This window comes from Cynocephalus volans, chromosome 6, assembly GCF_027409185.1.
Source record: "Cynocephalus volans isolate mCynVol1 chromosome 6, mCynVol1.pri, whole genome shotgun sequence".
NCBI classification, from domain to species: domain Eukaryota; kingdom Metazoa; phylum Chordata; class Mammalia; order Dermoptera; family Cynocephalidae; genus Cynocephalus; species Cynocephalus volans.
In genome coordinates, this window is record NC_084465.1 from 163,341,568 (window position 1) to 163,413,656 (window position 72,089).

At 43.0% G+C, this 72,089-nt stretch overlaps 1 non-coding gene and 2 pseudogenes across 1 annotated transcript; all 3 read left to right on the top strand.

Annotated features, from left to right (window-relative positions):
- The first annotated feature begins 5,097 nt into the window (after positions 1–5,097).
- On the top strand, positions 5,098–11,855 carry LOC134380002 (cyclin-dependent kinase 20-like; annotated as a pseudogene).
- A 7,726-nt stretch (positions 11,856–19,581) lies between these two features.
- On the top strand, positions 19,582–57,938 carry LOC134381129 (F-box/WD repeat-containing protein 12-like; annotated as a pseudogene).
- Positions 22,773–22,846, top strand: TRNAI-GAU (transfer RNA isoleucine (anticodon GAU)). The gene has a single exon. It is a non-coding gene; the product is annotated as a tRNA-Ile (tRNA).
- Positions 57,939–72,089: the final 14,151 nt, after the last annotated feature.

A 72,089-nucleotide genomic window follows, 5' to 3' on the forward strand; every position in this document is an offset into this window, starting at 1 on the left:
AGTTCAGTGGTATTAGTACATTCACCTTTAATAAAACTGAAAACAAATGATGAAGTTCAGTTTTACAGTAATAGTTTATGAACCATACTATTATTTAAAGTGTGCTCATTAATGTGCAATTTACAAGGTTAAAGCTAGTAAATGATACACGTGGGGGGAAAAGTACATTGCCATTGTGCAACCATTACCATCATGCATCTCCAGAACCATCCTTGAAATTAACCTTCTCCAGGAGACCTAGTTCAGAGGAAACTTTGTTGCAAGAAAACTGGACACAGCCCTCAGACAGGAATCACATCCAAATTATAAACTACATCTAAAAGAAATCTAAACCCAGCCGTCTGCCGGTCAGCACAAGTACCCTGGACTAAGCTGGCTCTGTATAGACCCTGCCTGGGTCTGGACAGGAAGACTGAGCTCCCAGCACCCACGCCTCTGGGCTCAGACAGCTCTCGAAAGTTGTTGGTCCAAAGCCCCCCATATCCTGAAACGTAAACACTGCATAACAAGAACTTTCTTAAAAGAAGATGGTTTCCATCATTTCCCAGCTATCTGAGTTAATGGACTGCTTCTCTGAGAACTAGAGAGATTAGCCCTACTAGGAGATGCAGATGGCCAAGTGTGAGCCCCGGGGGACCGCGCCCTTGCCCTTCTCACAGCTGTTTCCTAATTCACTTTTCTTCTTCAGTAAACACTTTTCTGGGCTGCTGGTTTGGAAACAGAGCTGGACTACCAGAGACCCTGTGATGTTGATGGAGAATAAAGCTGGATGGAGACCGCAAAGAACTAGGCCAAGAGACACAGAGGAGCTTCCGCAGCTCTCTGGAGCGTGAGGACTGAGCAGCTCCTGTGAAAGCAGGACTTCTGCCACGGCAGGAGCACGAGACACTGTGTGGGAAGCCACAGATGCCGTGTCCAGCCCACCTCGTCCCTTGCCAGATCATGCTTGTCTGAAAGAGTAGGTGGTTTATCTGGGGCCAATATTAATAGAAACATTCCCATTCTTGGTTTCCGTCATTGCAGGTCAGCAATTCCCTGCAAGCTCTGTAGAAATATTCCCACGCAGAGATCGAGATCAGAACATGAAGCAGGGACCTCAGAGGTGCCTGGGAACCAGGACTCGGATGAAAGTAAGATGGACTGTCTCCCTCCAGGCTTCTCCGGTTGGACGCATGTGCTGGGAAAGGCAAACGGAGTCACAGCGAAACAGCAACAGGCTCTGGGTGTGCGCCCAACATCTGAGCAAAGGGTCCTAGTGCTGCATTCTGACCTGTGGTGCTGTCACATTGTGTGTCTCGGACACATTTGGGTAGAGGCAGGGCAGGCCTGATCCTTGCTGCTGGACAGGCTGGGAACCAGCCAAGTGCTATCCACGTGTCTGAGCACCAGGTCTGCAGGTGCAAACAGGTGGGGAGGATGCTTCCTGGTAGGGCTAAGGATGGCACACACATGTGTAAAGTGCCTCACAGTACCAGGCACAGAGTTGACACCCAATCAACGCCAATTCCCTTCCAGCTCTTTCAACTCGATCTGACTCTGGTAAGTCAGACATAACATAGCATAAACACGCATAAACAGAGCACAATTTCCTGTTCTATATTTTGCCTTCTTGCTGGATCGTATTCTCAAAAGTGTTTTCTTATTTCTGAGTCTGCTATAAATGATCAAGGAACCGATTCTCATATCCAGGGAACCCAGTACCTCTACCAGCTCACAGCAATTGAGAGTTATTCTGCTTTTCAGGAGTAAGGACCCGAGACCTCTTTTACTTTTTTATTTTATTTTTTGAACAAAACAACTTTAACCAGTTGGTCATTACATGTTAAATTCAAAATTTACAAATAGTGTAGATATATTGTTATTATATTCTTATTTATTTATTTTTAATTGAAACATAATTGATTGTACATATACGTGGGGTACAGCTTTGAATATCAATACCTGTGTGCATTACTGAAAGAAATTTAAAAAGACACAAAAAGGTGGAAAGATATCCTATTTTCACAATGTCCATACCACCCAAAGTATCTACAGAGTGCAATTCCCATCAAAATACCAATGACATTCTTCACAGAAATAGAAAAAACAATTCTAACATTCACACAGAACAGCAAAAGATCCCGAATAGCCAGAGCAATCCTGAGCAACAAAAATAAAGCCAAAGGCATAACACTGCCTGACTTAGAACTATACTACAAAGCTATAGGAATCAATACCTGTGTGCAATCCACAATCCTCAAATCGGGGTAATTACTATATTTATCATTACGTAATGTAATCATTTTTTGTGGCCCTTCACCAATTTATCCCAAACCTCCTTCCCCTTTCCCATCTCTGGTGGCCTCAGTTCTGTTCTCTCCTTTTGAAAGTTCAACAAATTATTGTGATGGTCACATCTATCTCTCTTTCTTTTACTGTTTATTTGTTTATTTATTTTTAGTTCTAACTTGTGAGTGAAAACATGCGGTATTTTTCCTTCTGTGCCTGGTTATTTCACTTAACATAATTTTCTCTAAGTTCATCCATGTTGCCGCAAATAGCGGAATTTCATTCTTCTTTATGGCAGAGTAGTATTCCATTGTGTATATATACCACATTTTCCTTATCCAGTCATACTTTGATGGACATTTAAGTTGGTTCCAACTCTTGGCTGTTGTAAATAGAGCTGCAATAAACATAGGAGTGCAGGTGTCCCTTCGACATGATGACTTCCATTCCTTTGGATGTACACCCAGCAGTGGCATTGCTGGATCATATGGTAGTTCTATCTGTAGTTTGAGGAATCTCCATACTGTTTTCCATAATGGGTGCACTAATTTACAGTCTCACAGCCTCCAAATACTTCTCACTTCCCACCCCACAACTGAACATATTCATCCTACCACTTCCCCCAAATAATCATAAATCTGTCCTCAACCACTGAAATACTCATACACATTTCCTGAAGATTACAAATAAAAAAAAACCACACATAACCATGCAGCATACCCTGAATACACAAATGGTCTTCCTACATTCCCCAAATCTATAAAACAGATTGCACATCCAAAGAAATATGCACAAGCACTTTCCCTAACAGTGCCCATATGCACAAGCAGAGAACACTTCCACACCCACCATCAGACACAGAAATCCTCAACATTCAGAACAAACACACAGGTAAAATATTCCTCCAAAACCCAAATAACAAACACCTAAACTCTTTGAATATAGATGCATTACATCTCACAACCTCCACATACGCCCAACCCTATACACTCTAGCAAAAAGTCAGGACCTTCCCTTAATCCCAAATATCCACACAGACACAGCCGAACGACGTGTGAATACGCATATCAGAAATTCTCACCAACCGATGAAATACATAGCAACTCCCAAATTATACATCCATAAAAACACATTCTAAACGGATTCCCAAATAAAGACATACAACAAGCCATTCACACATCCTGTACTAGTCTGTTTCTGTTGCTTATAACAGAACATCTGAAACTGGGTCATTTAAGGAAACAAAATTTATTTCTTACACTTTCGGAAGCTTGGAAATCCACAGTCCAGAGGGTGCATCTGGTGAGGCCCTTATTCTGGGTGTGAACACTCTCTAGGGACCCACAGTGACCAGGGTATAACACGGTGAGAAGGGCAAGAGCAAGACGGCTGACCTCCTCACTTGCTCTCCTGTATGAAGCCCTCAGAACCACGCCCTAGAAAACCCATTAAATCATTATCCCATTACTCCATGAATGGGTCAATCCATTCACAGGACACAGTCCTTCCCATCCAATCACCTCTTAAAGGCGAACCTGCATAAAGAATAAGTATAATTTGTAACAATATATATACTAGTAATATTGATTTGATCAACATATGTCAACACTGAACCACCAAAATATGTACAATCAATTATGATTCAACAAAAATTTTAAAAAATAATAATAAAGGCCTGCACCTTCCACCACAATACTGGGGGTTAAGTTCCAATACTGGGGGTTAAGGGGGACATTCGAGCTACAGTACCCCCTGAGTTCCTATATTCCCCAAGAGGCCTACACACAAGTATATCACATTTTCAGATACACCGGACGACCCTGACTCTCACACCCCCAAAATCAAAAAACTTTCTCTCATCCTCAAATATACACACTGTCCCCCCAACCAACCTATAAGTATACACACATACATCTGTGTGATAAGTTTTACTAATACAATACGGATGTAGCATACAATTTAATTTACATACAATAATAACATATATATCCCTCTTTACTGTAAATTCCATTTAGGCAAATGATTTTCATGTAATGCTTTTGTTGATTTCTGCCAAATTCTCGCATCCACAGTCAACCCACACTTCCAAGTTAATCATGATTTCACATCAGACTATGAAAGAAAGCTACTCATTTAAGTTTGCAAAGTTGCTCACATCAGTGACAATTGAGTGTGGTCACAACACAAATGCTGTCTGGTAACTTTATGGTGACGGGTTTTATAAGTGAAGCAATGACATGTACATTACAACTTCACTCATTTTCAGTGACATGAGCTGCGTCTTCGCTGAATTGGATACAAGTCTTCTTCCTTTTATCTTTGGAGGGGAGCGGCTAGCCTGTATGGGGGATAATCGTTTTCAAACACTGAAGACGCAGGATACTGGAGACGTTTTCCTCCAGCTTTTGCACTGTTCGGAAAGTAGGAGATGCAGAGGTGACACACATTTATGTTCCCTGCATTATCACATTTCCCCCTCACTTGCAGTCCAGGCACGGAGAGAACAATGCGAGGAGCCCTGATGTGCTGCGTTTGTCACTTTCCCTGTGGTAAACATGGAAATGGCAGTTCCATACACTTAGGAGTGGGGGGTCTGAGCACCGTTCCACTGTTTTTATGTAACTGATTGGCGGATGACTCCACGGAGAACCGCAGCTGGAGCACACCGTGTCCCCTCCACGCATGCGCACCTCCTCGAGCGCGGCCGCCGCAGCGGACATTGGGAGCCGGTTGCCCGTCAACGCAGGAAGTCAGAGCCCCGCCCCTGAGGGCGTGCGCGTGCGCGGGGCTCGCAGGGGTTGCTGGGCAACGGCGTCGCGCTGGGGTCGCCGCGCTGGGGCGGAGCCGTGGTGGGGTTGGGAAGCAGCGGCGCGGCCCGAGGCTGTCCCCGATGGAGCAGTACCGCATCCTGGGCCGCATCGGGGAGGGCGCCCACGGCGTCGTCTTCAAGGCCAAGCACGCGGAGGTGAGGCGGGGCCGCGGCCGGGCCGGCGGGCGTGGACGCCACCTGCCCTCTGCCCCACGCGCCAACTCCTCCGTTCGGTCCTTGTGAGGCGGCCGTTCTCTCACTTCCCGCGATCCGTTCCGCCTGCCTCCGCGCGGTTGTCTGGCCCCTGTTCACCCAGCGGCGGGACTGCGGGCCCCGGGCTGGTCCCAGACCCGCTTTCCCTCCGTGCTGCGATTGCGCCCCCGCCAGGAGGGCCTCGGCCTCTGGCAACCCGGCGGGGCCGCGTCCCCTCTCTTCCCGCCCTTCTCCCAGCCGGGGGTGGGTGGGCCGTGTCTCCTTTCCTGCACAGACTGGCGAGATAGTTGCCCTCAAGAAGGTGGCCCTGCGGCGGCTGGAGGACGGCATTCCCAAGCAGGCCCTGCGGGAGATCAAGGCTCTTCGGGAGGTCGAGGACAGTCAGTATGTGAGTGGGGCCGGCGGCGTGGGGACGTTCCGAGGGGTCGCGTTCCGGCGCCTTCACTCCCCCCGTGCTCATTCATCCGCCCGTCACTTCCGTCCACTTGTGCACCCTCATTCACCTCATTACCTCATTCCTCACTCATTCCATCGCTCATTTGCCCACTTATTTCTTCACGTACTCATCATCATCCATTCATTCACCAGCTTGTTCTTTTCAAAGCATTTAGTGATTTCTAGTAATAACTGGCACCTGGAGAGCCCCTCACGTTCTGCAGGCTGTTAAATGTTCTGTGTACATTTGCGCGCTGAGTTCTCTTCACTGCTCTGCAAGGTAGGTTCCAGGCGCTGTTTCTCACTGGAGGGGACAAAGTGGGATCAGCAGCTCATGGGCCATCACTGGTCAGTGGAGGCACTGGCCCAGGTGTGACTGCGGAGTCCAGACATTCTTCCCTTGGGGCCTCCTCTAGGCTCTTTACCCTGTGCTGGGCACTGGTGACACAGAGAGGAACTGGCCCAACCCAGCTCCTGAGAACTTAAGTGTGCCAAGGTAAACAGACAGAGGCAGCAGGGCCCACCTTGTGTGGTTCGTGCTGTGCAGCCCTGACACCTCTGACACTGGTGGCCTCAGTGTGTGTGATGTGTCTCCAGCTGTCCTAGCGCCTGAGAAGGTGTGGTTCCTGGTGCCCTTCCCTTTGTGCTGGGATTTAATGGCTCTAGAGGAAACAGGAGGTCCGTGTTCATGTATGTGTGTGCGTGTCCATTGATTTTCAGGTGAGCAGGCTGTGCTGGGGGACCAGATGCTGCCACTGAGTGACCTTCTTTAGACCTTTTCCCTGAGTGTTAGTGGAGACTTAGAGTGGGACGTGCCTTGTCTTGGGAGAGCAGAGCACCGAGCTTCCTGATTCTGAGTTCAGGTCCCATGTCATCTTCCCTGCCTGGTCCTCTGTTACACATGGTCTGGGGGTCTCAGGTGGTTGCATAGAGGGTCTGGCGTTGGGAGTCTGGGGACTGATGGGCTGCCCCACCCACAGGTGGTACAGCTGAAGGCTGTGTTCCCACATGGCGCAGGCTTCGTGCTGGCCTTTGAGTTTATGCTGTCAGATCTGGCTGAGGTGGTGCGCCATGCTGAGAGGCCGCTGGCCCAGGCACAGGTCAAGAGCTACCTGCAGATGCTGCTGAAGGGCGTCGCCTTCTGCCATGCCAGCAATATTGTGCATCGGGTCAGTCCCACAGTGGGCCAGGGGTGGGGCTTGGGGGGCTGACTCAGTTTGGAGGTAGGGTTAGCCCTTGAGGAAGGTGTAGTCAGAGGGGGACAGAGGTGGTCAGGACCTTTAGGTAAGCAGACCAGGTGTGTGGCCCTGGAGGAGGTGGGGCTGGGACTGACCTGGGTGGTCAGCCTGCCAAGCTCCCTGTCCCATGGTTCTGGGGGGGATTTGGGCAACTGATGCCTCCTTTGGTCCCCCCAGGACCTGAAACCTGCCAACCTGCTCATCAGCGCCTCAGGCCAGCTCAAGATAGCAGATTTTGGCCTGGCCCGGGTCTTCTCCTCAGACGGCAGCCGCCTCTACACACACCAGGTGGCCACCAGGTATGGAGGGCCAGATTCTCTCCAGCCCTCTTTCTGGGGATGAGGTGCTTCTGGGCCTTCAGAGGATGGAGCTGGGGTGACCTTCTGGAGCAGCATCCTTTTAGAGCAGTGGCCTGGCTATGACCACCAGCCCTCTTCCTCACAGGTGGTACCGAGCCCCCGAGCTCCTGTATGGTGCCCGCCAGTATGACCAGGGCGTTGATCTGTGGTGAGTTTCCTGTGGGCAGGCAAGGGATGATGTCGTCATGAATTTCTGTGAGGCTTTGGGGCTCTAAGCTCTTTGGTGGTCTTTTCCTTGGTCTGAGCTCTAGGTTGCCTTGGGGGTGTCTTCCCTGGTTTGGGTATTCTGAGCAGTTTGGGGTCAGTGTTCCGCACCACGACGTCTTTGCTGTGGGTGGGGAGGTGGTCTGAGGCTCAAGGTGGGGAGTGTCTGAGACGAATGTGATATCTCTGAGCTGGTCAGAGGCCTGTGTCCCTGGCTGTGAAGGCACTGAGCCTTTTGGGGAAGAGGATGGTTTGTAGCACCTGAGGTTCTGAGATTTGGGGGCCTGTCACAGTTCACTGTGTGGTGGAGATGCAAAGATTACTCAGAGCCCAAGTATGAAGAGCAATGAGAAGCCCGAAGGGGCTGCACCGAGACAAACTCCTTCCAGGAAGAGGAAGCAAGGCGCAGCCCCAAGTCGGTTTTTGCTTCAGCTTTTATTGTAAAGACAAGGAGGTTACAGAAGAAAAACAGATGGTTAATCAGTCATAGTAAGAACATAAAAGAACTGGCTATGAGACAATCTTCATCCAAGCGTGTATAGCTAAAAAATAGTTTAAACAATATATTATCAAAAGGAGTCATAAATCTAAGCTATGAAATGTACAAAAAGAAACAATAAGATATTTAGCAGAGTGCCTAACTTTAAAGAAACTGCTTAGGGCAGGAGATGGAACGTCCCCCATGTACTAACTAATCTACCAGAACATCCTTGAAAATTTTAACTTATGTACTTTCCCATCATTAACTTCTGCTGTACTAAGGGCAATTGCTTTAAGAACAATCTCTGTTCTGCGTCAATGCTGTTATCCACATTAAAGGCTTTAGTTTTGTGTAAATTCTCTGGTCCTACATTCTTTCCTAAAGGTTTGGGCTTTGGCCCCATAGCTGTAGGCTTTGGCCTCCTAAACTAAGGACTTTGGTCCTGTAAAATTTACGTGTTTTAATTCTATCTTATTAATAACCTTTTAATCAATATCTTCTCCCGGGGCCATTTTACTGGCCTGCCCCAGAAAGTGCAAGGGGAGCTGTGCATCCTGGAGTGTGAGGCTCTGAGCAGTGTCGCAACTAACCGTTGGGGCTTTGCTCTGGGTTCTAGGGTTGAGGTCTTTGTTTGGGGGTCTGTACCCCTAGACATGAAGACTTTGGGCTGGCGTGCAGGGGTCTTGCCCCTGGTGTGAGGTTTGGAGCTGATGACAGTAGGTCTTTGTCCCATGGTGGGTGATCTCTGAGCTGCTTGGGGTTCTGTGTCCACAGGGCTGTGGGCTGCATCATGGGGGAGCTGTTGAATGGGTCCCCCCTCTTCCCGGGTGAAAATGACATCGAACAGCTTTGCTGTGTGCATCGCATCTTGGGTACCCCCAGCCCTCAAGTCTGGCCGGTTTGCAGGGGCCCTTGGTAGGGAGGGTGTGGGGCAGGTTTACTCCATTGCCCATCAACAAGTGGCTGCCTCCCCGCGCTGCCACACCTTTTCTCTCATGGCCCCGACCCCTGTTGACCGACAGGGACCACTGTCCTTGCCCAGTTTGGGAGTTCCTCTTTCCTGCCATGCTGGAGGTGGGAGGGCCAGGTCCTGTCCTCTGCCCCTTCCCACCCCAGCACGCGCATGGCTTGGCGTCTCAGCAAGCTGGGTACCAAGCTGGTATCTAAGAGGGTGAGGGGTTGGAGGAAGGAATGGAAGAGTGAATGAGTGATAATGGGGACACATAGATGGGGAGCTGTGAGTGAGCTTGTGTTAGGGACAGGAGCTGGCCTCTAGGGGAGTGGCAAGGGTGGTGCCTGCTCTCATGTTCCCCCCTCCTCTTCCGTGTCCCAGGAGATCACTGAGCTGCCCGACTACAACAAGATCTCCTTTAAGGACAGGGCACCGGTGCCCCTGGAAGAGGTGCTGCCCGACGCCTCTGCTCAGGCCTTGGACCTGCTGGGCCAGTTCCCCTCTACCCTCCTCGCCAGCGCATCCCAGCCTCCCAGGTAGAGTAAGGCCATGGTTTCTGCTTCTTTAGCTTTTCTCATCCCCGCCATTGCCCCAGTACTCTGTACTTGATAGCTGTGTGACCCCATCGTGCCAGCAACCCTCAGAACCTCTGATGGGTGGGGATGAGAACCAGGCATCCCGGACACCTGCACTGTACCCAGGACCCCCAGGGGCCTCAGCAGCTGTGCCTCTCATGAGCAGACTCCACTGGACATCCCCAGTGTTCCCCGAGAGACTGCAGGAGAGCAGCGATGACCTGTTAGAGGGGCATGCCCATCTCTCAGGAGAGCACAGGTCCAGGTGGATGGGTCCTGGTCTGTCTCAGACCATGTGGCAGATACAGCAAGAGAGTTGTAGGGGACTTGCTCCTTTATTCCTGCAGCAAATATTTATTGAGCATCTGGCATGTGCTGGGCATTATCCTGGGCCCTAGAATAGACAGAGAAGAGCAGACCTGCCTCTCCCCCGTGTCGAGGCAGCTTCAGGCCCAGAGGGTCACAAGAGGGCCTGCCCCTTATCTGTGGGAGCCCGAGAGGGATGCGGGGCCAACTGTGGGGTCTAGCAAGGCTTCCTGGAGGAAAGGCGGGTTTAAGCATGAAGAGGTGTTTGAGGAGGTGTGCACCGAAGAGAGAAATGGTGAGCAATGGCCTGGAGAGGAGGCCCAGGAAGGTAGGTGTGGCTGGAAGGCAGGGAAGTACAGTGAGGATGGCAGGAGCCACAGGCTGATGGTGTCAGGGCCTCTCTCAGGCATACCTGTCTCTCCAGCCTGATGGCCACTGTTCCCAGCCACACTCGGCACCACGCATGTCCTCTCAGTCCCCACCCAGCTCCCCTGTCAGTCTCAGTCAGCAGCTCCTGTGGGCTCTGCCTGCACAGTGCACCCAGCCGTCTGCCCACTTCTCCCCCAGATCGCCCCCAGCACCTGCATCCCTCCTCCTCCAATTGATCTTCTCTCCACCTGGCAGAGACAGTGGCCTTGTCCCAGCAAAGCTGGTCACAACCCTCCTCTGCCAGGGCCTGTGGCTCCCTCTAACTCAGGAAAAGCCAAGGCCCTTCTGATGGCCCACAGGTATGGTGTCCTTGGGCACCATCACTTCTTGACCCTGCCTGCTGGTGTCCCCCTTGCCCATTCCTCTCCAGCCCCACAGCCTCGTCCATGTCCTGGAACACACTGGGACACTCTCTGGGCTGGAGCGCTCTTCTCCAGGTATCCTGGCGCCTGCTCACCTCTTGCAGGTCATTGCTCAAATGTCCCCTGTCAAGTGGCCTTCCCTCACCACTCTTCAAATCTGCAGCCTTTCTCCAGTATTCCTCATGCCCCTCTCTTGCTTTCTCTTTTCAACAGCACCAATTGTTATCTGACATACTGTATATTTTACTCCATTTTCTTGTTTATTATCTTCCCCCTACCCCTCCGCCTATGTCAAAAAGGCAGAGCTTTTGTTTGCTTTGGTAACTGCTGTGTCCCCAGCCTCCGGAACAGAGCTTCAGACACAGTGGGCACCCAGGAAAGCTCTTCCGAGTCAGCTGGAGGCATGAGTGGGTGAAGGAAGACGTTAACGGTCACCCTCAGCCTGAGGCTGGGGACAGGGAGGTGACTGGTTTCCTTCTGCTGTCCCTTACTCACCACCCCCAGGCCCTTCTGCATCAGTACTTCTTCACAGCTCCCCTGCCTGCCCACCCATCTGAGCTGCCGATTCCCCAGCGCACAGGGGGACCCGCCCCCAAGGCCCCCCCAGGGCCCCCACACATCCGTGACTTCGATGTGGACCGGCCTCTTGAGGAGTCGCTGTTGAATCCGGAGCTGATTCGGCCCTTCATCCTGTAGCAGGGAGATGCTGGCCCAGGCCCTGACTGCCTCCCTGCCAGGGCCACCGGGCTGCTTGTTCCTCTGCCTCCTGCCTGGCTTGACTTTCCACGGCCTCCCCACAGCCATACTGGGCCCACTCCACACCTCGCCCTGCTCCTACCGTGTCCTACTCTTCAGCCCTCGTGAGGGCTGGTCTCAAGGAGGCAGAGGTCATGTTCCCAGCACATGAGGATGTCCAGTCCAGCAGAGGAGGCCTGCGGCTTGTACTCAGTTGGCCTCACATCTGTACACTAGTGACTTGTAAGTCAGAAACAGATCTCTGCTGCCGTCCAGGGACCACCCTCGGATAGTGGCCATGCCGGCCTGTGCTGATTCTCAAGGCCCTGCGTCCTGGTCAAGGACATCCCTGTTAGAAACATCTGGGAGAAGGGTAGAGAGTAAGATGTCCTCATGTTGGAAACTCAAGTGGGAAGGAGGATTTTGGTTTAATTTTGTTCTAGTTCAGTATTTGAGATTTATTATAAAAGCCCCAAGTGGCTCTGCCTATGTCTGCTCCTCCTCTATTCATCTCATGGTCCTAATTTTTTCGTGGGTCACTGAGATCGTAGCTCTAGTTATGGCCACTCTTACCCTGAGGGCTTCCTGGGTGCCTCATACGACTGAGCGCTCATTTGGAAGTGGGGTGGACAGAAGTCTCGACCCAAGGATGGCTCAAGATCCAGCAGGCGACCCACGCACATTAGGCCGGGTTACCACCGTCTGCTCCCTGAGGATGAGGGGGAGCCAGAGCAGCTGTGTGAATAAGGAAATAGGCACTCCTGCAGTTAATTTATGAATTCAGTAAACCCCAGTCTAATCCCAGCCAGTTCTTTTTCCTTATGTCATAATAATTTGATAAAGATGATTCTAAAAAATATATGGAAATGCAAAGGGCCAAGAGGAAGAATCAAAGCAGAAGAAGAGGAAATGATGAAAAGACTTGCTCTGTCAGATATCAACACGTTGTGTAAGGTTATGTAATAATTAAGACTGTGGTATTGATTCAGGGATAGGTAAACATAGACAGACGAGAGAAACTTATTTTCAGCAGTCTTTTATTCTTAAGATGTTTGCTTTATGCTTCATGTGGATACATGCTTCTGGGAGCACCGAGGATACCAAAGTGACTAACACTGCTGCAGCTGCCGGCCTCCAAGCACTTAGTGGGAAGACACAACACGGTAAACCCCAGTTGCTGCTCTCAGGAAAGTCTGATGTTTTCATGATCTGACCTCTGTTTATTTCTCCAGCCACATCTGCAGACTCTAAGCTCCAGTCAGCCTTAGTTAATTTCTGGTAGTTCTCACCTCTGCATAAATGGGAGCCTGCACTTAGGCTTGATGTGTTTGGAAACAGTTTAAATAAGATGTGGTCAACTGATGAAAAGCTCATTTGGTGATTATCAGTTGAGGCCTTAGGTTTTTTCTACAAAAGCTTTTCAAGCAGCGTACGTTGTACAGTGATAACCAGGCACATGAGGAGACAAGAACGTAAATAAGCAGCACAGACAACAGAAAACAGACTAGGTATTCCATGTAGTGGACTCACCAGACATACACTGTGTAACAGCTGTACTCTGTCCAGGATGCTAAGTAATTTACTAAATTTCTAGAGTTATATCAAATCTAGAATGAAGCGTATACAATTTCTAAAACTACAAGGAATAATGGAATAATAAAAAATACTTGCTACAACACAGGTACAAATATCTAGCACATAGATGATAGTTTTAAACTAAAAAATATTAGTAACATAAAGAATAAATGCTCCAGCTGAAACAAAGATTGTTATCTCAATTAGAAGGAGAATGAAATTATGTGGTATTTCCAAGAGAAGTCTAAAATGTAGATACCAAAAATTTGCAAGTAAGAGGATAAAACATTTACCATGTACACACAAACCAAAAATCTGGTATAGTTATTTGATATCAAACAATAGGTTTTAAGGCAAAGAACAGTTAATATCAAACAAAAGATTTTTCTTTTTTTTTTTCTTTGTCTTTTTTGTGACTGGCCGCACCACGCTCAGCCAGTGAGCGCACCGGCCATCCCTATATAGGATCCGAACCCGCGGCGGGAGTGCTGCTGCGCTCGAGAGTGCGGCACGGGGTTGGCCCCAGACAAAAGATTTTAAGGCAAAGAGCATTGCTAGAGATAAACACGTTCAATGCTAATGATATTAAATCTATTGGCAAAATTTTCTCTAAATTAGTATTCACATAATAATATAGTCTCAAAATTTAAGATGAATATAAATCACAGTAACAGAACTAAAAACCAGAAAGACAAATCCACTTCCAAAGCGTTAGATTTAAAATAGCTCTCCAAGAAACAGGAGGCCAGTCCAAGTGTAGTTGTGTTCACAACTAATCAGTCACAACCAGTTGCAGATTTCCTTGTTCCTTTTCTGTTTCTGCTGCTTCACTTGACTAACCCAAACAAACAGGAAAAGACAGAACAATTCGGAATGTAGTTTGCCTAAGAGGATGAACATATTGACCTAATGCTTGTATATTTTAAATAAAAACAAATCCAGACTTGAGAGGCTATTTGAAAAGCCTGCTGCAATACAGAGAGCACTCCAACCTCAGGATCTGCAAGCATCTCCAAATCAACAAAGGGCTTTGCTTCCATAGAGAGGTGAGCAGGGCAGCAGTGGGGAGAGCAGGCAGCGTAATCAACGTGGTTTAACAGGACGTGTTTATTTCGTTGCTCACCAGGTTCTTGGAATGAGCTGTTACGGGAGCATGTCTACATCTTAGTGCTTGTTTAAGCTTAGGGGCGAGCCAAAGGTTAGGGGCCTAAGGCGGGGAGAGAATCCTGACTAAAGGTTGGTCAACTCAAGTCAGTGGGTAAGTAACAGGCAATAGTGAGCACTTGGTCAACAACACAAAACCAAACAACACAGGATACACATTCTTCTCAGGCACATGCAAAACACAATAAATCGGGCCAGCCCGTGGCTCACTCGGGAGAGTGTGGTGCTGACAACACCAAGTCAAGGGTTAAGATCCCCTTACCGGTCATCTTTAAAAAAAAAAAAAAAGACAAAACACAATAAATCGATCATAGACTGGGCCATAACAAGTCTCAACAAATTTCAAAGGATCAAAATGATCCAAGGTGTGTATTTTTTTTACTCTAATGTAATTAAGCTAGAAACCTGGAAGATAACATAATTACAAATATGTCTGAAAATTAAGAAATACACTTCTAAAATAACCCATGGATCAAAGAAGAAGAAGCAACAATGCAAGATGGAAAATGTTATGAACTGGCTGATACTAACGTTACAACATAGCAATTCTTGTGAGATACAGCCACAGCAGTGCTTAAAGGTTAATTTATAATCCTGATGATATGGATATAATATCAAAAAGGCTGTGACTAAGCCGTGCATCCATCACAAGTTTAATAAAGAAAAGCAGTTACATCTAAATAGAAGGAAATAAACAGGAAGAGAAATTAACAAAACAAAAAAGGTATGATGTGGAAGAACAAAGCCAAAAAATTTATTCTTTCAAGAGATTAATAATGTCAAAGTGGGTGATGCTGATCAAGAAAGAGAAGGCACAAACTATCAATATCCGAAATGAAAAAGGATTCAGAAGAATAATATTAGGAATAACTTCATGTTTATAAATTTGAAATTTGGTAAAATAGACTAATTCATAGAAAAGTTCAACTTACAATAGGCAAAAACAAAAAAACCCAAAGTGTCTTAAAACTATTAAACGGAACCTCCAAATCAGAATATTTTCATGATGCAACCACCAGGCTCGGATAGCTTCACTGCTAATTTCTACCAATCATTTAAGAGAAAGTGCCAAGATGCCAGAGAATAGAAGAGAAAGCCTACTCAGCTTATTTTGTAACATCAGCGATAGTCTTGATACCAAGATTCAACAAGGATATTACAGAAAAGAAAATTGCATGATTACTCTTACTCATGAGTGTAAAAACATATCATGGCTTGGTAACAGTTGTTTGAAGTAATGAAAGAATATCTGTTAACTGAGAATTTTTACCCAGCAAAAATATCTTTCAAAAATAAAGGAAAAATAAGGCTGGCTGGTCAGCTCACTCAGAGTGTGGTGCTGATAACACCAAGATGAAGGGTTTGGATACCCTTACTGGCCAGCCGCCAAAAAATAGTAATAATGATAATAAAACAAAGAAAAAAAACCTTTTTCAGACATATAAAAACTGGAAAGAATTCGTTTCTAGCTGATTCACTCTAGAAGACGGCAGAAGGAAAATGATACCGATGGAAATCTGCATCTACTCAACAAATCAAGAGCACCAGGAATGGTAACTCCTTGGGCAAATATTGCTGTTTTCTCTTACTATTTAAATATTTGGTCGGATTCTCCAGTGAAACCATCTGGGCTTATAAAGTTCATCAAAAATCAGGAAAGTCTCAGAAATTGTTGCAGTCAAGAAGAACATGAGACATGACATAATGAGACAAGATATGTATTAAACAACCCAAATAGTATATGAGTCAAAGAGAAAGTCTCAAGGGAATTTCTTTTTTTAAAGTATTGAACTGAGTGAAAATGAAAACACGATGTATAAAAGCAGTACTCATGTGGAAAGTTATAGCACTAGCTGCATATATTAGAAAAGAAGAAAGGCATTTAGTGAATCACCTCAGTTTTTACTTTAAGAAACTTGACAAAAAAGAGAAAATTAAGTCCAAAATATGCAGAAGAAAGGAAATAATACAGATCAGATAGAACAAACAGGAAAAAAAAAAAAGTGAAACTGAAAGCTGATTCACTGAGATCTATAAAATCAATAAACATCTAGCCATACTGATCAAAGGGAAAAAGAAGAAAAGACACAGAATACCAATACTGGGAATGGGAAAGATGTTATCATTACACAGATATTTAAAAGTATCATCAGAGAGTATTATGAATTTTGTGCTGATAAAGTCAACTTAGATAAAATGGGCTAATTCCTTGAATGACAGAAATTACCAAAGCTCACTCAAGAAGATATTGATAACCTGAGTAGCCCCATATCTATTAAGGAAATAGAAATTAAACTTCCCACAAAGAAAACTTCATTATATTAAAACATTAAAAATATAAAGAAAATAAGAAAAACCAAAAATGAAAATATATTGTCCTTATTCTGACCTTGAAACTGCAATTTACTCTGAACTTTACTCCCATACTGATTCTGACCCATCCTGATCTTTAACTTGGGCTTGAAACTGACCTTAATGATAAACCTGACCTAGATCCCCCATCTTGATCCTCACCATGTCCTTGAACTTGATACTGACCCCACACTCGCCCTGACCTTACTCTGACCTTTGGTTAACCCTGTTCTGACACTACATTGGCCCTGAACATCTTCCTGACCCTGATCCTGATGCCAAAAATCATGCCTCACCTTCACCTTGATCCTGAACCTGAGACTGAACCAGACACTCACGATCAAACTAATTCTGAACCTCAACCTTACTCTGTCCCTAAAAATAAACTTTATCCTGACAATTGTCATCACATTTACCCACCCTGAATTTGAACCTGACTTTGAACCTGACCCTCGCTCTGACACTCAACCTTTTTATAACCCTGGTTCTTAACACTGTACATGATCATCAGTCTGACCCTGCTCTGGAACTAGACAGAACCTGTTCCTATTACTGAACTTCACCTGACATTGATGCTAATCCAGATACTGACCCACACTGACCCTGGACCCTCAACCAATCCCATCTACACAAGACATTAACCCTGACCCACCCTGACCTTGTACTTGACCCTAAACCTGACTCTTGACCTTCAGCCTTACACTGAACCCAACAACCTCAATCTGACAATTAACCTTATCCTCATGCTTAACTTGATCATCACCCTGACCTTGATTTGACCTTGACCCTGATCCTGACTCTGACCCTGACCTACACACTCACTCTCACCCTCATCCAATTCTTTGGCAGACTCTGATACACTACCCTTACCCCCACCTGACTTTGAACTTAACCTTAAACCTGCCCATGACCCTGAAACTTGTTCCCATATTTACTCTCTCCCTAACCCTAGCCCATTTCTGACCTTTATCCTAACCATCACCCTGACTCTGACTGCACTTGACCTGGAACTTAACCTTGACCATGAACTTGATCCTCACCTTCACCCTGACTCTCATCTTACTCTGATGCTCACCATGACCGTGATCCTGACCCTGATGGTTAACATGACCCTAACACTCACCCTGACCTTGGCCCTGACAATGACATAGCTCTCACACTGATCATGACCCTGAACCTGATACCACCCCAGAACATTTATCCTTAATGGGACACTCACCTTCAGTCAAGTTCAGGGACCCTAATCCTGAACATCAACCTCACACTCACCTTGACTCTGGAATTGACCTTGAATCCTATCCAGAACTGGACATTCACTGTCAACCTGAATGAGACTGTCAATTTTACCTCCCCTCACTCTGTCATTGACCATGTCCTTACCCTGACCAAACCTATCCCTGATCTTGACCTTGACCATAAACTGATCCTGACCCTCTAATGTATCCTCATCCTGACCTTCACACTCATCTTGACCTTCAGCTTGATTTTGAACCCAACCCTAACCCTAAAACTTCCCTCACACTAATTTTGACCTTGAGCCAGATTCTGACACTGAACATGGCCCTGACTTCTCCTTTACTTTGATCCTTAACTTGACACAGTCCTTTATTCTGAACTGGACACTCTGATCCTCATCTCTCTGTGTCTGATCTCAACCTCATCCTAGCAATGACCCTGACCTCGAACTTGATCTTGACCTTCACTCTGCCCTTCACTTTTACTTTAAATCTAATCTGAACCTGTATAGGCCAGGACCAAGACCACATGAGGTCCATGGCTGCTATCAAGGCTAGCATAAAAGCCAAGGTGAGGGTCAGGGCAGGGCTTGCACAAGGGACAGCGCCAAGGTGAGAGGGAGGCTGAGGGTCATTGTGAGGGTGACTGCGAAGGTCAGGGTGAGGGTGAATGTTAGGTGAGGACAAGCACCAACATGAGGGCAAAACCAGGTGAGGGTGAGGAACAGGGGTCAGGCTCAAGTTCATAGTGAGGGTGAGAGTCAAAGAGAATGAGGGCAAATGTAAGAGCCAGGGCAAAGACCAGGTTGAGGGCAAGGGTTCAGTTGAGGGCAAGGATAAGGGAGATGGCAAAGCCAGGCCAGGGTAAGGCCAGGTGAACTGCCAGGGCTAGTGCAAGTACAAAGTTCAGGGCCCAAGTGAAGGCAAAGAAGGGGTCCAGAGCGAGGATGAGAGTCATATGGCAAGGGTGAGGGGAGGGCAAAGGTGAGAGCAAGTAAATGCAAGGACCTAGGCCAGGGCAATGACCAGGGTGAGGGCCAGGGCCAGTGCCAAAGCCAAGACAAAGGCCAGGATGAGGGTCAGAGTTGAGGCCAGGCCTGGGACAGATGTAGGCGAGGGCACAGGTGACAGGACTCCTGTGACCAGGACCAGGGCAAGGATGAGGGCCAAGACCAGCATTAGAGAGAAAACCAATGGTAGGGAAAGGGATAGTGAGGGTCAGTACGATGGCCAGGGCCAGGACCCTGCCCTCTGGGAGGTTCAGGTAGTGGTGAAGCAACAGTGAAGGCCAGGGACACAGTGAATGTCAGGGTCATGAGGGCTGAGGTAAGGGCAGCAACAGGTGTAGGGGTAGATGGCAGATGGTGGCCAGCGCCGGTCAGAGTCAGGATGAGGAGCAGGGTCAGGGTGAAGGCCCAGGGTGAAGACCAGGGTCAGGCCCAGGTCAAAGGTGAGGTCGAGAAAGCGAGAGCAAGGTCAAGGGGCAGGGCCGGCGTCCAGTGCAAGATCCAGTGCAAGGGAGCAGGTCAGACCGAGGGCCAGGACAAGGGTTTAAAACAGGGTTGGTTCAGTGCCAGGATCAGGACGACTGCGAGGGCAGAGGCAAGTTGGCAGTCAGGGAAAGAGGAGCCGGCCGGCACTTAAGAGAGTTAGCGGAGTGGGCTGGGCGTGGCTGTCGGGGCGCGGCGGGCTGGGCGGGAGCAGGAAGGGGCCGGGCCGGGAGGGGCGGAGCGGGGCGGGCTGGGCGGGAGCAGGGAGGGGCGGAGCGGGGCGGGCTGGGCGGGAGCAGGAAGGGGCCGGGGCGGGATCGCGGCGGGGCTCGGCGGGGGCTGGGCGGGGCCGCGGCGGGAGCGCGGCGAAGGTGGCGGGAGCGGGGCGGAGCCGGCAGGATGGACCCGCAGCTGGGTCGGGACGAGCTGCTCCGCGTCTTCTCCTTCTTGGAGGCCCCAGACCGTCTCTGCGCCTCGCAGGTGGACAAGGTGACGCGCTCTGTGCAGGGCGAGAGGCAGGGCCTGGGCTTGTGGTCGCCGGCGCGTCCGCGGCCGGGGCTTCTCCTCTGGACCCTCGGTCTCCCTGTCCGTGGGGGAGTCTGTCGGTCTGCTCTGAATCCGTGAAGCGGCGGGAGTCGCTCGTGGTCCTGGGCGGAGACCTCGGCGTCCTCGGGAGGCTCTAGCGACCGTCCCTTCTCCTGCGCTGGGCGCCTGTGAACCGGACGCAGGCTCCCTGCCATCAGGGTTCACCCCTAAAATTGGCTTAGAGACCGTTTTTCTTTGCATTCTCGCCTTTTCTGGAATGTTCTGGAACTTCCTTCCTGGGAGCTTTTCTTTTACCCGTTCCCTGTGCCCGGACGGCCACACTCCCGGTTCTCCCCGTGATGGTGATGCTGATGGCTCCGCATCCTGCCGGCTCAGAGGTGTCCGTCCCCAGCCACTCGCACCCCCGTCCGTCGTTTCCTTCATGCCGGCGCTCACGAATAAACACTGGTGGAGTGAGCTCGTCCCGTGGGTTCCCCGCTGTGCACCGCCCTGTGTTACAGGCACGCTGTCTTCTTCCCCCGAGGACTCCGCAGAACTGTAATCTCGTGATTATTTGTATCGTGTATTTGTTTAGTATCGGGTTTTCCCTGCTAAATCCGTTCTTAAGAGAGGGAGTTTGTACTTTTCATCACTGTCTCTGTCACCCAGTGTGTGCCTTGACGGTTAAGTTCTCTCAGTAAATATTTGTTGAGTAAATGAATTTCTTTAAGGAACTTAAAATACATATTATATCGTTTTACAAAAAGGTTAATAAGCAGATCCTTGCTAGAATACCGTTATTATCCTTTTTTTTTTTTTTTTGTCTTTTTCGTGACCGGTACTCAGCCAGTGAGTGCACTGGCCATTCCTATATAGGATCCGAACCTGGGGCGGGAGCATCGCTGCGCTCCCAGCGCCGCACTCTCCTGAGTGTGCCATGGCCTCGGCCCCTGTTATTATACTTTTAAGTGTATCAAGTGAAATATTGGGCTTTTGCCCTCATATTTACTGATCAGGATACTGAATATCACACAGTGATTTGCCCAAGGTCACCCATGGAGTTATGCACAGAGCTGGAATTGGATCCCTAGCTGTTTCCATGGCAGTAGGCTAGGGGTAACTTAGGGGACAAGTTTGAAAGGGAGGTGCCCAATACCCTATGGTAGCACCAGTTTCCCCAGGTCATAGTTTCCTCATAGGTAAAATGAGGTCAGTAATCCCTGCCTCACGGTGTCATTGTGAAGGCCAGGAGCTAACAGAAGGATCCTTAAAGGTGGGTAGCATTTATTTTGCAGGGTGTATTGTGTATTACAGTTCTCTGTCTGGGAAACAAGATCTCAGTTGGGTTTTGAACTAGGAACTATAGAAAGGAGAGAGAGAGAGAGAGAGAGAAAGGATATACAGAGAAAATGCACAGATCATCTTGCCTGGTTTGAGTTTGCAGAATATAAACTTTACACTTCTGCCAGCCAAAAAGACTTCTTAAAGGCGTAGGAACTTTGAGTTGGCAGGTGAATGAGGGCTGTTGAAGGGGTCGCTTGGGCTCAGAGAGGGTGGTCATTGCTCCTGCCGGGGCTTGAAAGCCACATATCTGGGATGGGACCCTCAGAGGTTCTGGCCCACCGAAGGCTCTAGAGAGTTGCCCACTGAAGCTGTGTAGGCTCCAGAATTCTGGATGTCTTAGCTGGAGAGGGTAGGAAGTTCCATGAGGCAGGCCTGGGCCTGAGGGGGGGAAAGGTCTGGCACCCTGTTCCCTATTCTGTGAAACTGTCCTGACCCTCCTGGTAAACACTACTGCAGAAAGCAGTCGTGGGAGGATAGTCTGTGTAGAGGATACAGGACAGCCTGGGAGGCTGGAGGCTGCCCTCATTCTGCCGTCCAGCATTTCTGGGATATCCCCTTGGCCCGTGCCTTAATTTACTTCATTGCAGCAGCCTTCTTACCAGGCATACTTCTCTGCTCTCAGCTCCAAACCTTCCTTCTCACAGTAGCCAAAGTGATTTTCTGAAATGCAGTTTGACCCTACCACTCTCCTCTTCAAAATTCTCAAGTAGCATCTCACTATTTTGGCCATTACGACTTTTGGGAGTTGGTCTAAGCCAACCTTCAGCTCCTTTTTCCATTCTTCTCCACCCAGAATCCTATGTTCTAATTAAGAGAAATTACTCATTCATCTTTTCCACCCTTAGGAATATTCGCCCAGCTGTTGTGTCTCAGCAATGCCGCAGCCACGTAAAGAACCGCTACTCATTCTTTGAGACTTGATCAGTCATCCCTTCTCTGAGTCCCTTGGCACCCCACCCTTTACCCCCATTGAGTTGCTCATTCTGCCCTTTCTCGTTCATTATTTGATTGTTTTTGATTATTCAAATATGTCTCTAGCTCTACCTCAGGGTGCGTTTTCTTGAGTGCAGGGACTGAGTTTGATTCAGCTTCTTGTCCCCTCCACAGGGCCTGGCAGGCTAGGTGCTCACTGCCTGTTGTCTGACCATACACTTCTCTCCTCCTTGTTCTAGGTCTGGAATGAGGTTTCAAGGACCAAGGAACTGTGGAGGTGAGTGAAAGAAGAGCCATATGTGGTCCTGCAGAGGAGCGGTGGGTGCACTGGTTAAGGCTTCTGAGCATCTGAATTTCTGGCTCTGCTGAGTGCATAAGAAAGGATTATCCACGATCCCTACCAGTAGGAGAATCCTCCCTGGTTAGGGATGTAACTGTTTTTCTAGAATATTGAAATATGAAAGATTATATTAATCAAATGGGAAATAAGGTAGGGCCATCAAACTCAGGGGCAGAAATATACAGCAAATGAATGCAGCTGGCTGATAGAAGACAGATCAACAGAAATATGATCAAGCTGCCTTTATTTTAATTCAGCTTTGGTGTAACAACATAGCAACACAAACTTGTATGGTATTAGAAGTTATAAAGATCAAATGAAAAAAATAAAGTTGAAAATAAAAGACACTTTAATTGTCAAGTTATTAATTTTTTTTTTTTTTACTAATTCATTTCTTTGGAACCTGACATCTTTTTTTTTTTGTACCAAGGTATAACTGTCACTGGCTGGCTGGTTAGCTCAGTTGGTTAGAGCATGGTGCTGATAACACCAAGGTCCAGGGTTCGATTCCTGTACCAGTCAGCTGCCAAAAAAAAGAACTGTCAGATCTTGTTGCAGAATACAGTGCTGCTCTAACTGCCAACTAGGAACTATAATTGTAGCCACTCATGATGGAGAACAGCTGTTCACACATTGTCTTTGAAACATGGAAAGACTCTTTATTTTTAGGATGACTGTGCCTTGAGATATTGGGGACATCGGGAATGCCAGTCTTGCCATATTTAGTTTGCAGTATCATTTAGCTCTATTCCATTTGTTGGTTTTTATTAAGTTTTTATTACTAATATTAACTAGAAAAACAGTAGTAATCTCTAGCCAGTTTTGAAGTAAGAGAACTTTTATGAGAATTTGGTCTTTATCTGTACAATTGGGGGAATGTAGTCTAGATATAACATTCAGTTCTGGAAAGTGATTTTTCTACAGGAAAGTGGACAAGATTATGTCTTAGCAAATGCGTTTCTCAAAGAAATTGTTTCACTAGGAATAAATGGATTGACTCACGTATTGTAATTTTGTGGAGGTCCTGGCCCAAGAATATTTACATGTTTAAAGAGGTGTGATGCCAATCCCAACCCTAGTCTTTGTTATCTTTCCTCATAAGCCAGGGTAGGAATTTTCTGAGTGAAATGTATTTCTTTGAGCAGTTCAAGAATATTCTCTTCAGCACATCACCTAACTTCCAGGTAGTGTTCATATGTTACCATCCTGTGCCTCTAGGTTCCTCATGCAAATTGTTCAGTTGTCTGCAGGCCAAATCATGAATAGGTGTTCAGTTCATTTCTATTTTATAGTTTTGGTGTTGAACTTTTAAAGTCATCCCTTGTGTTTGTATCCTTGACTACTGTCCTTAAAAACACTGGGTTTATGTTTCTTAAGCTCAGACAACAGCATTCCGAAGGCATCATGACCTGTGGACACATGCATGTGTCAATTCCTGATGCTGTGCCTTGCATGGATGCCATGTCCAAAAGCTCTCCAGGCCCATTGAAATTCTCATGGACACAGTGAATAAACATGGTTGACCATGTGATATATTTTTAATTTGTACTGTATAATTTCAATTGAAAATGCTACAAGTTACTGTTTTAAATGCTTTATGACCTTTGAAATCCTGTAATTTCTTCAACACATTAAGCATTAGCTTTTTGGTTAGAAGTAAAATTGCAAATAATTGCTTCCATTTAAGGTATGTAATTTCTGTTGTGGACAATAGCTTCTTTTTTGTTATTAATTGCTATCTGTGAAAGGTTTTGGTGCCAAAGTATTTTTTTCACTTACTTTATTCATATTTATACTTTATTGATGTTCACCTTTTTTCCTTTTTTGGTTAAATCACTTGGTTTTATTATCTCTCTTCTAAATATTGGTTATAGTTCTCACTGTGGTTTGATATATGATGGACTTAAATCTATGTAGAAATAGATTTCACTTCCACAGAGAAATGTGCCATCTCCTGCTTTTTTAAAACCACATTATCTTCTTGGTCTAGCTTTTATGTTTATACTTGTGTTAGTCCATTTCTGTTGCTTATAACAAAATACCGGCAACTGTGTGATTTATAAAGAAAACAAAATTTATTGCTTACAGTTTTTGAGGCTGGGAAATCCACAGTCCAAGGAACACATCTGGTGGTGGCCGGCAGTGACCCCTCACATTGCAAGATAGTGGAAGCAGAAAGAGCAGAGAGAGAGCAAGAGAGAGACAGACTCTCCTCTCTGTTCTTTTAAAGCCCTTCACACCACGCCCCTGACCACCATTATTAATCCATTCACTACTGCACGATCCTACAATCCAATCACCTCTTCAATGCTCCACCTTTCAACTACCACAGGATTTCCCACCCTCTTAACAGTCACAATGGGGGCGAAGTTTCTAATACATAAAATTTGGGGGACACAATTCAAGCTTCAGTGAGTTTTGGGGGGGACACAATTCAATACACTTGTTTAGATTGTTATATTTCAGTCTAAACAATCACTGTTTAGATTGAACTATGTGTACAAGAAATACTTTCCTTTCCTTTTATTTCAACTAAAATAAGATCAACAGAATAAGAGTGATGACATAAGGAAAGTGACATTCAGCCTCAGAGTCAGGGAGATAAAGGGAATGATGAAGACAGTGGTGAATCATTGTCATCTAAAGGGTACAGCCGTGTGGCTCCAGGCAAATTTTGCCAGGTGGGAATTTGGGTTCAGTATTGCTTGACCTCCTGCTTTTATCTGATTTTTATGTAAAATCTCCTGATTTTTAAGTGTTGGCAGCTAGTTCATGTGGGCCATTCCTATGCAGGCCGAACAAAATAATCTGGGGGCCTGTTCTGCCCATAGGCTGTCAATATGGTATTTCTGGTAGAAAGACCAGAGATTCAGCAAACACAGTAAACCTCACCCCACCTGAGCACTAAAACTCTTCTCAGTGTTTTGGAAGCTCTTCAGTGCCTAGAACAAAACCTGACACGTAAGTGTTCAATGAGTGTGCAAGTTAGGATGATAGAGACTTTGTGTTGTACTTGTTCAGACTGTGGGGATATGAACGAGTTATTTTTCATCTGACTTCATTCTCCACCTCTTGAGGTATGAGTACTGGACTGGAGCCAGAGGATGCCACATCAGCTCTGATGTACCTTAAGTGCTGAAAGCCTCTGTCCATAAAGCCTCCCTCACTTTCCAGCCAGATATCCACTCTCCTTGTGCTCAAATCCCATAGCACCATAAGCTGCTTCTTCCTTCTAGAACTTAGCAATTCCCTGAATTTTATTTTTGCTTATCCTCTAACTAACTACCAGCTGAGAGTGCCTCTAGGGCAAGAGCCATGTCTCATTCACTCCAGGGCCCACAGATTAGGTAGGTGTTTAGTAATTGCAGCATGGATGAGCTAACATTTTATTCTCAACAACCTATGAGAAAGGTACTATCATAGGATTGACAGTGGTCACATATACATTAAGAATGTAGGCTCCTGGAAGATGGCAGAGTAACAACCTCCAAAAGTTGTCTTCATAAAAGCTATGAGAAAATTGGCAAAAATGGTCAAAACCAACTTTTTCAGAACTCTGGAAATAACCAAAGGCTTGCAGCAATCTGGGAAATGTTTACTCAAGAAAAATGACTGAATCTCAGTAAGAATATTCCTATTCCTGTAAACCCCCTCTAGCTCTATGTTAGACTTGGATATCAACAGCTCAGAATAACAGTGAAAACTGGATTCTGGCAGTCACTGGAGAGTGAAGAATGGGATTGGAGATCCTTGAAAGGCTCATTCCCAGAGAACTGTCATTACTTGACCTGTCTGGTGCTTCTTAGAAGACCCTATTTGTAATGCTATCTTTATTTGACCTGATGTAGAGTTAAAAAAAAATTTACTTTGGGACATTTGTTGAAACAGTTACAGACATCTGGTTAACTCTGTGCCTGGCTGACAGTTGGGCAAACAATAGACTGACCAAAAAGCTTAAAAAGAAAAGCTGGGGAATGAGATGTCCTTAAAGACTTTGAAAAACTCTGACATGATCCTAAGAATCTGGAGGGTGACATGCATGCCCAGGGCTGTGTGCAAGCTCAGAAAAAAACCTAAGAAGACTCTAAACTCCTGCTGATCCTGAGACTGTGCATAAGCAGGAAGTGAAGGCTAAGGTAGAGTCATCAGATTGCCTGCTGAATGTTAAAGATGGGCCCCAATCTGCAAACAGAACCCCTTTGCAAAGACTGGGAGACTTACTGGTTCCAGACTAAGGAAATCTCTGTCAAGTTATTAGTAAGCAGTAATCTAACTGAGCTGAGATTTCAGTGGCTACCCATAATAAAGAATACAGACTTTTCAGAATTAGTTCAGAAACATCACTGACCAAACAGTAACATAAAACAGCAAAAAAAACAAAAACAAAAAAACAAAAAACCAGAAATGATCTGATTTCCAGAGTTGCACATAATATTATTTAAAATGTTCAGTTTTCAACAAAAGTTATGAGACATACAAAGAAACATGAAAGAATGGCCAATGCACAGGAAACAAAACAACCAACAGAAACTGTCCTTGAGGAAGCCTAGACATTGGACTTTAGACAAAAATTTAATGTCAGCTAATTCAAATATGTTGAAAGAACTGAAGGAAACCACGTGTAAAGAACTAAAGGGAAGTATGAGACAGCTTGTCTCACCCAATAGAGAATACCAATAAAGAAATGATAAAAAATAACTAGAAATTTTGAAATTGAAAAGTACTGAAATGAAAAATTCAGTAAAGGGAATCAACAGCTGACTCATGTTGCGTCTTAGTTTTCTGTTGCTTATAACAGAATACCTAAAATTGGTAATTTATAAAGAAAATAAATTTTTATCTATTATTTATTTTGTGGGGGTGGCTGGCCTGTACAAGGATCTGAATCTGTGACCTTGGTGTTATAAGGCTGTGCTCTAGCCAACTGAGCTAACCAGCCAGCCCAAGAAAAGAAATTTATTTCTTACAGTTTTGGAGGCTGGGAAGTCCAAAATTGAAGGAGTGTACCTGTTGAGGCCTTCTTACTGGTAGAGACTCTGCATAATCCTAAGGTGGTACAAAGAAGCACATGGCAAGAGGGCAAAGCATGCTAGAATGCTCAATAAGTCTCTTTCTCTTGTTAAAGAAAAAGCCACTAGTGCCACTCTCACGGTAACCCATTATGCCATTAATAATGAACGGACTAATCAATTCATGAGGGGGCAGAGCCCTTAAAATCCACTCCCCTCCTAAAGGCCTCAACTCTTAGTATTGCCACATTGGGGATATATTGGCCCTGCAAGAAGTATTAAAGGGAGTCTGCAAGAAATACTAAAGGGAAGTGAAAGGACACTAGATAGTAATTTGAATCCACATAAAAAAATAAAGAGTACCAGTAAAGGTAACTTAATAGGCATATATAAAAGGTAGTATAAATGTATTTTTTGTTTGTAACTTCTTTTTCCTATCTGATTTAAAAGACAACTATATAAAGCAGTAAGTATAAATCTCTTTTGACAGGCATACAGTGTATAAAGATGAAATATATGTGACAATCACAGCACAAAGGAGGCAGGGAGGAAATGGAGCTATATAGGAGTAAAGGTTTAATATATTATTGAAATTAAGTTGGTATTAATCAAAACTAGATTGTTATACATTAAAATTTAAATAGTAATCTCCAAGACAACCACTAAAATATGGTAGAAGAGATGACAAGGGAATTAAAATAGCACCCTAGAAAATATTTAACACAAAAGAAAGCAGTAATAATGGAATAGAGGGGGGAAAGGCATAAGACCTAGGAAATAAATAGCAAAATGACATACATGTATTCTGTGTTATCAGTAATTCCATTAAATGTGTATGGATTACACATTCAGTAAAAAGGTAGAGATTGGCAGAATGAGTTTAAAAAATGATCCAATTTTATGCTGTCTTCAGGAGACTTACTTTAGGTTCAAAGACACAGATAGGTTGAAAATAGAAGAATGGGAAAAGATACCATGCAAAAAATATCTAAAAGAGCTGGTGTGGCTATACTAATATCAGACAAAATAGACTTTAAGATAAAAGATGTTATTAGGGACAAAGAAGGATGTTTGATAATAATAAGCAGGTCAATCCATCAAGAACATGCAGCAATTGTAAATATATATGCCCCTAACAACAGAGCAGCAAATACATGAAGAGCTGACAGAATTGAAGGGAGAAATAGGCAATTCAAAAGTTAGAGTTGGTGACTTCAAAAAATGTGAGTTCTTGCATCCCAGCTGCATAACTTTGAGTAAGTTGTCTAACCACTCTCTGCCTCCACGTCCTTGGGTATAGAATCGGGATGTGATCTTATTTAATAGGGTTGTTATAAGAAGCACTTTGTGCCTAATGTGTAGTGCGCACTCATTCAATGTTATGTGGTCCTTACCCCCATTTTACAGAAGAGGAAATTGAGGCCTAGGTAGGTAAAGTGAATTCATGGCCAATAAAAGGCAAAGCCAGGATTCAAAGCTAGGCCTATTGGCTCCAAAAACCATGACTGTTACATACCGCCTGGAATTTCTGTTTTTCAGGCAGCTGTGTCTGAGATGCTGGTCCTCCTGCAAAGCCTCTTAGGTTGTCCTGGGGACACAGACATGGAAACAGTACTATCTCTGCCGGTCTGAGCTGGAGTTCCGAATGGAATCTGGGCAGCCAGGGAAGGACTTCATCTGCAGAGCCATTGCCAGGCACACAGGTATGAGGTGGGGAATGTGGTAGCTGTGTTCACTCCCACTGCTCACTCTGGTCAAGTCAAGTCTCCTTCTGGTGAAGTCATGGCATTTCAGCCAATGACTTGGAAAGCATCACTTGATGAGTACATGTCTTGCTGTGTCCTATATCATTTGTGTTATGTCATTTGATCCTTGCAATAACCTTGTGAGGAAGGGCTCATTATGTCTGTTTCAGAGTAGGAAGAAACAGAAAGTAAAAGTGCAGGGGGTAGATTAAGGTTACATGGCTGGAGGGTGATGGGCAGTCCTGGGAGCAGAATCCAATTGTAACTCTGAAGCCCTAGTTCTTTTGCCATCCACACTGTCCCCTAAACGAGCGTCCATTGTGCTCCTGAGACAGAGAAGGAGAAATGGTTTTCTTGCTTGCCCTTTTACCAAGTTGAGTGTTCACATCACAGGCCATCTGTGTCTGTGTTCTCTTACAGGACAGATAGAGGAGCTGGCTTACGTCACAACTAGTGAGTACCGGTTTGACAGGAGGGAGAAGTCTGTGGTTTGCACCGTGTCCTCAGACTGCACTGTGCGTGCCTGGGATTTGCATGAGGTGAGCAGGCCCCCAGGAAGGGAAGGTGAGGATGAGATTGACTGAATCCTTACTGTGTCCTTGGTCAAAGGGTCTCAGGCCCTTTATCTTTATGATCTCATTTAATCATCATGGAAAACTACTGAGGTGAGGAGTGGGAACCTTATTTTGCAGATGAGAAATCTGAGCTTGCAAGAGGATCAATTAGTGTGCCAGGTCACACTGGTAACAAGCACGAGTGGACCCGTGTTTGAAACTCGAGTCTGACCAGTCTCAGGTGACACATTTTTGGCTTCTTGCTGCACTGACTTTACCAACAACGCCTGCTGGGGGCCGTGTTGGCGCCTGCTTGGGATGGCTGCTGCCATGCTGTCCCTCGCACCTTCATGTGAGCGTCATCGGACTTTGATCTGAAGCCACGCTGTCATGTGATTCTCCACATGGGGACCGATGCTGGCCACTGGGTGGTTTTGCCTAGATAATTACAACTTTCATTTATGCCCACGTGTGAAAACCTGGATAACTAAATTAATACTTCAAACTTTGTTGGTGCTTATGGTTAAGAAGTTTTCATAGCCATTTTCTCATTACAGCAGCCAAGCAGGGTATTCATTATTATCATCCTAATTTTATAGAAGGATACACTGGGACTGAGACAGGGAAAGTGTCCTTAGTCTTGAACCATGTGGTTGCCCTGCGAATCCAGGAGTTCTGCCTGGGGCCACACAGATGGAACACGACCTCCTAAAATGGATATTTTCCTGGAAAACTGTCGATTATTTCACATGTTTGAATGTCCTAGACAGGCAAAGGTACCTTTACTGTCTTATTTTATTATGTAAATAAACAGTCTCTTGGGAAGTGAGTGCTCACCTCTCACTGTTCATCGGGTGCTGCAAGTGGATGCTGCCTCTAAAAAGTAGCAGGTTCCTCTCAAGTTAACTAACACAAGACAGCAGCAGCAGGGGGGAGGAGGGGCCGCCCACCAGTGTGTCAGGAGACCAGGTGGAGTTCAGGTCTCAGCTGCACCCTCACTCCTTGTGGTGTCAGGTCTCCTGAAAGAGACCTGCTTGCAGGGTGTGGACGTGTGGCCACGGGCAGGCTAAGATTTAAAGGCGCTTGGGTAGGAAGAAGACTTGAGGGCTGGGACCTTCCACAGTTGTCAAAACGAAAAGATCTTCACTTGAATAGAGAAAGTGCTTTCACGTGGGGTAGGCATGTTTTTCTGTAAATGGCTAAACAGTAAATACTGTAGGCTTTGCAGGCCAGTCTTTGTCACACTACTCAACTCTGCTGTTACAACATTAAAGCAACCATAGACAATAAGCAAACAAATGAGAGTGGCTATAGTACAGTAAAACTTTATTTACGGACACTGAAACCTGAATTTCATGTAATTTTCCTGTGCCATGAAATATTCTTTTGATTTTTTTTTAATCCAAGATACAAAACTGTGCACAATACAGAAATAGGCAGTGGGCTGGGTTTGGCTGCAGGCCACAGTTCATCAAATCCTACTTTAGTGTGCTCCATTATTTCCAGTGGGACAGGTTCAGAGTGCCAGAGGCCCTTCATGCCATTCTGCCTGGCTTCCCAGCCCTGATACCCTTCATGAGCAAATCTTCAACCTTATTTTCTTTTTAAAAATTTTGGTCATATCGTTGGTGTTGTGGCTTACATGCTTTTGTCCCCTTGAAATTGATATTGAAATTTAATCCCCAGTGCACCAGTATTGGGAAGGATATCCTTTGGGAGGTGATTGAGTCACGAGAATGGAGTCCTTGTGAATGGGATTAAGTGGCCTTATAAAAGAACTTGATGGAGGGAATCTGCCTCTCTTGCCTTCCATCTTCCACTGTGTGAGGACACTGTTCTTCTCCTGAGGATGAAAGAAGAAGGCCTTCACCAGACAATTGAACCAAAGCGCACGTTGACTTTGAACTTTCCAGCTCCAGAAATGTGAGAAAATAAATTTCTGCTGCTTATAAATTACCCAGTCTCGGGTATTGTGTTGTAACAACACAAATGGAATCAAAGTAGGCTTTTCAGGTTGGCTTCTTTCATTTAGCAATACACGAAGTCCTCCCATGTCTTTTTGTGGCTCGATAGCTAATTTCTTTTTAGCACTGAATAATATTCCATTGTATGGATGTACACAATTTGTTTATCCTATTAAAGGACATCTTGGTTGCTTCCACGTTTGGTGATTATAAGTAAAGTTGCTTTAAACATTTGTGTGCAGGTTTTATTGCGGACACAAGTTTTCAACTCACTTGGGTACCAAGAAGTGTGATTGCTGGATTGTGTGGTAAAAAGATCAAGAGTTGGGTGGTGGTGGGCACGAGGGTGGGTGCTGCCTATGTGGAGCACAGGGGATTTAGGTCAGCAAAGTTATTTTGCATGATACTATAATGGTGGATACATGACATTATGCATTAGTCAAAACCCGTGGAATAAACAACACTAAGAGTGATCCCCAGTATAAACACCGGATTTCAGTTAATAATGATGTATCAGGATTGGTTCATCATTTGTAACAAATGTACCAGCCCCATGCAAAAGGCTAACGGGAAACTGCAGGTGGGGCAGGGGTATGTGAGCACTAAGGTACTGCCTACACTTTCCACTCAGTTTTTCTGTCAGCGTAAAACTGCTCTAAAAATAGAGTCAATTAAGTTTTAAAAAGATTCAGCCATTTCAAATTCAAGGTAAACATTTTCATAAAAATTTAAACAATAAAAATTAAAAAACTAAACAATAAATGTGTTTAAAGTAAAATTAATATTCTCTGCCCCTTTCTCCTGATCCTATGCACTAATGTTACCAGTATTAACCATTTGGTCTGTACCCTATTTTATTATGCAAATACATACAGGCACACTCGTGTGATTATGTAGAGAGGTGCTTGGTTGTTAGAAAGTATTACTTTAATTTCTTAAACAAGATAAGATTATCTTGCACACACTTCTGTAAGTTGATGGACGTTCCTTCTTGTCAACTTGTATACAGGTAGTTCTCATTTGTTCTTTAATACCCCTTTAATATAGCATAACATGGTTGTGTTGTAATTTATTCAGCCATTTCTCTATGAACATTCAGGTATCATTTTTGTATTTTATATACATTCAGGTATTTTTGCTATTACATATAGCATATATATGTGCTCTAAGCACTAATATCCTTATGCATATATACTTAGAGAGTTTATTCTTTTGTGTAAATTTCCGTAAATGGGGTTGCTTGTCAATTTCATGTGTAGTTTAGATTTTAATAAACACTGTCATATGTGTTAAAAGGTTTGTGATAATTTATACTTCCACCAAAAGGGTAGGAAAACACTGGCTTCCTGCATCCCTACCAGTGTTGCTTATAATTATTTTTTGCCAGTCTGACATGCAGAATGTTCAAGTTGTCATTTCTCTGTTTACTTGTGAATTTGAACATGTTTTACAGTGCTTACTGGCCTTTTGCTTTTTCTTTTCATATTCTTGGTCCATCTGGCAGGGGCGTTGTGTGTCCTTTCCATATCAGTGTGTAGTGGTTCTTTATATGGGAGGATACCAATAACAATAAAATAGCTGATGAACTCACTGAATTCTCCCAGATCCTATGCCTGGAGGGGTGTTATAGTTTAAGAAGGTGAAGCCACATGTTAAGAGGTGAGGCCTCAGCAGTCTGGCCTCTGAACCCCTGCTCTAACTGCTGCACCCTGCTGTCTCCAGGGATGACTTGGGGTTTCCTGCTGGAGTGACAAAGACTCCTCAATATTACTATTTAGTATTTTTTTGGTAGTATTGTTTTTTCTTCCTTTTTCAATTTATTGAAACATAATTGATTATATATGTGGAGGACAGCATAGAATATCAATACATGTGTAGATATGTGATCTAAAATTAGGATAATTAATATATTTAACATTATACAATATAATCATTTTTTGTAGCCCTTTACCAATTTCTTGCTACCCCTACTCCCCCTCCTCCTTTTCCACCTCTGATGATCTCAGTTCTGTTCTCTCCTTTTGAAAGTTCAATGAATTATTGGAATTATATCTTTATTTCTTTATTTTTTTTAGCTCCCACTTTGAGTGAGGACATGCGGTATTTCTCTTTTTGTGACTGGCTTATTTTACTTAAGATAATTTTCTCTAAGTTCATCCATTTTGCTGCAAATGGCAGAATTTCATGCTTTTTTTTATGTATAAGTAGTATTCCATTGTGTATATATTCCACATTTTCCTTACCCTCTCATCTGGTGATAGATGTTTAGGTTGGTTCCAACTCTTGGGTATTGCAAGTAGAGCTGTGACAAATATGGGAGTGCAGGTGTCCCTCTGACGTGCTAATTTCCATTCCTTTGGGTACATACCCAGCAGTGGGATTGCTGGATCATGTGGCAGTTCTGTCTGTAGTTGTCTGAGGAGCTTCCACACTGTTTCCCATAAAAGCTGCACTAATTTACAAGCCCACCAGCAGTGCAGGGGGTTCCCCTCTCTTTTTGCATCCTTGCCAGCATTCTCTGCCTGTTTGATAATAGCCAGTCTGACTGGTGTGAGATGATATCTCTGTATGGTTTTGATTTGCATTTCCCTGATGCTTAGTGATGTTGCGCAGTTTTTCATCTGTTGGCCATTTGTATATCTTCCTTTGAGAAATGGCTGTTTATCTCCTATGCCCATTTTTTAATTGGGTTACCTGTTTTTTTTTACTGTTAAGGTGTTTGAGTTCCTTGTGTATTCTTGATAGTAATACCTTTTTTGCAAATATTTTCTCCCATTCTCAGGTTGTCTTTTTGTTCTGTTACTTGTTTCTTTTGCTGTGCGGAAGCTTTTTAGTTTGATATAATCCCATTTGTTTATTTTTTATTTTGTTGCCTGTGCTTTTGGGGTCTTATTCATAAAGCCTTTGCCCAGTCCTACTTCCTCAACTGTTTCCTGTAGCTTTTCTTTTAGAAGTTTTATAGTTTCAGGTCTTATACTTAAGTCTAATCCATTTTGAGTTGATTTTGGTAAATGACAAGAGGTACGGGTCTAGTTTCATTCTCCTACATATGGATGTCCAGTTTTCCCAGTACCATGTATTGAAGAGGCAGTCTTTTCCCCAATGTATGTTCTTGGTGACTTTGTCAAAATCAGTTGGCTGCAAGCATGTGGGTTGATTTCTGGGTTCTCTATTCTGTTCCATTGGTCCGAGTGTCTGTTTTTATGCCACTACCATGCTGTTTTGGTTACTGTAGCTTCATAGTAAAGGTTGAAGTCTGGTAGTGTAACACCAATGGTTTTATTTTATTCATTTATTTATTTATTTTTTGCTTAGGATTGCTTTTGCTATTTGGGGTCTTTTGATGTTCCATATGAATGTTAGGATTTTTTTATATATATATTTCTGTGAAGAATGTCATTGGTATCTTGCTGGGAATTGCATTGAGTCTGTAATGTTAATTCTTCTGGTCCAAGAGCATGGAATGTCTTTCCATCTTTTTATGTCCTCTTTAATTTCTTTCAGAAGTAATTTGTAGTTCTCATTGTAGAGATCTTTCACCTCTGCTCTATTTCTGTTGCTTATAACGAAATACACAGAACTGGGTACTTTGTAAGAATATGAAATTTATTGCTTACAGTTTCAGAGGCTTGGAAGTCCAAAGTCCAGGGAACACATCTAGTGAGTCTTCTTTAGTGGTGGCTTTACAGCAATGCAAGGGTCTCACATGGCAGAAAATGGCAGAGCAGAAAGAGCAGAGAGATAGCTCCTCATACACTCTCCTTTTAAAGCCCTTAGAACCACACCCATGACCACCATTTTTAATCCATTCATTAGGCATGATCCTCAGAATCTAACACATCTTCAAGCCGCCACCTTGCAATGACCATAATAGGATTTCCCACCCTCTTAACAGTCACAGTGAGGGTTCAGTTTTGGGGGGACATTCAACCCAAGGCAACCTCCTTGGTTAAATTGATCCCTAGGTGTTTTATTTTATTTTATTTTTTTGATGACTATTTTAAGTAGGCTTGCTTTCTGGATTTCTTTTTCTGCTAGTTCATTGCTGGAATATAAAAATGCTACTGATTTTTGCATGTTGATTTTTGTATCCTGCAACATTACTGAAATTGTTTATCAGCTGTAAGAGTTTTTTGTAGAGTCTGTAGGTTTTTCTCTATATAGGATCATTTCATCTGTAAACAGGGACAGTTTGACTTCGTCTTTTCCAGTCTGGATGTCCTCCATTTCTATCTCTTGCCTGATTGCTCTGGCTAATACTTCCAATACTATTTTAAATAGAAATGATGGGAGTGGGCATCCTTGTTTTGTTCCTGTTCTTAAGGTAGAAGCTTTCTCCCATTCAGGATGATATTGGTGGTGTGTTTGTCATAGATGGCTTTTATTGTGTTGAGATACTTTCCTTCTATACCTAGTTTGATGAGAATCTTTATCATGAAGGAGTGTTGAATTTTGTCAAATGCTTTTTCTGCATCTGGTGAGATAATCATATGGTTTTTGTCTTTGATTTACTGATGTGGTGTATCACATTTATTGACTTGTAAACAACTCTACATCAACTACACATCACATATATTGTAAACAACTATACATCAACAAATTCAAAAACCTGGGAGAAACGGATAAATTTCTGGACACCTACAAACTAGCAAGACTGAACCAAGAAGAAATAGAAAACCTGAACAGACCAATAACAAGTAACGAGAATGGAGCAGTCATCAGCAGGCTCCCAACAAAGAAAAGCCCAGGACTGGATGGCTTTACTGCTGAATTCTACCAAACCTGTAAAGAGGAATTAACAACAATCCTCTTCAAAGTACTTCAAAATATTAAAACAGAGGCCATTCTCCCGAATTCATTCTATGAGTTCAAAATCACCTTGATACCAAAACCAGACAAGGATACAACAAAAAAGGAAAACTCAATATTTTTCTTTCTTGGATTTTGCTTTACAGAAGTTTAATTTTTACCCAGCCACAATTTTTTCCTCCTTTTATGATTTCTGGGTATCCTGTCTTGGTTTAGAAGGCCTCTCTTATCCTACCTTGAAGTTCCTCTTTTCCTATATTTTATTCTAACTTTTTTTTTTTACATTTTTGATATTTAACTTTTAAGAATATCTTTTTATATGTGATTGGAAGCATAGGGGTCTGACCGTAGTTTCTTCTAACTAAGCCACCAACTGTTCCAACATTGTTTGTTGGATAAAACCTCCACTGACTTATAATGCCTCCTATTTTATATATCAAATTTCTATTTAGATTTGGGCCTGTGTTTATAAACTCTTGTTTCATTTATATGAATGGTTGTTGTGCTGGTACTATATCACTTTATATACAATAGCTTTATAAAAGTTTGATGTCTAGTAGGGCAAGTCTTCTTTACAGTTGTTATTTCAAGTTTTCTTCATGGTCCTTCCTCCATATGGACTTTGGAATCGTGTGTGTGTGGGGGTGGAGAGAGAGAGAGAGAGAGAGAGAGAGCTCTTTTTGTATAATCTGAAGCAATAAGAACAGTATAGGAACTGTTATAGTCTGTTTTCTGTTACTTATAACAGGATACCTGAAACTGGGTAATTTATAAAGAAATGAAATTTATTTCTTACCGTTGGAGGCTGGTAAGTCCACAGTCCAGGGAACACATCTGGTGTGGGCCTTCTGGACAGTGACTCTCTACAGCAACTCAAGGTATCACATGGTGAGAAACTGCTGAACAAGAAGAGAGCTATCTCAGTTGCCCTCCTTATAAAGCCATCGGAACCATGCCCATTACTCAGTGGATCAATTCATTTGTGAGGGCACAGTCCTCACAATCCAATCACCTCTCAAAGGCCTCACCTTTCAAATACCATAATTGGATGTCTGACCCTCTTAATGTTGTTACAGTGGAGTTCAAGTTGCCAATACATGAACTTTTGGGGGACACATTTGACCCATAGCATGAATGAAACACTTTTTTAAAAGATGGAGTGAATTCACTCGTGAAATGTTTGGACCTTTTGTCTCCATTGTGATTAAAATTTACCAGCCTTTTCAGTCTCTCCTGTAACTTCTTTTCTGTCCAGGATTTTGCCTGTTCTTGAATCAAGCTGAATCACTTATATTTTGCTAGAAAATTACATTCCTTCTGAGTTTTCAAACGTGTTGCCTTAAAACTGCCCATGGTTGGCTGTGATTGTCTCATCGTTCTGGCTGTGGTATAGTTCTTTCTCATCTCATTAGTACATTAGTCTTTTTATATACCCAGCAGTGTTGAGTTTGCCGATAATTAATTTAAGTTTTTTTGTATCTATATTCATGAATAAATTTTTAAAATATTTGTTTATTTGTAAAATTCATCACAATATTTTTTGAAGAAAATAACTAAAAGCATGGCAAAGTTTTGCAGTCACCTGATGGGTGATAGAAATCGGGGTGCTGCTAATATTAGAGTTGTGCATAGTTTAAAGGTCAAAGTTCAAAAAGGATTGTTTTATTTTGGGGGTAGAAGGGGCACGGCTGGCTGGCATGTGGATCAAAACCCTTGACCTTGGTGTTATAAGGCTGTGCTCTGACCAACTGAGATAACTGGCCAGCCCTAGGATTATGTTAAAACCAGTCATGCCTTTCCCCTGTATCCCCAGAGGAAACAATGTTCCCAAAGGGAAATTAGGCATCTCATTATTAGGCATCTGTTGAGTTCTTTGGCAGGTGATTTAGCTCTTTCCTTCTCTTCCCGCACACAGGTTTAACCTTCCTGTCCCAAAACAATTATACTGTGATTTTGTTGAGGTCAACATGTATTGTATACATTATTATAATTTTGTAAATGCACTTCAGAGCTGAGTCATGAAGTAAATTATCTTTACCATTCCTTCCCCTTCACCCCTGTAGCATTTTGGTTTCCCAGAAGTTAGTAATTATCTTTCTTTTAAAAAATTTGCTTAATTTTATGTGTACTTATAATATTCAACTCCACATTTTGACTGGAATCTATATTGATTTCTGACATGGTTTCTCACGCCATGCTTTGTTCTCTGATCCCTGGAGAAGTCTAAGGTTTGAGATTGTCTCCTTCTAATGTCACAGCATATGGTGCCAGCAGAAACATCCTTCCGCCTACAGCCTCCACTTTCCTGTTTCATGACCTGCATGGGATTCCCTCCCCTTGGGAGGCACATGGAATTGGGGACTACAGGCAGGAATTTGAGTAGCGTGTTCTAGCATTCTCTTTCACTGGCTGCTGCTTTTCCATTCTGACATAGGAGGAGAGTTGCATTGCTTTTTGCCCACTTCAGTACCACTAAACACTTGTAAATATTCTGTGTTTCTCTGAGAGTCACTTGCCATCAGCCCAGTCCCTGGTGCTGGGGTCTGTCCTAGTCACGTTAACTGTTTGAGCAACAGAAATCAACTGAGGGAGAAAAAAAGAAACTAATAGAGGAATATCAAGATATGACTAGAAAAAGAGATCATGATAAAAATAATAAACCATGGTAAAAAAAAAAGATATAATAACCCCCACTTGTGAAGCAACCTAACCATGGCAGGCCTGGGAAGTGGGGAGCAGCAGTCAGTGGTTCACCCGAGGCCCTGACTCAGTGGCACTAGGCTCTTTACCTCTGCATTCCTATTTTATAAATCCCAGGAGACCGTGGAGTGGATCCCACTTGGGGCAGCTGTTTTCCCCTGGATCAGTGAACTGTATGTGGGGCTAGGCTTTGGCCAGGGCTGGCCCATGGCAGCACTGCTGGTGCACACCCCGAAAAGGGGGAGGTATTCAAAGCAGGGCAGCTACCGTCTGTGCAACGTCAAGTATCTATTCACATCCACAAGCCTGAATTTGCTTGTCAGTTATACTGGCTACCATGCAAACAGAGTGAGACAGTACCTGTGGAAGTTCTCTGTAGACTGAGAGCAGGGTGCAGCGGTGCACAGCCCTGGCTCTTGAGCATGGCATCAGGCTTGCATCCAGCCTCCCTGTCCATCCTGCGCCTGCCTTCCTTTTCACTGGACCCTTGGTAATGCCGAAAGTGCTTCAGATACGTCGGGCCATTGTGTGTGCCGTAACCCCACGCTTAGGCTTAGTAAGTGCTATCCAGCCTCCAGCAGGTCTTTCCAGACACTCCAGCTGTGCTTTGCAAGTTATTACTCTTCATATATCTAGGATACACCTTCCTCTTCTGTTTTCCCTACTGTGCTGTAGGGTGAGGTCATGTCTTTTTCACTTTTGCGTTCTTGGTGTGTACTGTGGAACCTGGCACAGAGTAGACACAGATAACTGTGTCTGTTGAATGCATAAAAGTAATATGTGTTTATGAAATAAATGGATCACTGTGTAAGTTGTTATGTTAATTTTGTTTTTGCCCAGGGCACAGAGATCTGGTCAAGCCTGCTGCTCTGGTGAATTTGGTGACTTACCCTCAGCTGCAGCTGGTTGTCACCACGGACAAGTGGGGATTGATCAAAGTGTGGAAAACAGAGAATGGGTGGGAGGGGGCCTCCTTCTGTCTGCCGACATTCTCATCTGCGATGGAGGCCTGTGACATCCAGAGGGCCCCTTCCTGCTGGTGAGTGACTGGTTCTTAGGCACCGATGCAGGTCCTAGCCTTCTCCTAAGGTTTGTGCACACTGGCAATATGACTACCATGATGGATGAGCCTTGAGCCAGGCCCTCTCCACAGCAGACCATGTCACTCTCCTCTTTGGGTTCCCCGGCTCCTCCTTGCCTGCATCGTAGAGTGAAGATGCCTTGTTCTGGCCTTCAGCCCTAGCATACAGCAGTAGCCTTTGTATGTGGCCCCAACTGGGTAGCCTCTCCCTTTCTTTCACAGTGAGATCCACCTTTATGGGCTCCCTCGGGGTTTTTGTCCATGTGCCCCTGCTTTCCTGTCTCCTTTATAGTCTTTCTTTGTTTATAGTCTTTCTTCTACCTGAAGTTTCTTCTCACTACTGCATTTTTACTGTTTGTTCCTGTTTTTCAAGTCTTTGCTAAGGCCCAACTCAGGAAAAGCTGAGACATGTTTGACAGAATGTGAACATTTACCCAAGACAGTGAAAGACTTGAGTTGCTGGGACATTTAATTTAAAGATGACATTGGAAAGCATTTGACCAGGCAGAAACACCATGAAGGTGGTGTTTAAGATGACAGATCTAGGAAGTAGCTCTCATCTAAAGACAGTGTCATCCACTTGTGGGGAAGAGGGTCTTTGGAATTATGGGCAAGCTGCTGTTTCTAAATAAACAGATGAGTAGATATCCAAGAACAGTGTAATGTTTCAAAAACAAAACAGAGAGGAACTTAGCTCAGCAAACAAAGTAGGACCTAATGAAACATTTAATATAAACAACTTTATAGTTGTCTGAGTATGAGCTAACAGTATAATGCTCACCAAACTGAGAAGGTATCCTGAGACTGCAGAGTGAAGCAGGCAGCTCCCTATGGCTTACAAGTAGTTTATTATTCTGATTATCATCATTGGCGGGTGATTACTTACAGGGAATGGATTGGATGGACTCTCGATCCCAGTGCTGTGCAGCCGCTTTCTCCACAACCCTGGGGAGTTTTGGGGGAAAGGAGTTGGAGCTTATAAGGTACTTAGGGACAAAAGTGGAGCCATGCCAAAGAGAGAGAAGCTGCAGAAGGAGAAGATTCCCCGGCACCTCGCAGCCTCCTCTTGCTTATCCCTGGGGTTGCTGGCGTCATTCCCCTTATCTTAAACAAGCATAGCATTCTGTTCCTTCCCTTTCTCATTTGCCAAGCAACCTGTGCAGGGGAAAGATTGTAACTATTGAAGCCAGAGCTCTGAAGGCCATGAGGATGAAGTGAGTTCTCGTCGGCGTTCCTGTAAGTTGTTTAAAGACTTTAGAATAAGTGTAATTAATAGCTCCCAGAGAAATTTGAGAATGTTATTGTACAGATGAAGAAGAAACCACTACGATTCTCCTTTGGGAATGGCAGGCCATGGAATTCACACTGTTTGTGAGGGACAACTAAGAAAAATGAGGGAAAATGTATCCACACACAGACAGTGTATGTATCATCCACTTGATAATGTGAGAGAGCTAAAAAAAAAGAACAACTTCTAGGGCGAGATTTAGGAGATGGGATCACAGTGGTGACCCCATCACTGGGGGCTATTTTTGCCTTGGGAATATTTACTCCAAGGCATTTGAGAGACTGAGCAGAACTTTGACAGCCTAGGGGACCAAAGCCAAGGCCACCAAGTATGGCAAGCCTGTGAATCCTCATGCACTGGGTGGGATTAGCAAGTGTTGCAACCTAAGGGTAAGGGTAGGCTGTGGGTCAACCAGCCCTTGCATAGGCTGTGGCTCAGCACCCCTGATCACCTGGTAGGAGTGAACAAAAATCCATTTTGGAGAAAGATAACATCACTCTATGCCTCACATTATTTCTACTTAAAGCTAGGCATAGGAAGAGGTAAGATAATATGAGCTAGAACTGGCAGGAGAAATAGTAGACAATGTAAAGAGAACCACAGGGGCTTCAGACATTATAGATATTAGACACAGACATTAAAACACCTATGGTTGCTATGTTCAGGGAGGTAAATTTCAGCAGAGAACTTATGGATATAAAACATGACATAACAGATTTAGAAAATAACCAAGTAGAAATTCTAGAACAGGAAAATTCAGTAACAATGGTTAAGAACTCAATGGGTGAATTTAATGGCAGGGTAGACAATTGAACCACACAGTGACTGGGTGTGGGGCAAGGGGAGCTTTTGAGCTACTGGCAATTTAGCTATTTCTTAACTTGGGTGGTGACATGAATACTTGCTTTGTAATAATTTATTGAGCTCTACACTTTGTTTTGTGCAGTTTTACATATGTGTGTTACATATCAATTAAAAAGTTAAGAATGTAAAAGTGAATTAGTGAACTGGACGAGAAAGCAAAAGAAACTGTCTAGAATGATACGAAGAACATTAAATGTGGACGAGAGAGTAAGAGAAATAGGCCAGAGCTCAGGTGCTAGTGGGCATCTGATCACCTGGAGATCTTGTTTAAGTGCAGATTCTGATTCAGTAGGTCCCTGGGGATGCCTGAGATTCTGACTCTTATCAAGCTTCTAGGTAATACTGATGCTGCCTGGGGTCCACAAGGCTATAAAGGACCCACAGAAAGTTCCAGTATTTGTTTAACTGATATCCTAAGGGTAGAGAAGGGGTGAATGGGGCAGAAGAAACTTTTGAAGAGATACTAGCAGATACTTTTCCAAAGCAGAGTAAGGAAATTAATGCATGGAATCAAGAAGACCTACAACACCAAGCAGAATAAATAAAAATAAACCTGCATATGAACCTGTCAGAGTGGACTGAGATAGCTGAAGACTAAGAAAAATCCTAATAGAAGCCAGAGGAGATCAAATTACCTTCAAGACTGACTTCTTAACAGCAACAGTGGAAGCTAAATGACAATGGAATATCTTAAAAGATAGAACTGCCAACCAAGGATTCTATAACCATGTTGCTTTGTGTTGCTTTGCCCCCATGGATTTGTCACCCCACTTCCCCTGGGTGACGGAGATGCAAAGGATTACTCAAAGCCCATCTCTTCCAAGCAGTGAGAGGCCCCAAAGTGGTTAATCTCCCACTGGAACCCTCAAGCAAGAGGGATCCCTTCCTCAGGAAATTAACCCTGAATTAGGGTTCTCTTCCTGCATTTATTTTCCAAACCAGGAAGTTACAGGAAGAGACATAGGTGGGATTATAGTTTAACAATATAGGCTGATAACTTTCAGTGAAACAAGCCAGATGACATTCCAGTAAGGCAATTAATGGTCCTATCAACAACAGTTTGATCTTAGCAAATATTCCTTAACAGCAATTTCTCAGTATCTTTACAAACAATCAGTAACTAGTCTGTCTTTGAGCCAGCAGCCTGCTGTGCCACAATCCTTATCTTGCAACAGAGACTTATAGCCTGAGGGTAATTTCCTGTCCTTGCAAGGTCAATATTTGAAACTGCAAGGCTTTGGAAAACCAGGCCCTGTGAAGTACATATGCTTTTTAGTATATTCCACATAACTAGAAAAGTTTTTAAAGGATGATAGTAAAACAAAGACTTTTTTTCAGGAAAAGAATGGAGAATTTGTACCAAACAACCACTACCACTAAACAAACAAACAAAAACCCCAAAACTAATGGGACTTATTCAGGGAGGAAAAAAATGATCAGAGATGAAATTTCATTGAGTCAGCAAAGATTGAAGAGCAACAGCAATGGTCAATAAAAGAAAATCTAAGTGAATCCTGACTTTGTAAAACAGCAGTTAACAATGTCTTGTGGACTTTAAACTATATATGGAAATAAAGTGCATGGCATTTGCATTTAAGTTAGAAGGTTATGAGATCCTTGAATTGTCTAGAAAGATTAAATGTGCCGATTAATAGTATAGTATTGTGGGCCGGCCCCGTGGCTCACTCGGGAGAGTGTGGCGCAGGTAGTGCCAAGGCCGTGGGTTTGGATCTTATATAGGGCTGGCCGCTGTGCTCACTGGCTGATCCTGGTGCAGACAACACCGTGTCAGGGGGTTGCAATCCCCTTACCAGTCAAAAAAAAAAATAGTATAGTATTGTAAGTTAAGATTGCATACCATAATCTGTAGTGTTAACTTCAAAAGATTAGTGAAAGAGCATATAGCTAGCTCTAAATCATAAGAGGACAGCAAATATGTCTGATGGGTGCCCCATGGGGACAGTTAACCCAACGCAAAGTTTGTTTAGGATTTCAAGGCAGATCTGGAAATGGCTTGAGAGTGTGAGGAGGAGGGACCGGCATGGGCTTTTCTGGTGGCCAGGGGGTGGGGCTGGGGTGAGGGTGGCCACCTGGGCCAGTGTTGATGTGGTTTGAACACTTCCTTTCTCATCAGCTTGTCCTGACATGGAGCAGAAGCGGAACAGAGCGGGTGGGGTTAAATGTCAGCAAACATCAAAAACTGAGCCAGACTGTTATACTCATCCCAGTGTTTAACGACTGAAATGTGCATGTTTTGTGTAACTGAATTTGAACTTGTGGAAGCAAACGGTTAGTGTATCAGTCCATTTTGTGTTGCTGTAACAGAAATACCTGAAACTGGGTAATGTATAAAGAACAGAGGTTTATTTGGCTTATGATTCTGGGACAGCTGCATCTGGCACGGGCCTCAGGCTGCTTCTACTCACGGTGGAAAGTGGCAGCAGCTGGTGGGTACAAGCAGATCCCATGGCGAGAGGAAGCAAGAGAGAGAGGACGTGCCAGGGTCTTTTAAACAACTCTTGAGGGAACTAATAGAGCGAGAACTCACTCATTACTCCCTCCCCCAGGGAGAGCATCAATCCACTCATGAGGGATCTGCCCCATGACTCAAACAGCTTCCAACACTGTCACATTGGGGATCATATTTCTGCATGAGTTTTGGGGGGAAAACACATCCAAACTCTGTCAATTAGGGTACTCTGGGAGGCCTGTGTTCTAAGGCTGATAACTGAAGTGAAAGTCCCAGTGAAAGACTTGTTCAAGAGCCCATTTTGTATTTTGAGAAGTGAAATACTTTTGTCTCTCTCATTAATGTCTGATTGTATATAGAGTATAAGGAGTGTCTTAAGTATGTGCAGAGACATGAGTAACCTTGGTTTATATTTTGGGTATCTGGGAGGCAAGAGATTCCCCGAGGTCTTTACCCCCAAGAGGGAAACCCTGGATGAGGAATTGCTTTTTTGGCCGTTGGTCGGCCACACAGGCAGACATTTGGCAGTGGCCCAAGGGTTTGTAAACATGTGCAGATGGGCGGACTGTGGGCCAGGGCACTGAGGGCTATGGTAAAGTGCAGCCATCTGTGCCGAGCTTTGGGTCCCACCCTTTATCAGGGACATTCCACCGTAGGGATGGACAGCAGCAGCCCTTCAGTGCAGGGGTGGCAGTGCCATCCAAAAAACATGTGAATGCCCATTCTAGTTTACTCAGGTGTTCTCAAGGAACCTCTCGGGTAGCCAGTGGGTCCTGGAGAGTGGTGGCTTCGTCCAGTGCCATTGCATCTGGTGAGGGTCTGAGCACAACGGGAAGCTGCTTCCTCCTATGAGGGGAATGCAGGGAATACTCCGGATGGCCCAGGTCTGCTGTCATCCTGAAGATGTCATTTACGTTTAGCGAGGAGGCTTCTGCGTGACCCCAGCCACAGTGTGCAGCTGGGTGCAGAGTCACAGGCTCAGGAGCTGTGAGAGTCTCTTTCACCAGGAGGACCCAGCTGCGGCCAGCAGTGTTCACGCGGATGGTGGAGAGTGTGGGGACAAGAAGGGCAGTTTTTTGGCACCAGAAGCCCATGAGCAGCTCACGGCCATCGTGGGTGTTCCAGAGACTGAAGGAGGCTTGAGAGGGGGTTGCTGAAGCCTCCACGGGGAATGAGTCTCTGGGGCACTAACAGGATGCCTGCTGTGATGTAACTCGGACAGTTGCTAGAGGCTTTCGGGATAAAAAGCAGCATTTAGAATGGGCTGATTTGTGGGTAACATCACAAACAGGCCTAGATAAGTTTGTAAATGAGGAATGTGTGGCCCCCAGAACCCAAAAAGGCCTAAAACTTGTTGATTTTGTTGCAACGTGGGTGCTGAGAGGGCCAGCGGGTGCTTCACAGATCTGTCTCAGTGTTTGTTTCCTCCCCCGAATCGTTTGTTTTTCTTTCCTTCCTTCTTTCTTTTCTTTTTCTTGTTTTTGTGGTTACTGGATATACTTCAGAGAATGGGAGCGATCCTCTCTGCCCTGCTCGTATTTATAAGTTTCTCCCCCTAAAGAATCCCAAACAACTATCATCAGCATTAGGGTCCGTCTGTGGCAATTGTTACCTTGCTGGCTTTCGGGGCCCCGGGCCTAAGCAGGGACTGGAGTAGGTCTGTAGCATATTGCTAAGCCTGGCACTCAGTGGAACCCCAAATCTTTGTTGGTCTGTTTTACAGTCATCCAGCAGGGTGATGCCATTCTCCAGCCTTTAGGAAAGAGGATGGTAAAGGGAAGGAGGGGAAGCATTGGCACTGCTTTTCAAAGGGTCTGTGCCTTGGGGTGCCATGGGTGCTTTTCCCTATCACCCTAGAAATCAGAATCTTTGTTATCATGGAGACAGTAGGCAACAGAAACAGGATTGGCATTTTGTGGGGTTCAGGGGAGCCACCTGCTTTCAGGAGTTAGAGCCTAAGCCCACATGTTGCACAGGGCATCAGCCTCTCCACTGAGTGCTCTACAGAGCAGAGATCAGAGCCAAGGTGAGACACACAACCAGTGGTACCAGGGTGAGAGCTGTTCTTCTGAGCCTAGTAACAGTCACGGCTTATGCTGGAATCCAGACACATGATTCCATATGAGACACACAGGTGAGTCCGAGCCAAGAACATGATCTAAGGCCACTGACTGCCAGTTATTGAAGCTTAGATTGGTTAAATTTGTAAGGTGGCTTGGTGGGACTCTACAAATGCATGACAGAGCAGCACAGCACAGGTGCCTTCATGCCAGCCAGCAGCAGAGCCAGTTGAAAAGCCAGTGCAAGAGAAGTGTGGTGGGCATCACCCAGACACTGCTTGCTGCACCACTTCACCAGTTTTCTTGTGGTTGCCCTGTGGGGGACAGGTTGGGATCACACCCCATCCCTCTCTCTGCAAATTTGGCTCAGATTTGGAGACCGCTGATTATACACATGCACCAATAGTGTAGGAAAGGTGTATTGCCCACATAGTGAACCTTTCTTGGGGAGAGCAGGACAGGCACCCAAACAGTTTCAAAAATGGCTTGAGAAAGCAGGAAGGGGGGGTGACAGGCTTTGGCTTTCATGGTGATTAGGAGATGGGGCTGAGATGAGGGTTCTGGTGCGTGGGCTAGGGCTTTTTAGTTTGAACTTCCCACCCAGTGCCAAAGGAAGGAGTGTGCAGGCTTTCTTACCAGCCTGCCCAAACGTGGGTCAGGGAGAAGGGCAGGGCTGGGAAGCTGTCAGCAGTCAGATATCAAAAATGGAGCCAGACTCTTTATTACCAAATGGCAAAAGAAGCAAAAAATCCTAAAGAAGCCCCCCCAAAGCAGGAAATGGAACATAAAACAGACAGAATTAATATAAATCTTATAATAATATGGCATATATAACCCCCCATTATAGCTGTAATTAATTAAATATAAGTGGTCTAAATATCTCACTTAAAAGGCAAAGATTTTAGAGTAGATTTTTAGAAAGGCAACATAGTAAATGCGGTGGGTTGAATAGTGTCCTCCCGAAAGTTCACGTCCACCTAGAACCTCAGAATGTGGCCTTATTTGGAAATGGGATATTTGCAGATGTATTTAGTTAAAGATCTCAAGATGCAGTCATCCTAAAATTAGGTTGGGCCCTAAATCCAATGACTGGTATCCTTACAAGAAGAGGAAAGGACACAGACGCACAGGGGAGAGGGCCATGTGAGGACAGGCAGAGACTGCAGTGACACTGCTGTGAGCCAGGGACAGCCTACGGACTTCAGAGAGGGTGCAGCCCAGCTTACACCTTGATTTCAGACTTCTGGGCTCCAGAACTGTAAGGGAATAATTTTGTTGTTTTAAGCCATGCAGTTTGTGGTCTTTTGTTACAGCGGCCCTAGGAAACAAATACAAGACTAATATAAAACATAACATGTAAGGAAGGTTGGAATTAAAAGTGTGGGAAATGATCCATTGCTTAGTATCCTGGAGATGCTAATCAAAAGAAAGCTGATACACCTATTAATATCAGATCAAGAAGACTTTAAGATAAAAATCATTACTAGATATTAGGGGACATTTCATAATACTAATTAGATCAAACTTTCAGGAAGATATAACAGTCTAATTTTGGATGTACCTCAAAATATGGCCTAAAAATTTATAGAGCAAAATTTATAGAATTACAGGGACATATGGTTAAATCAACAAACATTATGAGAAATTTCTCATATAGGGCTAAACAGAAATGATCTGGGTGTGCCCAGTCTAATTACACAACCCCTTCAAGGCAGACCGTGTTCCCTGGCTGCTAGCCGAACAGGAATTCCAATTCGCAGCCTGAGGAGGAGTCAGTGTGAATGCACTGCTGGCTGCGATGTTGTGGGAGAAGCTGTGAGAAGGCCTTTGGCAAGGACCCAAGGGTGGCCTAGGCACTGAGAAGAGCAGTCCCTGGCCAACAGCCAGCAAAAATACCTCCATTCTGCAGCCACCTGAGTGAGCTTGGAAGAGGATCTATATAAGTGAGAATGGTCTATAGTTTTTTGGTTTTGTGCTTTCTTTATCAGATTTACATATGAAGGCTATACTTTGTTCATAAAAGGAATCTGAAGATTTTTCTTTTCTTTTTTCTTCTTTAAATGCCCTGCAACTGTTTAAGTTGCACAGGGATTATCTAGTTTTTCAATTGGTAGAATTCATCTTTCACATTGTCTGGTGCTGGATGCCTTTTTGTGGGGTAGTTTTTAAGCAGTTTTCTCTTTGTCTTCTATGGAAATTGGTCTGCTTGAGCTTTTCTGCCTCTGCTGGTATCAGTTTTGATATGTTGTATTTTTCTAGGAAGTTGTCCAGCGTATCTCAGTTGTCAATTTTTTATGCATACATTTGTCTAAAACAGTTTCTTGAGGTTTTTTTCTTTATATTTTCTGCAACTGTGTATTTGCCCTTTTTCAGTTCGTTTTTACGTATGAGTATGTGTGCTTTCTCCCATTTTTTCTGTGATTAGCTAGTGCCTTGTCTATTTTGTTTCAATATTGTTCTTGATTTATAGTTTTCTGTCATTGTGATCAGAGAACGTTCATATTACTTTCCCTTGTAGAACCTATTGAGGCTTCTTTGTAACTGGACTGTGTATTCAATTTTTGTGACTGTCCCATGTGTACTTGCAAGGGAGGTGTGTTCTCTATTATTAGGGTGCAAAGGTCCAAGTGTAGTTATTACTAATTAGATTGTTTAGGTCTTATATTTATTTGCTTTTTGTTTACTTGACCCGTCTTAGACTGAGAGCAGTATTGTCACTATTAATTATTTTTCTTTAATAATATTAGTAATAAATACTTAAATATTAGGTGTTATTGATGTATTTCACTCTATTTCTCCTTGGGCTTGCTTTTTTGTAAAGGTGACTGAGGTGTTTCTTTGATTCATAGGTGTTCATAACTGTGCCTTTCTCTTGGTCCTGGGGGTCTCAGGAGGCAGGACTACACGTAGCCTCTGGCAGGAGTCCCTCAGGGAGCAGGGCCACATGCAGCCCTGCCAAGAGAGTGCAGGAAGGTGAGTTGCTCAAAGCACGCCTTGAGCTTGGGGCTGCCGCCTGGGGAGGTGGTCAGCCACAGACCAGACACAAAGTTCTGGGGCCTAGTGCACGCACTAAGCAAATTTATTGGGAGAAAGCAGGTATTATATATTTTTCAGCCAGCTGCAAACCCCTCCCATCACCTCTCCACCTCCTAGGTAACTCAATAGGAAATCTGTGGCTTGTGGTTAAGCCTTGCAAAATCTTGCTGACACAGTGTATTCACATCCTGCTGAGATGGGCAAAATACAGGAGAGCAAGAGTGTCTCCATCTTTAACAGGTGTTCTCCTTCATTTTCCTCCATATAACTATTATTTTTTCATGGTGAATTACAGCCTTTACCTTGGTAAAGTGTCTTTATTATTTCATTTCATGCTTTGGACCTGAATGCAGCCTTTTCTGGTCCAGGATCATACACCTGTCCTCTCACTGATTGCGTTTGTCTCGTCCTCTTCCCCTCCCACACTGGCCTTTCTGTCCTGGATGGGTCTCTTGAATGTAGTACAGAGATGTTGTGTTGTTTGCTTGTTTGTTAACCAACCTGGAAATCTTTTAAATAAGTGAATCAACCCATTTTCTTATTAAGATGACATTACTTATGTGCCGAATCTCAACCTTGCATTTAATTTTATGCTACGTTCACTGTATGATGTGGCGTATTTACTCAGTTCCTTTCTCTGTGTCTATTTTATTCCCTTTTTCATGTGTGCATTGGGGAGGAGCGCTGATACCTTTTATTAATTAGGAAGGCCTTGTATTTTTGTTGTAATGGTTCCCTTTATCTTAATACTTTTTGGAGCACCCTTAATCTCCTTTTCTTTTTTATTAGGCTTGTACTCTTTTATTTGTTGGCTTTAAATGGTATATTTTTACTCTCATGACAGTCACTGAGCTGTGCTATTTTGATCCTTCTTGTTTCTCTTCCCATTTTAAAAAATGCATCATTTCTACTGTGGTGAGAACATGAAACATTTACTTGCTGTTCTTCCCTTTCCCCCGCCACACCCCACTTTCTTTTAACTCTTTGGTCTACAGTTTAATGTACTTAGTTCTTTTGGTGAACTTTTCCTTGTCGTCTCCTGGTTTGAGGAAGATCATCCTCTACTAGATTCCTGAGGAAGCGCGGTGCGGACAGTATAAGGGCTCGTGAGGTCAGTTCTTATAGATTTAAAACCGCTTTTCTACAGCCTTGATGCTTGGTGGGGCGTAAAGTCTGCGGCTCACACTTTTCTTGAATTTTATGAAAATATTATTTCAGTTTGTATGTTTCTGTTGAAAAGTCCAATGCCAGCCTGACTTGTTTTCCTTGTTAGGCATTTGGATGCTTTAACTGAGGAAGTGAAGAATTTTTTAAAAATACTTCGGGGCCTGGCAGGTTGGCCCCTTGGTTAGAGCACAGCGCTGGTAACACCAGGGTCAAGCGTTCAGATCCCTTTACCAGCCAGCCGCAAATAAACAGATAAATATATAAAATAAAAAATAAACTTTAGTAGTTTTATTACAATATGTCTAAGGTCATCATCTGGGTCAGTTTTTCCAGGAACATGATAAACCCTTTCAGTATGTAGATCAGGCCTTCTTTTATTTCTAGTTTCATTGTGTAATTTAACTGTTTAACTTTTCCTCCTTAGGAACTTCACTTTGTGTTTACTGTATCTTCTTTGCCTGTCTGCTCTGTCACTTTTTTCTCTGATTCTTTTCAGCTCTTTATTTCGCTTTGTTCTCTTGTCTGTTTTTATTTCCGCCTCTAGTGTCCTTCTTATCTGTTCAGTAATATTCTCCCTTAGACTTGTTCATCTTCATTTTCTTTTCAATTTATCAATATATAATGTAGTTGATTTTCATGTCCCTTTACCAATTCCTCCTTCGTTAATCTTCATTTTTAAGATAACTTTATTTAATATCTTTCCTGAATTAATTTTAACTCTTATTTCATATCTTCTTACTTTTTTGTTTTTTTTTTTGTCCATTTCAGTTCTGAGTGTTGAATGTTTTTCTTTTTCTTTCTAAAACAAGTTCTGGCCAGTTTTAGTAAAGAAAAATTTTGCGTAGTTTTCTTTCTCCAGTCTCCTCTGGCATGCTTCTAATGGAGTCAGAATCAGCAGGATCAGTGACGGCCCGTGTGCATGCTCCAGAGTGTCATGAACACCGTTGTGGCCAACATGGCGTAGTGCTCTATTTTGTATTTCCTCAAGGCGGGCAGCTCTTGGCAAGGACGACCAGTTTTGCTTTGTCTTGTCGGATCATCTTCAGCCTCTGCCTGTACCCCAGCAGGTACTTTCCACTTTTTATAACAAGTTGGAGCCTAGAGTTGATCAGCTCCAGGGAGCTTTTTGTTTCTGTTGTGGCTGTGATCTGCCTGCCTTAGGCGTGCGACGGCCTCCAGCCAAGAGCAGCTGCCAAGACAGCTGGGGAGCAGGAAAGGCTGAGGGTTGAATTTCTGATTTAGGGTGTTCTTTCAGATCTGCGAATTCTTTTTGTAGATGTAAATATTGTGGCACTTAATTCATATTGGGGTGTGGCTACAGATCTGTTTTCTTGGTTGTTCTTTGGAGTAATATTTTCATCCGCTAAAATATTTTGTTTCTTACTGTTTAACTTTGTTTCAGTGTTGCCTGCCATTTCCTGTGCGTTTTGAAATATTTGTGTTGTCTTGGACAGTAGTAACAGGTGTTTCTACATATATAGAACAGAAAGTCCAGAATGGATTCCATGTGTAAATGTCTGTGGCAAAGGCAGTCTTTTATTTAATTATTTATCTTTTTGTTTTTGTGTTTGTTTGTGTGAGTGTTTTAAGATGGTCTTTTAAAAGAGTAGGTAAAGGGCAAACTATTCAAGAAATGGGACACTTGGCTGTTAGGAAAGCAAAAGTAAGCTACTCTATATCTCTCCATTTATAAAAATAATTTAGAATAATTAAGAAACTGAATGTAAAAGGTAATGTTATAAAATTTTCTGAACAATATACAAGTGGTTTTAAAAATCAGTCTGAAAGGGCTGGATAGTTAGCTCAGTTGGTTACAGCATCGTGTTTTAACAACAGCAAGGTCAAGGGTTAGAATCTCCATACTGGCCAGCCCCCCCAAAAAAATCAATCTGAGATGTACAAGGCCTTGCTAAGCAAGACAAAACCAGGATCAAGAAAATATATGCAGATTTGATTTACTTAAAAAGTTAAAAATATCTGAATCATAAAAGACAGTATTTATAAAATCAAGACACATGAAAAGTTATGGAAAAACACTTATTTAACCAAGGGTTTATGTCAGACCATATAAAGAGTAGAAATCCAATAGAAAAATAGGTAATGATATGAATAGTCAGTTCATAGAAAAAAGTACAAATGGCCAATAATATGTAAAGCCATAAACATAACCTAGTCATCAAGAGAGTGACATTGAAATGAGACTTTTCACCTACCAGATGACCAAACTTTTAAAGATTAATATTATAGTAATTTGGATGAGGAGAAGCAGGTATTTTTATACATGGTAAATAGGAATATAGTTTGAAGCTTTTTGGAAAGTTTTTTTTCTCTGTTAAAAGTTTTAAATATGCATAGTCTTTGACCCAGTGATGCCTGTCTCAGGGGTCTGCTGTGAAGAAGTGCTGGCATCTGTGCACAGGGTCACCTGCAGGATGCCCACTGCAGCAGTCACTCTTCATAGTAACAAGATTTGCAAACAACTGAAATTTCCATCAGTATGAGAGGAAGCAAAAAGTTGCACGAAACTGTCCATGAATGTGGAAAGATTCCCAAGGAATATTTTAGGTATAAAACATAAAAGGCAGGTTGCAGAATGGCTCTCCAGCGGTGACCCAGTGTGCCATATGCCAATGGGTAGAAAGGGCCCTGGATGGTCACATGCCAGACTTTTGCAGGAAAGGGATAATGGCTTTTGCTGTGAAGACTTACATGCTGTTTGAGCATATTCATTTTTGCCTGTGTATTTGAAAAAATATTCTAAGACATGACTTAAAGCTAACTGGCACCCTGTAAGGGAGGCAGTTTAGCAGTTACCGTCTCCATCCTTCAGGCGAGGAAACACCACCCAGAAGGGGATGGTGCTTCCTACTTAGCCGGTGTCCTGGCTGCAGCTTTGTTTTGGCTGCTTTCTGTTGCAGGTGGCCTGTGTTGAAGGGACCCTCTACACACCGACAGTGCCTCAGCTGCAGGTGGTCTCCAAGGTGTCTGTGTTTCCCAGCAACTCCATGACCCTCATCTGCTCTCCTGGCCGAGAGTGGGTGTTTATCTCTACACAGGATTCAGACCTGGGCTCAAAGGTCAGTGTCTGCGGAGCCCTTTCCTAGGGAGCCAGCATGTGAGGAAGACGGAAGGTCTGGAACCCCAAGGTTGTGGGATGCATGTTAGGACCAAGCCGTGCAGCCGGTTGAGGGCACCCAGGTCAAGTGTTGCTCATCATGAGCCACACCTGTTCTTGTCGGGGTCTGTTCCCAGCAGTAGTGTCCTCTCTGCTGGCACTTACCTCCCTTACGCAGGAAGCTCAAGGCCACTGTTGAGTCTGTCATCAGGGCTCCTGCCCCTGTAGTCTCTGCTCTGTCCAGGCTGCTGTGTTGCCTGTGAGCTGAAAGGGGCTGGCACCCAGGCTGGGGAGGGTAAAGTTTAGTTTTGAATGGGTTTGGGCCTTAGGGACATCCCAGTGGAAATCGTTCAAGAGCCGTTTGTTTGGTGATCTGAGGACAGAGCGTCAGTGAGAATGAGAGTGAGGGGAAGGCATGGAGGGGATGCTGACAACGTGGAGAGGGCATCCAGTGCCTGGCAAAGGAAAGCCCAGCGCTTCGCTGCGCCTTCTGCATAGGGTTGTGTGAGAGTCCTGATGACTCGTGGGCACAGGGACATCAGTCATCTGCTAAGGATAAGGTACCTGTTGAGTGCCAAGGTCTGAATTAGGAGTTAGACTAGAGTATAAGGCAAACTGCTAGTGATGGTCTTTTGGAAGAAGGAAGACAGAGAGAGAAACTGATCACAGAAGAGCCCCGGGACCTGGTAGCTGGGCAGGCGAGTGGTCAGGGAAGAGCAGCCATATGTAGAGAGGCCACCCTCTGAAAATGCAGTGCCAGGGCCCGTAGGGGAGGCATAAGGAGATGGGAAAGGAATATGCTGTGTATTTGGAGGCAACGGCAAAACAGTGACCAAGCAGTTCAAAACCAGAAAAATGCTGTTTATTTGATTCATCCGTCACACCGACCTCACTGCACCTGGCCTACCAGCGGGGCCAGACGTGGGCTGGGATTAGCCTTGAAAAGCCCCTGGTCTATGAATAGTTGGAAAGGAGGATCCACAAGTGGCATGGCTGCCCTGTGGGGCCAAGTAGGGCAGGGGTGGGGTTAGAGGTGGGGGCAGAGCCTGATTCCCTGGCTAGGTCCCTTAGGGGTGGGGAAGGGTGTTTCCAAGTGCTCCTGGGCCTGCGAAGCCCCCTCCCTCACCTGCAATGTGACCCATGCAGGTACGTTTCCCCAGGTGTTCTACACTCACTCCTTGCTGCACCCGTTGGAAGACGAGCCTCCTGTCCCCACCACCCTCCCCGTCTTGCTGAGTTCCAGAGCCTGCTGGGCCCCTGACGAGTTGGCCAGGCTGATCATGATGCACAGAAATGACAATGGCATGCAGCTGGTTGTCACTACCTATGAGCTAAGGGCCAAGAAGTCCAGGGACAGAGTGAACATTCTGGGTAAGGGTCCCCGTGCTGGTGCCGGCGGGTCTGCATGTCACCGCCATCATAGTATGATTCTTCCAGCACAGGTTGCTCATGTTTCCTCTGGGACACTTTCTTTTTCCTCTCAGGATATAGAGGGATATAGTGGCCCCTCGGAGGTGGTGTTGTTTGCAATTTTATGTGCTGGTTGAGCAACTGAACACTTACTACGTGTCGGGCCCTCTGGACAGCCTGGGATTCAGACATTAAATGCCGACTCTTAGAGTCTCACTTCTCCTTACTGATCTTCCTGCTTTTACTCATTCCTGCCTCTTTTCCTGGCTTTGTCAAAGGCCCTGTTTGGGCACTGAGTGCCCACAAACATGAACACAAGCCATGACTATCTCTTCCCTAAGGAGCTTCTAGTCCAGAAGGAAAATAAGACCCACAGCCCTCTTCACACTGTCTCCTTATCTATGTCCCAAACCCTGCGTCACCCTGACAGGCCTTCCCGATGGTCCTTAGCATTTTTTCTTTTGTATTATGTTTGTTTTCATATCGTTATTTGACCATAAATTTGACTCTGAGCTTCCTGGCAGCCAAGGAAAAAAGAGAAACAAAATGTGTAATATAACCCCTTGTCTGATATGAGAGAACACATGAATTCTTCAGAAGAGGTCATTTTTTTCCTGGTAAAAAGGAATGTTATACCATATAAAATATAGTATCTTCAATTGTTTTTGGCAGATGCCATAAATGTCATATAGTTCTTAAGTGGCCGTTTCTTATATCATCCTGTCATAGATGAGAAAGGGTAGAAGGAAGGGCACCTCATTCCCTGAAGGTGCTACATGCCAGATACTCTGCTGGTCACTTCCACGAGCATATGGCACTGAATCTTTACAACCACCTGTAATTAAAGTGTTGTAATCAGTATTTTAGAGCTGATGAACTGGAGATATAGGGTCGTGAATGCATGGGTCAGGAGTGAATGCAGGTCTAACTGCAAAACTATTGCTCTTTTCAATGTACTACATCATCTTAGGTTAGGCATATGTCTATTCCAGAGAAGCCAATTTCTGTGTCTTTATTTCAAAAAGTGCAACAGATCACCAGTTTCCTCTTCCCAGACACCATGGTGCCTCCCACCTCATGAAGGGCCATGGCTCACAGGTGATCCTGCTGGTCTCTGGCTCAAAGCTGGTGCTGTTCACCATTCACGGCTTGAAGCTGGCTGCCTTCCAAGACCACCAGAAGCCCATCACATCCATGTGGGTGGTGAGTGTGGTGCCCCTGCCCATGTCACGGCTTTCTGCCTTCCGGGGTCCACATCCACACTTACTTGACTTTTCATTTCAAGGACCCAAACCAAGTCATCACCTCTTCCCTTGACTTCTCTTTGCGAGTCTATGTGTGGAACAAAGAAAAGAAATATCCCATCCTCAAGAGCTGCTATCATTTGCTTGGGGGATCCCACAGATGGGACAGGTAATTGGCTGTTTTCCTTCACTTTGCCTGTAAAATGACCTTACATGGCCTACCAAGCAGTGTTTTCTAAGGAAATGTTGGAAAGGATGTTAATAAGACCTACTATCATAAGCCCAGCCTCTCCCTTCCTAATGGGACCCAAGGCAAGCACTGCTCAGATTCTGTTTCCTCTTCCTCTAAAGATGTTGGCTGTAGCTATGCATAACATACATTGTCTCCTGTAATGTACAAAAACTACACATGCAGTTGGCATCACCCATGTTTTACAGATGAAACAGAAACATACAGATATGGATATTTTGTCCAAGGTCTCACAGAGAGCACACAGCAAAGCTCAGCTGAACCCTGATTTTGACCTTGTGGAAAATGTCCACACTCATTAGCTCTTGTGCCTACATTTCTTTCATTCAAGATAGCAATGAGAGTTATCAGGAAGTGATATATTAATTCTAAAATCTGGGGAAATGACTCAGATTTGCCCAGATTGGATTAGGTGCCCCTCCTCCTATATCAGGAGAAGTTTCTAGAATAGCTGGAATCATTGTGATTCAGGAGCTCTTCTGAGGAGGGCCCAGAACTGATATTCCCACTTAAGAATGCGATATTTGCTAATTGTTACAAATGAATTTAGGTCCTCAAATCAATGCCCAGAGTAAGCAAGAGATAGAAATGGGGCCAGATGGGGTGGACTGGGTGGGAGACGGCACAGGAGGCTGAGTTCCACCTGCATGTAAAGGCTTTAACTACTTAAGTTCTTGTCCTTTTCTCAGATTAACACCCAGCATGCCCCTTCTCTTTGCAGTAAATTTACCCATGTGGAAAGCGACGGCATGAGCATTGTAGGCATGGAAACCAATAACATGGAGAGAAGTAGCCAGAGGTCATACTGCTTCAAGGTGCAGCATGGCTCAAAGGGTGGTACCAAGTGAAAAGGGTCTCAATTTGAACACATGCAGAAACTGGAATGATGTTACCAGCATTGGGGCAGGAATTAGTAATTCTTGGGTGCCTACTGTGTGCCAAGCACTGTGCTGTGTGACTTTACTTTTAAATCCTCACAAGTGAAAAAAATGGGTATGATTGTCTCTGTTTTTCAGACAAGGAAAATGAAATTTAAAAAGACAGTAATTGAAAGAGGTAGACCCCAATACTGTAATAGTAGGGGACCTAAACACCCCTCTCTCAAAATTGGACAGATCATCTAGGCAACAAGTCAATAGAGAAACACAGGATTTAAACCACACTTTAGACCAATTGGACTTTCCAGATATCTACAGAACATTTCATCCAGCCACTACAGAGTATACATACTTCTCACCAGTTCACAGAACAGTCTCCAGAATAGATCACATGCTAGGCCACAAATCAAGCCTCAATAAATTTTTAAAAATTGAAATCATTTCAAGTATTTTTGCAGACCACAAAGGATTAAAACTAGAAATCAACAACAAGCAAAACTCTGGAAATTATACAAGTACATAGAAATTAAACAATAGGCTCCTGAATGACTATGGTTCAAAGAAGAAATTAAACAGGAAATCAAAAAATTTCTCAAAATAATGAAAATAGTGAAACATCATATCAAAACATATGGGATGCTGCAAGGCAGTTCTAAGAGGGATGTTTATTGCATTAAATGCTTACATCAAAGGAATAGAAAGTTTTCAAACTAACAACCTAACACTACAACTCAAAGAATTATAAAAACAAGAACAATCTAATCCCAAAGGTAGTAGATAGAAAGCAATAATTGAGATCAGAGCAAAACTAAATGAAATAGAACCCCCCCCCAAAAACAATACAAAAGATCAGTCAAACAAAAAGTTGGTTTCTTGAGAAGATAAATAAAATAGACAAACCATTAGCCAGACTAACTAAAAACAGAAGAGAGAAGACCCAAATATCAAAAATTAGAGTGAAAAAGGAGACATAACAACCAATATCACAGAAATACAAAGAATCACTAGAGGCTGTTATGAATAACTACATGGCAGCAAATTTGAAAACCTGGAGGAAATGGATACATTTCTGGACACAAACTACCAAGACTGAACCAAGAAGAAATAGAAAACCAAAACAGACCAATAAACAAGCAAAGAGATTGAAGCAATAATCAGGATTCTTCCAACAAAGAAAAGCCCAGGACCAGGTGGTTTTACTGCTGAATTCTACCAAACATTTAAAGAATTAATACCAATTCTTTTCAAACTATTCCAAAAAATTGAAACAGAGGCCATTCTCCCAACTCATTCTATGAAGTCAGTATCACCCTGATACCAAAGCCAGACAAAGATTCAACAAAAAAAGGAAATGATAGGCCAGTATCTCTGATGAACATAGATGCAAAAATCTTCAACAAAATATTAGCATAGCAAACAGAATACAGCAACACATCAAAAAAATTATACACCATGATCAAGTGGGATTCATCCGAGGGATACAAGGATGGTTCAACATATGCAAATCAATAAATGTGTGAAGCATCACATCAACAAAATCAAGGACAAAAACTATATGATTATCTCAGTAGATGCATGGTAAAGACTCTCAGCAAATTAGATATAGAAGGAGAATATCTCAACACGATAAAAGACACATATGAAAAAGCCTCTGCCAATATCATCCTGAATGGATCCTTGAGAACGGGAATGAGACAAGGAAGCCCACTCTGACCACTCCTATTCAGTATAGTACTGGAAGTATTAGCCAGAGCAGTCAGCCAAGACAAAGAATTAAAGGGCATCCAGACTGGAAAAGATGAAGTCAAATTATCCCTGTTTGTGGATGACATGATCGTGTATATAGAGCAGCCCAAAATCTGTACAAAAAAACTCTTAGAGTTGATTAACAACTTTAGTAAAGTTGCAAGATACAAAACCAACATGCAAAAATTGGTAGCATTTTATACTCCAACAACAAATTAGCAGAAAAAGAGATCAAGGAAGCAATTCCATTTACAATAGTCACAAAAAAAGTAAAATACCTAGGAATCAACTTAACCAAGGAGGTAGAAGATCTCTACAATGAGAACTACAAACCACTGTTGAGAGAAATTAAAGAGGACACAAAAAGATGGAAAGACATTCCTTGCTCATGGATTGGAAGAATCAACATTGTGATAATGCCCATACTTCCCAAATCAATCTACAGATTCAGTGCACTCCCCATCAAAATACTAATGACATTGTTCACAGAAATAGAAAAAAGAAATGCTAACATTCATATGGAACAACAAAAGACCCTAAATAGCCAAGGCAATCTTGAGCAAAAATAAATAAATAAATAAATAAAGCTGGAGACTTAATGTTACCTGACTTCAAACTATGCTACAAAGCTATAGTTACCAAAACAGCATGGTAATGGCATAAAAACAGACACTTGGACCAAGGGAACCAAATAGAGAACCCAGAAATCAGCCCACAAACCTACAGCCAACTGATCTTCAACAAAGGCAAGAAGAACACGCATTGAGGGAAACACTGCCTCTTCAATAAATGGTGCTGGGAAAACTGGACATCCATATGTAGAAAAATGAAACTAGACCTGTACCTCTCACCATACACCAAAATCAACTCAAAATGGATTAAAAACTTAAATATAAGACTGGAAATGATAAACCTCCTAAAAGAAAATGCAGGGGAAACACTTCAGGACGTAGGAGTGGGCGAAGATTTTATGAATATGACCCCCAAAGCACAGGCAACAAAAGGAAGAATAAACAAATGGGATGATATCAAAGCTTCTGCACAGCAAAAGAAAAAAACAGAGCAAAAAGACAACCTACAGAGTGGTAGAAAATATTAGCAAACTATGCATCTGACAAAGGATTAATATCCAGACTATACAAGGAACTCAACTTAACAGTAAAAAACAAATAACCCAATTAAAAAATTGGCAAAGGAATTGAACAGACATTTCTCAAAGGGTGATGATAGAGTTTGGATGTGCTGTCACCACCAAAACTCATGTGGAAATCTAATCCCCAATGTGGCAGTGTTGGAAACTGAGTCATGGATGTGGATCCCTCATGAATGGATTAGTGCTCTCCCCAGGTGGGGGTAGTACTTAGTTCTTGCTCTATAAGTTCCCATGAGAGCTGGTTGTTTAAAAGACCCTGGCACCTTCCCTCCCTCCTTGCTTCCTCTCACCATGTGGTCTGCTTGTACCTGCCAGCTGCCTCCTGCTTTCCACCATAAGTAGAAGCAACCTGAGGCCTATGCCAGATGCAGCTGTCCCAGAATCATGAGCCAAATAAACCTCTGTTCTTTATAAATTACACTGTCTCAGGTATTTCTGTTATAGCAAAACAAATGGACTAATACAGGTGATATGCAAAGGCCAAGAGACACATGAAAAAATGCTCAACATCACTCAGCATCAGGAAAATGTAAAACAAAACCACATTAAGATACCATCTCACCCCAGTTAGACTGGCTGTCATCAAAAACACAGAGAACAACAAATGCTGGTGAAGATGTGGAGAAAAAGGAAACCTCCTACACTTGGTGGGACTGTAAATTGATGCAGCCATTATGGAAAATGGTATGGAGATTCCTTAAACAACTTCAGATAGAACTGCCATATAATCCTGCAATTCGATTGCTGGGTATATACCCAAAGGAATGGAAAGCATCATGTTGAAGAGATACCTGCATTCCCATGTTTATTGCAGCTCTATTTAGTCAAGAGTTGGAACCAACTTAAATGTCCATCATCGGATGACGGGATAAGAAAAATGTGGTATATCTACACAATGGACTATTACTCAGCTGTAAATAAAAGAATGAAATATTGCCATTTGCAGCAACATGAATGAACTTAGAAAAAATCATACTAAGTTAAATAAGCCAGGCACAGAAAGAGAAATACCGTATGTTCTTTTTTTCTTCAAATTTTATTTTATTTTGTCAATATACAATGTAGTTGATTATTGTGGCCCATTACTGAAACCTCCCTCCCTCCTCCCTTTCTCCCCTCCCTCCCAACAATGCCCTTTCTGTTTGCTTGTCATATCAACTTCAAGGAATTGTAATTGTTATGTCTTCTTCCATCCCCCACCCTATTTTTTTGTGTATTAATTTATTTATTTTTAGCTCCCACAAATAAGTGAGAACATATGATATTTGTCTTTCTGTGACTGACTTGTTTCACTTAACATAATTCTCTCTAGGTCCATCCATGTCGTTGCAAATGGCAGTATGTCATTCTTTTTTACAGCAGAGTCGTATTCCATTGTGTAGATATGCCACATTTTCCGTATCCACTTATCTGCTGATGGACATTTGGGCTGGATCCAACTCTTAGCTATTGTAAAGAGTGCTGCGATGAACATTGGGGAACAAATGTACCTTCAACTTGATGATTTCCATCCCTCTGGGTATATTCCCAGCAGTGGGACAACTGGGTCATATGGTAGATCTATCTGCAATTGTTTGAGGAACCTCCATACCATTTCCCATAGAGGCTGCACCATTTTGCAGCCACACCAACATTGTAGTAGTGTTCCTTTTTCTCCGCAACCTCGCCAGCATTTATCGTTCACAGTCTTTTGGATATTAGCCCTCATAACTGGGGTGAGATGGTATCTCAGTGTGGTTTTGATTTCCATTTCCTGAATGCTGAGTGATATTGAGCATTTTTTCATATGTCTGTTGGCCATTCGTATATCTTCTTTAGAGAAATGCCTATTTAGCTCTTGCCCATTTTTTAATTGGGTTGCTTGTTTTTTTCTTGTAAAGTTGTTTGAGTTCCTTGTATATTCTGGATATTAATCCTTGGTCAGATGTATATTTTGCAAATATTTTCTTCCACTCTGTTGGTTGTCTTTTAACTCTGTTTCTTTTGCTGTGCAGAAGATTTTAGTTTGATATAACCCCATTTGTTTATTTTTCCTTTGGTTGCCCGTGCTTTAGGAGTCGTATTCATGAAGTCTGTGTCCAGTCCTATTTCCTGAAGTGTTTCTCCTATTTTTTCTTTAAGAAGTTTTATTGTTTCAGGATGTATATTTAATTCTTTAATCCATTTTGAGTTGACTTTAGTATATGGTGAAAGGTACGGGCTAGTTTCATTCTCCTGCATATTGATATCCAGTTATCCCAGCACAATTTGCTGAAGAGGCAGTCTCTTCCTCAGTGTATAGGCTTGGTACCTTTGTCAAAGATCAGATGGCTGTAGGTGTGTGGATTAATTTCTGGATTCTCTATTCTATTCCATTGATCAATGTGTCTGTTTTTATGCCAGTACCATGCTGTTTTGGTTATTATAGCTTTGTAGTATAGTTTAAAGTCAGGTAGTGTTATGCATCCAGCTTTATTATTATTATTTTTTTGCTCAGCATTGCTTTGGCTATGTGTGGTCTTTTGTTATTCCATATAACTGTCTGGATAGTTTTTCCCATTTCTGAGAAAAATGTCATTGGAATTTTGATGGGGATTGCATTGAATTTGTATATCACTTTGGGTAGTATGGACATTTTCACAATGTTGATTCTTCCAATCCAAGAGCATGGGATAGCTTTCCATCTTCTTGTATCCTCTCTAATTTCTCTCAGCAGTGGTTTGTAGTTCTCATGATAGAGATTTTTCACATCCTTGGTTAACTCTTTTCCTAAGTAGTTTATTTTTTTGGTGGCTATTGTAAATGGGCAAGCTTTCTTGATTTCTCATTCTGCATGCTCACTATTGGAGAATAGAAATGCTACTGATTTTTGTGTGCTGGTTTTGTATCCTGCTACTTTGCTGAAATCATTTATCAACTCCAAGAGTTTTTTTGTAGAGGCTTTAGGCTGTTTGATATATAGGATCATGTCATCTGCAAACAGGGACAGTTTGACTTCATCTTTTCCAATCTGGATGCCCTTTATTTCCTTCTCTTCTCTGATTGCTCTGGCTAGTACTTCCAACACTATGTTGAATAGGAGTGGTGAGAGTGGGCATCCTTGTCTAGTGCCTGTTCTTAAAGGAAAAGCTTTCAGCTTTTCCCCATTCAGGATGATATTGGCAGTGGGTTTGGCATATATGGCTTTAATTATGTTGAGATACTTTCCCTCTATACCTAACTTATAGAGGATCTTTGTCATGAATGAGTGCTGAACTTTATCAAATGCTTTTTCAGCATCTATAGAGATGATCATATGGTCCTTGTGTTTGAGTTTATTAATATGGTGTATCACATTTATTGATTTGCATATGTTGAACCAACCTTGCATCCCTGGGATGAATCCCATTTCATCGTGCTGAATAATTTTATGTATATGTTGCTGTATTCTTTTAGCTAGTATTTTATTGAGGGTTTTTGCATCTATATTCATTAAGGATATCAGACTGTAGTTTTATTTTTTAGTTGTATCTTTACCTGGTATTGGTATCAGGATGATGTTTGCTTCATAGAATGCATTTGGGAGATTTGCCTCTGTTTCAATCTTTTGGAATAGTTTGTAGAGTATGTTTGGTAAAATTCTGCTGTGAATCCATCTGCTCCTGGGTTTTTCTTTGTTTGGAGCCTTCTGATAACAGCTTCAATCTCCTTTATTGTTATTGGTCTGTGCAGATTTTCTACATCTTCTTGCCTCAGTTTTGGTAGCTTGTGTGTGTCCAGAAATTTATCCATTTCCTCCAGATTTTCAAATTTGTTGGCATATATTTGTTGATAGTACTCTCAAATGATTCCTTGTATTTCAGATGTATCAGTTGTAATATCACCTTTTTCAGTTCTAATTTTTGTTATTTGGATCTTCTCTCTTCTTTTTTTAGTAAGCTGTGCTAATGGTTTCTCAATTTTATTTATCTTTTCAAAAACCCAACTTTTTGATTTGTTGATCTTTTGTATTGTTTTTTGGGTTTAAATTTTATTAAGTTCTGCTCTGATCTTAATGGTTTCTTTCTGTCTGCTAACTTTGGGTTTGGATTGATCTTGTTTTTCTAGTTCTTTAAGGGGAAGTGTTAGGTTGTTCACTTGCCATCTTTCCATTCTTCTGAAGTAAGCATTTAATGCGATAAATTTCCCCCTTAGTACTGCATTTGCAGTATCCCACAGGTTTTGGTATGATGTATCATTATTCTCATTAGTTTCAATAAATTTTTTGATTTCCTGTTTGATTTCTTCTTGGACCCATATGTCATTAAGTAGAATGCTGTTTCATTTCCATGTGTTTGTATAGTTTCCAGAATTTTGCTTGGTATTGATTTCTAATTTTAATGCATTATGGTCTGAAAAAATACATAGGATAATTCCAATTTTTTTGAATTTGTTGAGACTTGATTTGTGACCTAACATGTGATCTCTCCTGGAGAATGATCCATGTGCTGATGAGAAGAATGAATATTCTGAGGTTGTTGGATGGAATGTTCTGTAGATATCTGCCAAGTCCAATTGGTCTAGTATTTTGTTTAGATCTTGTGTTTCTCTGCTGATTCTTTGCCTAGATGATCTGTCCAATATTGTCAGTGGGGGGTTCAGGTCCCCTACTATTATGGTATTAGTGTCTATTTCCTTCTTTAGGTCTAATAGAGTTTGCTTTATAAATCTGGCTGCTCCAACATTGGGTGCATATGTATTTGTGATTGTTATGTCTTCTTCATGGATCAATCCTTTTATCATTATGCAGTGGCCTTCATTATCTCTTTTGATAGTTTTTAGTTAAAGTCTATTTTATCAGATTTAAGAATAGCTACTCCAGCACATTTTTCATTTCTGTTTGCATGGTAAATCTTTTTCCATCCTTTCACTCTTGGTCTAGGCGAGTCTTTATGGGTGAGGCAACATATAGTTGGGTCCTCCTTTTTAACCCAATCAGCCAGTCTGTGTCTTTTGATTAGGGAATTTAAGGCTTTTACATTGAGTTGTTATTGAAAAGTGTTGATTTAATCCTAGCATTTTAGTGATTATAGTTTGGATTTCCTAGGTGTCTTTTGTTTCTTTCTTTCTGATTTACTGCTTGTTTTCTGTATTTGTTGGTTCCTTCGGTTGTAGATAGCCTTTCTGTTTGTTTGTTTGTTTTCTCTTCATGAATGCCATTTTCATTATACTAGTGGGTTTTGATTTTTCTTGGGTTTTTAGGGCAGTGGTAGTTATTTTACCAGTACCAAACCCAGTACTCCCTTGAGAATTTCTTGTAAGGATGGTCGTGTGGTAGTGAACTCCCGCAGTTTTTGTTTGTCTGAGAAATATACTATTTGCCCTTCATTTTGGAAGGATAGCCTTGCAGGGTAGAGTATTCTTGGCTGGCAATCTCTGTCTTTTATTATTTTGAATATATTACCCATTCCTTTCTGGCTTTTAGGGTTTGTGATGAAAAGTCTGGTGTTAGTCTGATTGGGGCTCCCTTATAAGTGATTTGACACTTCTCTCTTGCAGCTTTTAAGATTCTCTCTTTGTCTTTGAGTTTTGCCAAATTGACTATAACATGTCTTGGAGAAGACCTTTTTGGGTTGAATACGTTTGGGGATCTTCGAGCTTCCTGAATCTGAAGATCTTGGTCTTTTCCAATAACTGGGATGTTTTCTGCCACTATTTTGTTGAATATGTTTTCAATGCAATCTCCTTTTTCCTCCCCTTCTGGAATACCTATGACTTGGATATTTGAGCACTTAAGGTTGTCTGATATCTCTCTCAGATTTTCTTCAATGCCTTTAATTCTTTTTTCTTTCTTTCTTTCTTTTCTTTCTTTCTTTCTTTCTTTTTTTTTTTTTGTCTGCCTGTGTTATTTCAAACAGCCCAACTTCAAGGTCAGAAGTTCTCTCTTCTACTTCTGCAAGCCTGCCGGTTAAACTCTCTGTTGTGCTTTTTATTTCATTTAATGAATTCTTCAATTCAGCTAGGTCTGCTACGTTCTATTTCAGGACATTGATTTCCTTGTACATTTCTTCTTTCAGGTCCTATATACTTTTCCTCGTTTCATCATGTTATCTAGCTGAGTTTTCTTGTGTCTCATTCAGTTTCCTTAGAATTATCACTCGAAATTCCTTGTCAGACATTTCAAGGGCTTCTTGTTCTATAGGATCTAGAGATTGAGAGTTATTACCCTTTGGTGGTTTACTTTCTTGATTGTTCATATTTCTGGTATCTTTCCTTTGATGTTTAGTCATTGTGGCAGGGGTTTCACAGTCCACAGTTTTGACACTCTTGTCTGGCCGGGATGTTGCTGTGGTTGCCAATTTGGTATGGCTACCTCAGTGTCTGCTCAGTTGGCCACTAGTTCCTTGCCTGTGTGGTTGCCTCGGGTCTTGGGCCTCTCTGGGGAGCCACCTCTCTGGTCAGTGTGCACTTGGCTGGGCTGCTGGGTCGCATGGTGGCACTGCAGGGTGTGTGGTCTCTGTGGAGCTTCTGCCTCCCCTGCTGGATGTCTCCCTGCTCTGCACACACTGGGCCAGCGTGCTAGATCACACACTGGCACCACAGGGCGTGTGGTCTCTGTGGAACTTCCTCATCCCCTGCTGGACATCTCCCTGCTCTGTACGCACTGGGCCAGGATGCTGGGTTGCATGGCGTCACCACAGGGCATGTGGTTTCTGCAGAGCTTTCACCTCCCCTGCTGGATGTCTCCCTGCTGTGAAATACCATATGTTCTCACTCATAAGTGGGAGCTAAAATAATAAACATATATATAAAAGAAAGAAAGATACAACATTCCCAATAATACATTGAACTTTCAAAAGGACAACTGGGGTTATTAGAATCATGAATAGCAATGATAATGTATATTATTGAATATAATAATTATTCTCATGTGAGCACCACATATTGCACTTGGGTTCTGATGTTCAACTCTGTACCCCACAGATATGTATTATCAACTTTGTTACAGTAAAAAGAAAAAAAAAAGGACAGTAATTAACCCATTGTTAGCCCCACTTTCCAGATGCTAAGCAACCTGCCCAAAATTATTCAGATAGTAAGTGGCAGAAAGGAGTTGAATACAAGTCTGGGGCTTTTAGAAAGCCCATGCTTATGTGCTGGGATTATAATATAGTTGTTTTTGTTGTCCAAATATGTAATTAAGTAAATATTTTTTATCTTCCTATTCTGTGTTGTGTGCTTTAGACACATTAGTACATAATTCTTGCTTTCACATAGATGAGTTTTGTGGTGCCGCATTGCATAACTCTAGGCTGCCAGTTTTTATTTTCTAACAGTGGTGACCCTGGAGTTGGTCAGTGTGGAAGCCCTGGCTGAGATTTTGGGTGTATCATTTAGAGTTCTTAATTGCAAGCAACAGGAGTTGACACTGACCGACTGAAACCAAAAAAGGGATTTATTGGAAGAAAATGGAGTAGCCCACTAAGTCAGTGGGAAGGCTGGAAAAAGAGGAAAGACAAGGGCATCTGGGCAGCAGGAGACAAGCAAGGCCTGCTCCAGCAGCTCCACTGTGTCACCACCACCATTTGCCTCAGGCTCTGCCCTTTGCTGCCACCATACTGCTGCTACTGTCACTGAACAGGCACCACAGCCACCATCTGAAAAACTTGCCAGCTACTCCTGAGGGAGGTGATGAGATTCAGGATGCTGTGTGTGTGTGTACATGTGCATGCTCCCAACAAGACTCACAGGGTGGAAAATTTATCAAAGGTAGGAAGGAAAAATTCCTCAGAAATCAAAAGTAAGGATAAAAAGCTGGTGATAACAGTCTACTACTTTGGCTGCCCAATATCCAAATATTCCCTATTTCCTATGTTTGCCCTTTAACAGCAGTATTTTACATAACATAGCCACTGTGTCCTGTATAACTAAAACCAGATGCAGTCATTTCCCCAAGGTCTTCATTAGTTCTTGAAAGTGCCAGTGGTGGGCTCCATTCCTCATCTTGTTTCATCACAGTTTTGTGTGATGTCCTGAAATTTGTGGACTAATTGATGAGGATGGCCAGGACAAAGGTGTCCCATAGACAGTAGTGGGGGAGACAAGACAAAAGAGAAATTAGCTGACAGAAATACACATGGCACAGTAAAAAAAGGAAATAGCTGTTATGTTCAGAAGATTCAGGTAAGTTCAGAATGCAGGGGTTATTGCTGAAGACACAGTGGAAAAGGTTGGGGTAATGGTAAGAGACTGGAGATCAGATGGGGATGTTGCGTTTCCAGGTCTACCTGAGAGGTGTGGGCCCATGGAGACTGAGGAACAGATGCATGTCCGAGAAGTTCTTAGGGGAAGCGATAATCAGGTGCAGTCCCACCATTCTTTGTGGGTCAGCTCTGATATTAAGGGTGGTGCCATGTCTGCGTCTAGTGGCCCTACCCAGGAATGGTGCATCTCTGTAGATCCCTGCTGTGGGGGTACGTGGTGGTTTGGTAAGGGAAGTCCTAATGGGAGCACAGGAAGCCCCTCTTGCTGTAGGTGTATTCTGCATCTGGCAGATGGGCTCCTATCAGGATAACGTGGTCTACTGAGGTATGGTGCCCTGGCCCCAGAAAGAAATACATGGGAAATATGCCATGCTCTCACACTCTCCAAGTCCAAAATCTGAAGGCTGCTTTTATGGCATTCAGTGGGCACTGCTGCAACTGGGGTAGTGTGAGGACCTCAGTAGGCTGGTGGAGTCCTCCAGAAGCATGCAAGTCTCTATGAACCCTCCTCAAATCCTTCCATTAACTCAAGTCAGAAAGAAGGGGAGGGTGACAGTGATCACCACCATAATTAAGTGTTGCTCTGGTGCTAACACATGTAGGACCATTTTTTTCCCCTTCCCTAATACAATTGAGTCCTAAAAAGATTAGAAAGGAAGTATATTCATCACAATTTCTAAACAGTACTATATCCCTTTTAGAAACCTAAGAAAATCATTAGAATTAGTAAGCAAAATTCAGCATGATTGGTAAATAGGTTATCCGCATATTGAAGTCAACATACCAAAAATCAGAAAATATGAAAAATAAGTATGATAATCACAATAACAGAAGAAATTATATCTAGGAATCGTCTTTTTAAAAAAAATTAATGGAGAAAAGACAAAGCTTTTCTAAAGGAATAAAGAGATATTCCATTAAAAGAATGTTAATGAGATATTCAATGTTCATGGGTAGAAGAACTATTTTTATTAAAGAGGTTACAAATTAAAAGCAATATCATTAAAATTGCTACAGTTTTTTAAAGAATGGAATATGAAAAAAAATGATTCTAAAATGTATGTGGAGTTATAAGAGTGCAAAAATAGCCAAGACTTTTGCAGAACCAAGAAGGTTAGAGGATAGAGCAACCGGCTCTCTGAGTTATAAAGATAAAAATTAACTTTAGTCATTGAAACAAGGTGGTGGTGGTCACGAGTAGACAAACAGAATAGAGGAGGAAGAAACAAAGCCACATATATCTGCAAGTTTAATGTACACCATAGATGACATTTCACATCAGAGGAGGAAATTAATGCTTCATAAGTGATACTGGAAGGACTAGCTCTCCAAATGGTATAAAATCAGATTTCTTCCTTATACCATGCACAAAAATTTCTTGTGTTTTATACAGGATGTAAACAAAATTTTAAAATTATAAGAAAAAAATAATACTAGGGGAGACCTTTAAAGAAGAATTAAGTAACAAAAAAGTAAAACCCACAACAAAATAGTCTACCAAAATTTAAATCTTTGGTAGCAAAGGACACCATAAAGTTAAAAGACATGCAGTTGACACAACCCCCCAAATGAAGTAACAGGTGAGAATGTTAGTGAAATTAGAGGGAGTCCCCTTTGCTGAATCCTCTTATCCAAACTGGTGCTTTGTGCAGTCTGGGTTGTTTGCTTGTTGGGGTAACCCAGACCTTCATCCCTAAGGTGTCAGCCCTTAGTTAGGGTTGTGTTCCTTGCTCTTTAAAAAAGTTTAAAGATACCCCAGTTACCTAGGTTCCAGACACACTCCTCCCTACTACCATTATATACTATAGCCCCAGTCCCTGATGTTTATCAGTTACAACCCCAATCATTATAGTCACTCCTTTCTTTGCCTTATGGGCCACTGACACACACACACACACACAAAACAACAACAACAACAACAACAACAACAACAACAAAACAGGTGGAAATCTCAGCTTCCAGTCAAGTAGAGCACCTGCTGTGACCCCTGAAAGAATTGTCTCTACTCCCATCTCCAGGAACTAGGACTGCTAATCACTGAGAGCCCAAGGCTGCACAAATGTAACACAGAAAATATGCAAGTGTATCACTGGGTGTAATAAAAGGGGCCACTCCTACACCTGTTGGCTCTAGACTAGTGTCTGCTGGTGACATGTAGGTTTATGAGTCATTGCAGCAGAGCACATACCACACCTGGATTGGAGGATTGTGTCCAAATCTCACTTAGTGTTGTCCCTCCAAACATTTCTTTTACATGTTTTAGTAATTTTTTACTGGTTACCCAGATAATTACTATTAATATCTTAATAGCAGTTTAGCTTGAATCAATACCAACTTAATTTTAATAGTATCCAAAAACTTTGCTTCTACATAACCCCTTTCTTTGTCCCCTCCTGTCTGCTGTTGTCATACAGATAAGATCTTTTTACATTTGTGCCAACAACACAGATTTATAATTTGTGCTTTATGCTTTGTCTTTTAAGTCATGTAGGTGAAAAAAAGCATTAAACAATAAATACATTTATGCCATCTTTCATATTTACCTCTTTCAATTATATTTACTGATGCTCTTTATAATGTCCTTTTCATTTAGTATGAAAGATCCTCTATATTTCTTCAATATTTTTTAGAGATGAAATTCACATAACATGAAATTAGCCATTTTAAAGTGTGCAGTTCAACATTTTTATCAACCCAAGAAACACCACATACCACGTTAAGCAATCATTCCCATTCTCTCCTTCCCCAGCTCCTAGCAACCACCTATTTGTTTTCTGTCTCTATGGATTTACCTATGCTGGATATTTCATATAATGTAACTGTGATCTTTTGTGTCTGACTTCTTTTATTTAGCATAATGTTTTTAAGGCTCTTATACATTGCAGCATTTATGAGTACTTCATTCCTTTGTATGGCTGAATAATATTTCATTGTGTGTATATACACCATAATTTGTTTATTCATCTGCTGATGAACATTTGTGTTGTTTCCACCTTTCAGTTATTGTAAATAATGCTGCTG